Source organism: Coregonus clupeaformis, chromosome 36, assembly GCF_020615455.1.
Source record: "Coregonus clupeaformis isolate EN_2021a chromosome 36, ASM2061545v1, whole genome shotgun sequence".
Classification (NCBI taxonomy): Eukaryota; Metazoa; Chordata; class Actinopteri; order Salmoniformes; family Salmonidae; genus Coregonus; species Coregonus clupeaformis.
Genome location: NC_059227.1, coordinates 14,624,811 through 14,696,899, shown reverse-complemented (window position 1 = coordinate 14,696,899; position 72,089 = coordinate 14,624,811). Strand labels below are relative to the sequence as shown.

Sequence of the window (72,089 nt, the reverse complement as noted above, 5' to 3'; positions counted from 1 at the left end):
TTCAACATGTCCCTGACTGAGTCTGTAATACCAACATGTTTCAAGCAGACCACCATAGTCCCTGTGCCATAGAACACTAAGGTAACCTGTCTAAATGACTACCAACCCGTAGCACTCACATCTGTAGTCATGAAGTGCTTTGAAAGGCTGGTCATGGCTCACATCAACACCATTATCCCAGAAACCCTAGACCCAGTCCAATTTGCATACCGCCCCAACAGATCCACAGATGATGCAATCTCTATTGCACTCCACCCTGCCCTTTCCCACCTGGACAAGAGGAACATCCCGCTGCAGCCCCCCTCCCCCTCCCAGGAACAGCCCACACACACACAGGATCAGCCCACACACACAAACAGAGAGAGAGAGAGAGAGAGAGAGAGAGACATTTGAAATGTATTTATTCTTTTGGAACTTTTGTGTAATGTTTAATGTTTAATGTTCATGTAAACATATGTTTCCCATGCCAATAAAGCCTCTTGAATTGAATTGAGAGAGAGAGAGGGGGGGGGGGCAGGAACTTTCCCCTGGACCCCTGCGGTGGTTGACTAACTGCTGGAGTCTTCAGAGATGTCTTTCCTTTTCTACTCTTTCCAGGGGAAAGCCAAAACTTCAGGTAGTGCAAAGCAGAACAGAGAAGATGAGCTGTTTTAGGTGAGAAAGAGCATATCCCGGTGATGATATCGGGATTCACATAATCCCATTCACATGTAGTCATGCATACTAACATTGTTCACATTGTGTGAGAACTTGTGATGCATGGATATTGTGCAAATGACTGTGTGTGAATGACAGGCTTTGAATATGTAAATATTTGAATAAGTGAATCAATTAATTCATACATAGTGGAGTAGAGGAAAGGAGTAAGTTATGCCCATCCCACTGCAGTATTACATTTAACATTTCTCCATGTGAAATTATTTATGCATGCATACTGTGTCGTGAGGTTCTGCCATGTCTGATTACATGTAAATACAACAGGCTCTCTTTCTCTTTTGCTCTCTCCACCATGCTCTGCTTCTTTTCTCCCTCCCTCTCTCTCTCTCTACCTCACTCTGCTTCTCTCACTCCATCACTGGTCCATTGTTGCTGCTGTGGGAACTGGCCTCTCTCTTTCTCTCCCTCCCTCCCTCTCTCTCCCTCCCTCCCTCCTTCTCTCCTTCATACTCTCCCCTCACTCCCTCTCTCTCTCCCCCATGCCTTTTAAAACCTTTTATATTCAAGAGAATTAAGCTTGAGATCTTATCAATAGATACTATAGGCTGGGCGTCGGTTGATAATTGTCCTTATCCATCAATGTGATAGGTAAACACTGGTTGATTGATTGATCATTCTAAGTCGATTCATCCACCGCAGCCTGAAAACATCCTGCAGAACGCACACACATACATACGCCAAGTGAGTGATCTCACTTCAGACCTGAAATGATAACTCCTTCAGCAGAGGAGGCACTCCTCAGAGTGTTGTGGGACTGGGAGAGAGCGAGAGAGAGAAAGAGAGAGGGAGGGAGGGAGGGAGAGAGAGGGGGAGGAGAGAGAGGGGGGAGAGAGATAGAGAGAGATAGAGAGAGAGAGGAGAGGAGGAGAAAGGGAGAGGAGGAGGAGACGCTAAAAAAATGTCAACTGCCACCTGTAGCCTAGAAGAAGGAGGCTGGCCGGTGCCCACAGATGATTGGGTCTATTAAAAGCATCCGGCTGTACCGCGCCTCCTTTTCCGCCTCCCAAATGGCACCCTATTCCTTACACAGCGCACTACTTTTGACCAGAGCCCTATGGACCCTGGTGAAAGTAGTGCACTATAAAGGGAATAGGGTGCCATTTGGGAAGCAGCCCTTGTCGTCCCCTGCCTGCCTGGGACCCAGTGATTGATCTCATCCGAAGCGTCCTTTTACCCTCTGTCACATTAATAACTGCCTCTCCTCCTCAGAGAGAGACTGACATACAGCGAGAGAGAGAGAGAGAGATGGAGGGGGAAAAGAGAGAGGGATAAGGAGAGGCGAGAGAGAGAAGGTGAGAGGAGTGTTAGAGAGAGGGGGTGAGAGAGAGAGAAAGAGAGAGAGAGAGAGAGAGAGAGAGAGAGAGAGTGTGAGAGAGCTAGAGAGAGAAAGAGAGTGAAAGCGAGAGAGAGCGAGAGAGAGCGAGAGAGAGAGAGAGAGAGAGAGAGAGAGAGAGAGAGAGAGCAGAGAATTAGAGAATTAAGGAGAGGCGAGAGAGAGGTGAGAGGAGTGTTAGCGAGAGGGGGTGAGAGAGAGAGAGAGAGAGAGAGAGGGGGGGTGAGAGAAGAGAGAAAGATAAATGAGAGAGAGGGGGGGAGAGAGAGGGGAGAAAGAGAAATGAGAGAGGAGAGAGAGAGGGGTTGAGATAGAAGGGAGATAGGGAGAGAGAGAAAAGGGAGGAAGAGAGAGCTGCAGGATACTCAAGGTTACAGCTCTTCACTCATTAGAAACCAAGCAGCCCTTAGCTGGGCTGCTTGGTGAGTCTTTCTACCGACAGGTTCAGGGCTCAGAGCAATCACTCCAGCAGCAGTGTGGCTACTGTCAATGCAATCATCACTCATTCACTACTGAATATGACATTCACATACAAATTGTCATATAACAATTATCTTTCTTCAACCCAAAACCCCATGTTTTCAGCTTCAGCTATCGCTGGCTTTCTAGCTCTGTTGGTTAAACAGAAGTCCAATCTGATGGTATAAACAGAGAGTCAGACACTGACAATGACTAGAGGGCTCCCTCTGGGCTATTTTGCTGAGGGATAATGTCTTCTGTCCCTTCAGGTTAACCTGCCTCACTGCCCCCTGCTAACTCCTTGTTCTACAGCCTAGCCAATCAGCACTCTCAGCAACAACCTATGGAGTCTGTGGAGGGAGAGAGAGAGAGGGATGGAGAGAGAGAGAGGGATGGAGAGAGAGAGAGAGAGAGAGAGAGAGGGTGAGAAAGCGAGGGAGAGAGGGTAGCAGCTGAGCACTAAGCAGGGGACCAGAAAATATAGGTTATTACATCCTCCATGCATGGCGACACACATGCACACACGCACACACACCGTGGCAGCCTCAATATGTGGTCACGGTTACATAACCCTTAGTTTCACACCCTTTCAGAAACGTCCTTTACTGGAACAGCAATACTCAGTGAGGGGAAGAGGAAGGAACACTGGAAATGGAACGAGACCTGCTTACCTCTTCATTGCCCACGGCTCAGGCAGTGAAGAGAAGATATTTTACACTTTACTGTAGAGGTTACTACTAGTACTGACTGAGTGGTATGGAAGGGGGGCACCTAACCTTGTGAATTGAAATGATCTCGTCTTGATTTACTGGTTTCTTGAGCGAGTGTAGGCTAGTTATAAGGCCAGATTTTTCTCCAATATGTTCAAACGTTCATAGATGACCAGCAGGGTCAAATAATAATCACAGTGGTTGTAGAGGTTGCAACAGGTCAGTACATCAGGAGTAAATGTCACTTGGCTTTTCATAGCCGGGCATTTAGAGGTTGAAATAGCAGGTGCGGTAGAGAGAGAGAGTTGAAAACAGCAGGTCTGGGACAAGGTAGCACATCCGGTGAACAGATCAGGGTTCCATAGCCGCAGGCAGAAGAGTGGAAACTGGAGCAGCAGCACAACCAGGTGGACTGGGGACAGCAAGGAGTCATCAGGCCAGGTAGTCCTGAGGCATGGCCCTAGGGCTCAGGTCCTCCAGGAGGGGAGGGAGAGAGGGAGAGAGAGAAAATTAGAGCGAGCATACTTAAATTCACACAGGACACCGGATAAGACAGGAGAATAACACCAGATGTAACAGACTGACCCTAGCCCCCCAGCACATAGACTATTGCAGCATAGATACTGGAGGCTGAGACGGGGGGGGGGTCGGGAGACACAATGGCTCCATCTGACAATACCCCCGGACAGGGCCAACCAGGCAGAATACAACCCCACCCACATTGCCAAAGCACAGCCCCCACACCACCAGAGGGATATCAACAGACCACCAACCTACTACCCTGAGACAAGGCTGAGTATAGCCCACAAAGATCTCCTCCACTGCACGAGACCGAGGGGGCGACAAACCGGACAGGAAGATCACGTCAGTGACTCAACCCACTCAAGTGATGCACCCCTCCTAGGGACGGCATGGAAAGCACCAGTAAGCCAGTGACTCAGCCCCCGTAATAGGGTCAGAGGCAGAGAATCGGACCAAATCTGAGAAATAGGACGGCGCAAGCCCATGTAATGCTTTGTAGCTTAGCAGTAAAACCTTGAAATCAGCCCTAGCCTTAACAGGAAGCCAGTGTAGCGAGGCTAGCACTGGAGTAATATGATCACATGTTTTGGTTCTAGTCAAGATTCTAGCAGCCGTGTTTAGCACTAACTGAAGTTGATTTAGTGCTTTATCCGGGTAGCCAGAGAGTAGAGCATTGCAGTAGTCTAATCTAGAAGTGACAAAAGCATGTATTAGCTTTTCTGCATCATTTTTGGACAAAACTTTTCTGATTTTTGCGATGTTACGAAGATGGAAAAAAGCTGTCCTTTAAATATTCTTGATACGTTCGTCAAATAAGAGATCAGGGTCCAGAGAAACGCGGAGGTCCTTCACAGTTTTTCTTTAGATGACTGTACAACCATCAAGATTAATTGTCAGATCCAACAGAATATCTCTTTGTTTCTTGGGACCTAGAAATAGCATCTCTGTTTTGTCCGAGTTTAAAAGTAAAACATTTGCTGCCATCCACTTCCTTATGTCTGAAACACATGCTTCCAGGGTAGGCAATTTTGGGGCTTCACCATGTTTCATCGAAATGTAGAGCTGTGTGTCGTCCGCATAGCAATGAAAGTTAACATTGTGTTTCCGAATGACATCACCAAGAGGTAAAATACATAGTGAAAACAATAGAGGTCCTAAAACGGAACCTTGAGGAACACCGAAACTTACAATTGATTTGTAAGAGGACAAACCATCCACAGAGACGAACTGGTATCTTTCCGACAGATAAGATCTAAATCAGGCAAGAACTTGTCCGTGTAGACCAATTAAGGTTTCCAATCTCTCCAAAACAATGTGGTGATCGATGGTGTCAAAAGCAGCACTAAGGTCTAGGAGCACGAGGACAGATGCAGAGCCTTGGTCTGACGCCATTAAAAGGTAATTTACCACCATCACGAGTGCGGTCTCAGTGCTATGATGGGGTCTAAAACCAGACTGAAGCATTTCGTATACATTCATTGTCTTCAGGAACGCAGTGAGTTGCTGCACAACAGCTTTTTCCAAAAATGTTGAGAGGAATGGGAGATTCGATATAGGCCGATAGTTTTTTACATTTTCTGGGTCAAGGTTTGGCTTTTTCAAGAGAGGCTTTATTACTGCCACTTTTAGTGAGTTTGGTACACATCCAGTGGATAGGTAGCCATTTATTATGTTCAACATAGGAGGGCCAAGCACAGGAAGTAGCTCTTTCAGTAGTTTAGTTGGAATAGGGTCCAGTATGCAGCTTGAAGGTTTAGAGGCCATGACTATTTTCATGAATGTGTCAAGAGATATAAGATTAAAAAACTTGAGTGTCTCCATTGATCCTAGGTCCTGGCAGTTTTGTGCAGACTCAGGACAGCTGAGCTTTGGAGAAATACGCTGATTCAAAGAGGAATCCGTCATTTGCTTTCTAATGATCATGATCTTTTCGTCGAAGAAGTTCATGAATTCATCACTGCTGAAGTGAAAGGCATCCTCTCTTGGGGGAATGCTGCTTTTTAGTTAGCTTTGCGACAGTATCAAATATACATTTTGGATTGTTCTTATTCTCTTCAATTAGGTTGGAAAAATAGGATGATCGAGCAGCAGTGAGGGCTCTTCGATATTGCTCTGTACTTTCTTTCCAAGCTAGTAGGAAGACTTCCAGTTTGGTGGAGCGCCATTTCCGTTCCAATTTTCTGGAGGCTTGCTTCAGGGCTTGGGTATTTTCTGTATATCAGGGAGCTAGTTTCTTGTGACAAATGTTTTTTGTTTTTAGAGGTGCGACTGCATCTAAGGTATTACGCAAGGTTAAATTTAGATCCTCAGTTAGGTTTTAACGGATTTTTGTACTCCAACGTCCTTGAGTAGGTGGAGGGAGTCTGGAAGGGCCTCTAGGAATCTTTGGGTTGTCCGAGAATGTATAGCACGGCTTTTGATGGTCCTTGGTTGGGGTCTGAGCAGATTATTTGTTACAATTGCAAACGTAATAAGATGGTGGTCCGATAGTCCAGGGTTATGAGGAAAAACATTTAGATCCACAATATTTATTCCACGGGACAATACTAGATCCAGGGTTTGACTGTGGCAATGAGTAGGTCCGAGACATGTTGGACAAAACCCACTGAGTAGATGATGGCTCCGAAAGCCTTTTGGAATAGGTCTGTAGACTTTTCCATGTGAATATTAAAGTCACCAAAAATTTGAATATTATCTGCCATGACTACAAGGTCCGATAGGAATTCAGGGAACTCGGTGAGGAACTCTGTATACGGCCCAGGAGGCCTGTAAACAGTAGCTATAAAAAGTGATTGAGTAGGCTGCATAGATTTCATGACTAGAAGCTCAAAAGACGAAAACGCAGTCAGTTTTGGGGGGGTAAATTGACATTTGCTATCGTAAAGGTTAGCAACACCTCCGCCTTTGCGGGATGCGCAGGGGATATGGTCACTAGTGTAACCAGGAGGAGAGGCCTCATTTAACACAGTAAATTCATCAGGCTTAAGCCATGTTTCAGTCAGGCCAATCACATCAAGATTATGATCAGTGATTAGTTCATTGACCATAACTGCCTTGGAAGTGAGGGATCTAACATTAAGTAGCCCTATTTTGAGATGTGAGATATCACAATCTCTTTAAAAAATGACAGGAATGGAGTAGGTCTTTATTCCAGTGAGATTGATAAGGCAAACACCGCCATGTTTAGTTTTGCTCAACCTAGATCGAGACACAGACACGGTCTCAATGGGGATAGCTGAGCTGACTACACTGACTGTGCTAGTGTCAGACTCCACTAAGCTGGCAGGCTGGTTAAAAGCCTGCTGCCTGGCCTGCACCCTATCTCATTGTGGAGCTAGAGAAGTTAGAGCCCTGTCTATGTTGGTAGATAAGATGAGAGCACCCCTCCAGCTAGGATGGAGTCCGTCACTCCTCAGTAGGCCAGGCTTGGTCCTGTTTGTGGGTGAGTCCCAGAAAGAGGGCCAATTATCTACAAATTCTATATTTTGGGAGGGGCAGAAAACAGTTTTCAACCAGCGATTGAGTTGTGAGACTCTGCTGTAGAGCTCATCACTCGCCCTAACTGGGAGGGGGCCAGAGACAATTACTCGATGCCGACACATCTTTCTAGCTAATTTACACGTTGAAACTATGTTGCTCTTGGTGACCTCTGACTGTTTCATCCTAACAGCGTTGGTGCCGACGTGGATAACAATATCCCTATACTCTCTACACTCGCCAGTTTTTTCCTTAGCCAGCACCATTTTAAGATTAGCCTTTACGTCGTTAGCCCTGCCCCTTGGTAAACAGTGTATGATCGCTGGATTATTCTTTTTAAATCTAATATTGCGGGTAATGGAGTCGCCAATGACTAGGGTTTTCAATTTGTCAGAGCTAATGGTGGGGGGTTATTTCATTCATGCTCGTACTCAACAAGACTGAATTATGCAGAATGCACAGATACATTTATACAATCTTTGTTTTTTGTTATTATCTTGCTTGCCCTTTTCGGTACCCTATCCAGTGCAGCTTGCTGCTTCTTTGTGCAGCCCACCAGCAACACACTGGCATACTCTAGGCGGTGGTGTAGAGTTCCACAAGGTCATCAGTGGGAAGGCCATTTCTTGCCATCACAAGCTAGATTTTCATCCAATTGGCGACAGATTTTCATGCGAATATTCAAAAATCTGCATGAAAAGAATATGTGTATTTTCCAGCCAGAGATGTGTTTCCATCAAACTGACTTGTTGCGGATAAAAGGCTGTGTGTGATGACGTAGTGCACATTAAAATACATTTTGCGGTTAAATTCCCATGTACCGATTAAAAATCTAATTTAAATGGATTTCCATCGCATTTTCAACTCTACTGATGGTTTTCTCACAAAAAAATGGCATTACATTGTGAGTGAGCCCACTCTGGTATTTATTGGAAAGGAGCATCAAGCTCATCACCTTGCACTTACACCAACCTGTAAAGTTCACCATCATTTATTTCATCTGTAGCCTAATAAACTGCATGTTTTCCCGACGAGTCATAGTGGGAGGACCACACACCATATCATACGCCATATCATCGCGTGACTCCAAGTCCACTTCGATATGATGGTTATTATATCAATATTTGTGCATTAAAGCGTTTCCAGCAACATTTCTCACATTATTAATTTTACTGACACATTTTTTATCCGACATATACTGTATTTTACTCGCATAAAAAGGTTGGATGGAAACTTGGTTATTCTCAGGAAATGGAGACGCTTTGAAGCCTTTTTCACTGCCTGGTCAATGTGTTGGTCCCCACTGAGTTGGTTGTCCAAGTGGAAGCCAAGGTATTTTGTGCTTGTTACAACTGGAACAGTCCACCCAGGATTAGTGGAGCTGGTTCGGGAGCTCACCCAAAACACGGGGGCCTCTCAGGGGTGTGTGCTTAGTCCCCTCCTGTACTCCCTGTTCACCCACGACTGCATGGCCGCATACGACTGCAACACCATCATTAAGTTTGCAGACGACACGATGGTGGTAGGCCTGATCACCGACGACAAGAGGGAGGAAGTCAGAGACCTGGCAATGTGGTGCCAGGACAACAACCTCTCCCTCAACGTCACGAAGACAAAGGAGCTGATCGTGGACTACAGGAAACGGAGGGCCAAGCACGGCACCATTCACATCGATGGGACTGTAGTGGAGCGTGTCGAGAGCTTCAAGTTCCTTGGTGTCCACATCACTAAGGATCTACCATGGTCCAAACACACCGACACAGTCATGAAGAGGGCACGACAATGCCTCTTCCCCCTCAGGGGACTGAAAAGATTTGGCATGGGCCCTCAGATCCTCAAAAGGTTCAACAGCTGCACCATTAATGTCACGATCGTCAGGGAGAGACCAAGGCGCAGCGTTGAATGCGAACATTATATATTTATTTAGAATGATCACACGATCAAAACAACAACGATAACGTGACGTCTACAGTATAACACAAACCAAATCAGAACAAGAAACCACAAACACAAAGTGAAAGACAGACAGTTAAATATGGCTCCCAATCAGAGACAACCAGCTGACACTCGTTGCCTCTGATTGGGAGTCACTCAGGCCAACATAGATAGACAACGACTAGAACCTAAACAAAATAAACACCCTGGCTCAACATACGAGAGTCCCCAGAGCCAGGGCGTGACAATTAAGAACAAATATTCTCTGCATTGAACCTTTTTGCACACGTTTTGACTCATCACATACGCTGCTGCTATTGTTTATTATGTGTCATTTTATTCCTAGTTATATGTACATATCTACCTCAATGACCTCTTACCCCTGCACATCGACTCTGTACTGGTACCCCTTGTATAAAGCCAAGTTATCGTTACTCATTGTGTATCTATTACTACTTTTATTATTACGTTTTTTACTTTTATATTATTTCTCAATTTTCTTGCTTTCTGCATTGTTGGGAAGGGCCCGTAAGTAAGCATTTCACTGTTACTCCACAGCTGTTGTTTACGAAGCATGTGACAAATACAATTGGATTTGATTTGATTTAGGTTAAAAGTTGGGTAAAAAAAAATACAATGACTTTTTGCTAATCTAATCAGTTTTACACGTTGATTCAACGTCATCAAATACATTTTTGGGGTTGAGAGGAAGTATAAACTTTGTTGATTCAACCAGTTTTTGCCCACTGCCCAGTGGGTTCTTTCCATTAAGAAGCATGTTGTTCCTCCAGTTGGTTAGTCTCCTCTTCCATTGAGGTGCCATTTTTAATGTTTGCTAGCCTAATAGCAAGGGACAGCCCAATGTTGTCGGTGTAGCCAGTGTCCAGTGTGTCCTCATATATGTCTCTCCGAGTGGACATGTGGAGCTGGAAGAAGTAAGGTGAGACAACCCCACCCTGTGGGACCCCAGTTGTTATGTCTGTCCATGAGCTGTACATTTGCCATCACCCTCTGTGTTCTCCCTGTTGTGTAGCTGTGAAGCCAGGTGAGTAGCCTTGGACACAGACCCAGACTGGCCAGATGCTGGAGGAGTTTAGCATGGTCGACATGATCAAAAGCCTTTGACATGTCTGCCAGCCAGACCTGGACCATTGTGGGTTGCTTTGAGTCTGTTTCTGTAAGCCAGGTGTGTGTGGCTCTGACCAGTGCATTTGTTGAGCTGTGTTTAGGCAAGTATGCATACTGTTCTTTGCATTCCCCTAGAGCAACTGGCATGACCTTCTTGACAATGAGCCTTTCCTGGACTTTGCCCAGACATGATGTCAGAGAGATTGGTCTCCAATCACTTTTGTCTCCAGGACTGGAGTCTGGGGACCTTAAGAATAATCTAGACCAAATGCTTTCTTTGGACTGTCTTGGAAGAGCTTGTTTCATTTTAGATTTTTTCTTAATTTTGTAGGTGGTAGATCAGCATTAATATTGCAGATAGATTGTGGCTTCCATCAATGTAATTGTCTGCATCATTTCCAACCCCCCATATATATATTTTTGTAAATATACACTACCAGTCAAATGTTTAGACACACCTACTCATTCAAGTTTTTTTTTTTTTTTTTTTACTATTTTTTACATTGTAGAATAATAGTGAATACATCAAAACTATGAAATAACACACATGGAATCATGTAGTAACCAAATAAGTGTTAAACAAATTAAAATATATTTTCAATTTGAGATTCTTCAAATAGCCACCCTTTGCCTTGATGACAGCTTTGCACACTCTTGGCATTCTCTCAACCAGCTGCATGAGGTAGTCACCTGGAATGCATTTCAATTAACAGATGTGCCTTCTTAAAAGTTAATTTGTGGAATTTATTTTCTTCTTACATTTTACATTTTAGTCATTTAGCAGACGCTCTTTTCCAGAGCGACTTACATTTTCATACTTAATGTGTTTGAGCCAATCAGTTGTGTTGTGACAAGGTAGGGGGGTATACAGAAGATAGCCCTATCTGGTAAAAGACAAAGTCCATATTATGGCAAGAACAGCTCAAATAAGCAAAGAGAAATGACAATCCATCATTACTTTAAGACATGAAGGTCAGTCAATATGGAACATTTCAAGAACTTTTAAAGTTTCTTCAAGTGCAGTCGCAAAAACCATCAAGGGCTATGATGAAACTGGCTCTAATGAGGAACGCCACAGGAAAGTAAGACCCAGAGTTACCTCTGCTGCAGAGGATAAGTTCATTACAGTTACCAGCCTCAGAAATTGCAGCCCAAATAAATTCTTCACAGAGTTCAAGTCACAGACACATCTCAACATCAACTGTTCAGAGGACTCAAAGATTCAAGCCACCCTAGTCATAGACTGTTCTCTCTGCTACGGCACGGCAAGAGGTACCGGAGCGCCAAGTCTAGGTCCAAAAGGCTTCTCAACAGCTTCTACCCCCAAGCCATAAGACTCCTGAACAGCTAATCATGGCTACCCAGACTATTTGCACTGCCCCCCCCCCCCCACGCTGCTGCTACTCTGTTTACTATTTATGCATAGTCACTTTAACTCTACCCACATGTACATATGACCTCAATTACCTCGACTAGCCAGTGCCTCCGCACATTGACCCTGTACCGGTACCCCCCTGTATATAGCCTCCCTACTGCTATTTTATTTTACTGCTGCTCTTTAGCTATTTGCTTTTATTTTTTATTTATCTTAATTAACACTTTTTTATTTTACATTTTCTTTAAAAAACTGCATTGTTGGTTAAGGGCTTGTAAGTACAGTGAGGGAAAAATGTCCATTGTCCATTGCTCGTGTTTCTTGGCCCAAGCAGGTCTCTTCTTATTATTGGTGTCCTTTAGTAGTGGTTTCTTTGGAGCAATTCTACCATGAAGGCCTGATTCACACAGACAAATCAAATCAAATCAAATTGTATTTGCCACATGCGCCGAATACAACAGGTGAAATGCTTACAGTGAGGGAAAATACTTTTTTCCCTCACTGTAAGCATTTCACTGTAATGTCTACACCTGTTGTATTCGGCGCATGTGGCAAATACAATTTGATTTGATTTGATTTGTCTGTGTGAATCAGGCCTTCATGGTAGAATTGCTCCAAAGAAACCACTACTAAAGGACACCAATAATAAGAAGAGACCTGCTTGGGCCAAGAAACACGAGCAATGGACATTAGACCAGTGGAAATGTGTCCTTTGGTCTGGAGTCCAAATTGGAGATTTTTGGTTCCAACCGCTGTGTCTTTGTGAGACGCGGTGTGGGTGAACGGATGATCTCCGCATTTGTAGTTCCCACCGTAAAGCATGGAGGAGGAGGTGTTATGATGAGGGGGTGCTTTGCTGGTGACAATGTCTGTGATTTATTTAGAATTCAAGGCACACTTAACCAGCATGGCTACCATAGCATTCTGCAGCGATACGCCATCCCATCTGGTTTGGGCTTAGTTTTTCAACAGGACAATGACCCAACACACCTCCAGGCTGTGTAAGTGCTATTTTACCAAGAAGGAGAGTGATGGAGTGCTGCATTAGATGACCTGGCCTCAACAATCCCCCGACCTCAACCCAATTGAGATGGTTTGGGATGAGTCGGAAAGCAGAGTGAAGGAAAAGCAGCCAACAAGTGCTCAGCATATGTGGGAACTCCTTCAAGCCTGTTGGAAAAGCATTCCAGGTGAAGCTAGTTGAAAGAATGCCAAGACTGTGCAAAGCTGTCATCAAGGCAAAGGGTGACTATTTGAAGAATTTCAAATATAACATACTGTATATTTTTTGGTTACTACATGATTCCATATGTGTTATTTCATAATTGTGATGTCTTCACTATTATTCTACAATGTAGAAAATAGTAAAATAGAGAAAAACCCTTGAATGAGTAGGTGTGTCCAAACTTTTGACTGGTACTGTATATATACAGGGCATTCGGAACGTATTCAGACCCCTTGACTTTTTCTACATTGTGCTACGTTACAGCCTTATTCTAAAATTGATTAAATATATTTTTTCTCTCATTAATCTACACACAATACCCCATAATGAAAAAGCGAAAACAGGTTTTTAGAAATGTTTGCAAAGTTATAAAAAATTCAAAAACGTTTTTACATAAGTATTCAGACCCTTTGCTATGAGTCTCGAAATTGAGCTCAGGTGCATCCTGTTTCCATTGATCATCCTTGAGATGTTTGAACAACTTGATTGGCATCCACATGTGGTAAATTCAATTGATTGGACATGATTTGGAAAGGCACTCACCTGTCTATATAAGGTCCCACAGTTGACAGTGCATGTCAGAGCAAAAACCAAGCCATGAGGTCAAACGAATTGTCCATAGAGCTCTGAGACAGGATTGTGTCGAGGCACAGATCTGGAGAAGGGTACCAAAAAAATTCTGCATCACTGAAGGTCCCCAAGAACACAGTGGCCTCCATCATTCTTAAATGGAAGAAGTTTGGTGTCACGCCCTGGCTCTGGGGACTCTTATATGTTGAGCCAGGCTGTTAGTTTCTATGTTTAGTGTTCTATGTTCATGTTCTAGTTCATGTGTTTCTATGTTGGCCGGGGTGGTTCCCAATCAGAGGCAGCTGTGGCTTGTTGTCTCTGATTGGGAACCATACTTAGGCAGCCTGTTTTGCACTTGTCATTTGTGGGATCTTGTTCCGTAAGGTTTGTGTTTTGTTAACCTTAGGACTTCACGTATCGTTTTGTTGTTTTGTTATTGTTGAAAAGTACTCATTAAAAGATGTACGCATATCACGCTGCGCCTTGGTCCGTCTCTTACAACGATCGTGACATTTGGACCACCAAGACTCTTCCTAGAGCTGGCCGCCCGGCTAAACTGAGCAATCTGGGGAGAAGGACCTTGGTCAGGGAGGTGACCAAGAATCTGATGGTCACACTGACAGAGCTCCAGAGTTCCTCTGTGGAGATGGGAGAACCTTCCAGAAGGACAACCATCTCTGCAGCACTCCACCAATCAGGCCTTTATGGTAGGGTGGCCAGACGGAAGCCACTCCTCAGTAAAAGGCACATGACAGCCCGCTTGGAGTTTGCCAAAAGGCATCTAAAGACTCTTAGACCATGAGAAACAAGATTATCTAGTCTGATGAAACCAATATTTGTTATACATTTGCAAAAATGTCTACAAACGTGTTTTTTCTTTGTCATTATGGGGTATTGTGTGTAGATTGGTGATGAAAAAATAATAAAAAAATAATCCATTTTAGAATAAGGCTGTAACATAACAAAATGTGGAAAAAGTCAAGGGGTCTGAATACTTTCCGAAAACACTGTATAAAATATTATTTTCCCCTTACCCTACCACCCCTCCTCTAATTGGAGTAAACTAATGGACAACAACACTTTGGATTCTACTTCCAACGTATGGATACTATATACATTTTATGGACACAGTATATTTTACAATAGTTATCTTTTTTATTTGTTTTTATTCCCATCCTTCAGCTACCCTCAACCCCTCCCATCTATCTCTGAAGAACATCCAGTTTTGATTTCTATTTGCCACATATTTTCCAACTGTGCTGTTTCACAAAAGTTCTGAACCTATATACATTTTACGGACACAGTATATTTCACATTAGTTATCTTGTTATTTTTTGTCCCACACTTCAGCTCCACTCAACCCCTCCCATCTATCTCTGAACACCATCCAGTTTTAAACTCTATTTGCCATATATTTTTCAACCGTGCTGTGATGTTTCCCCAAATTTCTGAAGCTTTCTATTCTCATAGTTTCAACAGATTTTAAATTAAAGATAAAAAAAATTAGAAGAGTATTATTATATTATTGATCGATTGACTATGACTTTTCAGATCACCCCGCAGTGCTATTTGCAATGTTAACTCCAGGTAAATGTTGCAATTCTTCAGCCATTCCTGGACCTGTGTCCAAAAACAAGCTACATATGGATAGTACCAAAACAAATGATCTAATGATTCTGTCTCTTCGCAGGCAAAATCTGCAGAGCTGGGATGGTTGTATCCCCCATATATATAACATTCTATTGGTTGCAATAATTTTTTATAATAATTTAAATTGAAAAACTCTTCAGTTTTAAATCCGGTGTCATTTTGTGTGTCAGTTCATAGATCATGTGCCATGGAATCGGTACATCGAAAATCTCTTCCCAACTATTTTGTAATCTATATGGCACAGCTGTCAATTTTTGTGGTCTTCAATTAAACTGGTACTGGAGCGCCAAGTCTAGGTCCAAAAGGCTTCTTAACAGCTTCTACCCCCAAGCCATAAGACTCCTGAACAGCTAATCAAATGGATACCCCCCCTTTTACGCTTTTGCTACTCTCTGTTTATTATCTATGCATAGTCACTTTAACTCTACCTACATGTACATTTTACCTCAATTACCTCGACTAACCTGTGTCCCCACACATTGAATCTGTACCGGTACCCCTGTATATAGCCTCGCTACTGTATTTTACTGATGCCCCTTGATATTATTGTTGGATCTGATTTTAATAGCTAACATTTCGATGGCCTTAATAAATAGATATGCCTATAGTGGACAACCTTGTTTTACTCCTCCTGACGGTTTAATACCTTCTGAGAAGTAGCCATGATTTACTATTTTACACCTAGGGTTACTATACATAACTTTAACCCATTGTATAAGAGATTCTCCAAAATTGAAATATTGCAGGCATTTATATAGGAATTCCAGTCATACTTTAATCAAAAGCCTTTTCAAAGTCAGCTATGAATACCAGGCCTGGTTTCCCAGATTCTTCATAATGTTCTATTGTTTCCAGGACTTGTCTTATATTATCTCCAATGTATCATCCATGTAAAATAAACCTGTCTGATTAGGATGAATAATATGCGACAATACCTTCTTAATTATTTGCGATATACATTTTGCTTGAATTTTTGCATCACAACTGTCACGCTCGTCGGGAACAGAGGAGGACCAAGGCGCAGCGTTGAATGCGAACATATTTATTTAGATAATGATCACACGAACAAAAACGAAAACGTGACGTCCCTGGTTACATACACAAACCAACACGGAACAAGAAACCACAATGAATGAATGCCTAACGGCTACCTAAGTATGACTCCCAATCAGAGACAACGAGCGACAGCCGTCTCTGATTGGGAGCCACCCTGGCCAACATAGATATACAACAACTAGAACCAACACACATGAAAACTCACACCCTGGCTCAACATACTAGAGTCCCCAGAGCCAGGGCGTGACAGTACCCCCCCCTAAAGGCGCGGACTCCGACCGCGCCAACCAAATACCACAGGGGAGGGACCGGGTGGGCACTCCGCCTTGGCGGCGGATCCGGCTCCGGGCATGATCCCCACTCGCTCTCTAACCCCCCAAGGTACCCCTGGTCCGGTCTGGCCCTGCTGACCGGAGCTGGACTGCACACTGGTGGAGCGGATTGCTCTAGCTCCGGCGTGAAGCAGCTGACCCGTGCTGAACCAGGCACCAGTGGAACAGGCACGGGCTGTGCCGGACTGACGACGCACACCACTGGCTTGGTGTGGGGAGCAGGAACGGCCCGAGCCGGGCTGACGCAAACGCACCCCTGACTTGGTGCGGGAGTAGGAGCGGGCCGAACCGGGCTGGACGAAACGCACCACTGACTTGGTGCGGGGAGCAGGAACGGGCCGAGCCGGGCTGACGAGGCGCACCACTGACTTGGTGCGGGGAGCAGGAACGGGCCGAGCCGGGCTGACGAAGCGCACCACTGACTTGGTGCGGGGAGCAGGAACGGGCCGAGCCGGGCTGACGAAGCGCACCACTGACTTGGTGCGGAGAGCAGGAACGGGCCGAGCCGGGCTGACGACGCGCACCATTGGCCTGGTGCGGGGAGCAGGAACAGGCCGGACCGTACTGGGGACACACACCACTGGTCCTACGCAGGGATCTGGAATGGGCCGGACCGGACTGGTAACACACCCCAGTACCTCTCGCCGTGCCTCTACACCTTCCATCCCCTCTTCGACCAGTGGCCCCCGTAACCTGGCGGCCTCCTCTGCCAACCCGCTGGGCCGCTCTGCCGCGGTCTCCTGCTGGCCCGTCGTCCACGGCGTTAGCCCCCCTAAAAAAATTTCTGGGCGTCTCTCCTACCCGTGGACCAGGTCTCCATGTCCCTCGCCAGCCTTTCGCCCTTCTGCTTCCATGTCAAGCCCTTCTCTTCCTCACCCGGCTTGACCCAGTCGAGGAGGCGAAGGAGATCTGCTAGAGATCTCCCTGGCGATGGCTCCTGGACACGCTGCTTGGTCCAGTCTTGGTGGTTTCTTCTGTCACGCTCGTCGGGAACAGAGGAGGACCAAGGCGCAGCGTTGAATGCGAACATATTTATTTAGATAATGATCACACGAACGAAAACGTGACGTCCCTGGTTACATACACAAACCAACACGGAACAAGAAACCACAATGAATGAATGCCTAACGGCTACCTAAGTATGACTCCCAATCAGAGACAACGAGCTACAGCCGTCTCTGATTGGGAGCCACCCTGGCCAACATAGATATACAACAACTAGAACCAACACACATGAAAACTCACACCCTGGCTCAACATACTAGAGTCCCCAGAGCCAGGGCGTGACAACAACACTGAAGTGTAAGGGGCCTCCATTTTTTAAAATGGACTGGATCTTTATATTTACCACTTGGGTCATGTTTCAGTAATAATGAAATCAGACCATCTTGTTGAGTATCTGATAATCTACCATTTTTATAGGAGTGGTTAAAACATAATAATAATGGTCCCTCTGAGTACATAAAAAAAGGTTTGGTATACCTCAACTGGTATGCCATCCAGCCATATCCATCTGTACTGTTAGTCCCTCTGTTTCCTTATATGAACTCTTTTGACCTAAATTGCTTTTGTTTTAAAGATGAGTATTGAATTGCATGGCCTCTATAAAGGCACATTTAAAAGTGTCCCAATCAATAATGGGATCTGCTGTACCTATGTTATATCAGGACTTTTTTTTCTGTAAGAGCAAAGTATTTGACAATTATTTGATGGTCCGACCACATTATGTCCCCTATCAACACTTTTTTATCATTTGGTGCCAGTGAGAATGACATAAGAAAGTAGTCAAGACGACTAGCTTGATTGAGCAGCTGCCATGTATATCTCACTATGTCAGGATATTTAAGCACAGGAGGCTGCTGAGGGGAGGACGGCTCATAATAATGGCTGGAATGGAGTAAGTGGAATGGTATCAAACATGGAAACCATGTTTTTTTATGTGTCTGATACCATTCCATTGATTCCATTCCAGCCATTACCATGAGCCCATCCTTCCCAATTAAGGTGCTACCGGCCCCCTGTGTATTTAAGCCTCCATATATCCACTAGTTCCTATATATCCATGATATTCCTGATTTCCTTAAGTGCATGAGGGTGATAGTTTGTAGTGTGATTTCCTTTACGGTCCATTGAGGTATTTAAAACCGTATTATAATCTCCCACCATAATAATAGTCTTGTATTGCTTATAGGCTTGGTAAATTATTATATATATTTTCAAAGAAGTATGGATCATCATTATTTGGACCGTATAGATTAATAAACCAAATCTGTTTATGGTCCAATGACATATTTTAAAATAATCCATCTACCTTGCGGATCTGTTTGGAAGATTTGGATCAAAATTATTGTTAATTATAATTGCACTGCTACTGAGTAAACCTCCAATTGTTCTCCACTATTCCACCCGCTAAAAGTTGGGTTGTCGTCCCAGTGACAGGCAGACCACCCCTGTCCAACTGGATCCTAGGGCCTTTGAGAGATTAGGATCCATCCTTTAAAAAGAGCACACAGTGCCACCCACAGAACAGAAGCAGATTAACTGCCAAAAGCATTTCCAACGCCCTCACCTCGATTGTATTGTATACAGTTATTTAAAATATATATACACTGCTCAAAAAAATAAAGGGAACACTTAAACAACACAATGTAACTCCAAGTCAATCACACTTCTGTGAAATCAAACTGTCCACTTAGGAAGCAACACTGATTGACAATACATTTCACATGCTGTTGTGCAAATGGAATAGACAACAGGTGGGAATTATAGGCAATTAGCAAGACACCCCCAATAAAGGACTGGTTTTGCAGGTGGTGACCACAGACCACTTCTCAGTTCCTATGCTTCCTGGCTGATGTTTTGGTCACTTTTGAATGCTGGCGGTGCTTTCACTCTAGTGGTAGCATGAGACGGAGTCTACAACCCACACAAGTGGCTCAGGTAGTGCAGCTTATCCAGGATGGCACATCAATGCGAGCTGTGGCAAGAAGGTTTACTGTGTCTGTCAGCGTAGTGTCCAGAGCATGGAGGCGCTACCAGGAGACAGGCCAGTACATCAGGAGACGTGGAGGAGGCCGTAGGAGGGCAACAACCCAGCAGCAGGACTGCTACCTCCGCCTTTGTGCAAGTAGGAGCAGGAGGAGCACTGGCAGAGCCCTGCAAAATGACCTCCAGCAGGCCACAAATGTGCATGTGTCTGCTCAAACGGTCAGAAACAGACTCCATGAGGGTGGTATGAGGGCCCGACATCCACAGGTGGGGGTTGTGCTTACAGCCCAACACCGTGCAGGACATTTGGCATTTGCCAGAGAACACCAAGATTGGCAAATTCGCCACTGGCGCCCTATGCTCTTCACAGATGAAAGCAGGTTCACACTGAGCACGTGACAGACGTGACAGAGTCTGGAGACGCCGTGGAGAACATTCTGCTGCCTGCAACATCCTCCAGCATGACCGGTTTGGCGGTGGGTCAGTCATGGTGTGGGGTGGCATTTCTTTGGGGGGCTGCACAGCCCTCCATGTGCTCGCCAGAGGTAGCCTGACTGCCATTAGGTACCGAGATGAGATCCTCAGACCCCTTGTGAGACCATATGCTGGTGCGGTTGGCCCTGGGTTCCTCCTAATGCAAGACACTGCTAGACCTCATGTGGCTGGAGTGTGTCAGCAGTTCCTGCAAGAGGAAGGCATTGATGCTATGGACTGGCCCGCCCGTTCCCCAGACCTGAATCCAATTGAGCACATCTGGGACATCATGTCTCGCTCCATCCACCAACGCCACGTTGCACCACAGACTGTCCAGGAGTTGGCGGATGCTTTAGTCCAGGTCTGGGAGGAGATCCCTCAGGAGACCATCCGCCACCTCATCAGGAGCATGCCCAGGCGTCGTCGGGAGGTCATACAGGCACGTGGAGGCCACACACACTACTGAGCCTCATTTTGACTTGTTTTAAGGACATTACATCAAAGTTGGATCAGCCTGTAGTGTGGTTTTCCACTTTAATTTTGAAGGTGACTCCAAATCCAGACCTCCATGGGTTGATACATTTGATTTCCATTGATCATTTTTGTGTGATTTTGTTGTCAGCACATTCAACTATGTAAAGAAACAAGTATTTAATAAGATTATTTCATTCATTCAGATCTAGGATGTGTTATTTTAGTGTTCCCTTTATTTTTTTGAGCAGTGTATATTAAAAAACGTGCATATCTTAATTGATTTCCACAATTAACAAATAATATGCGTAATAATGTAGGCAGTTCATATGAAGGATTGTTACCTATAACCAGGATTGGCATTACAATAATTACATCTTTGGCAAGCAATTATTATTTGGGCAAACAATTATTGTGATTCATCCAATATTGTCCCTAACATCATTACCCCATTGCAACAGATGTGGGATACATACACACACACACACACTCATATACACTCCCCACCCTTCCCCCACAAACAACCACAAGCTCAGATGTTCAACAGTTGTTCCATCCCTGAGCCCAACTCAAGAGAAGACTTGATGTGCGAATGCATATACAGTTGTAGCTGTTTGAGAAGGCATGCAAAATTGAGCAAGAATGGGGAGAATTTATTAATCAATGTCAAGTCCTAGCTGATAGAGCTCAGATACACCCCTTCGCCCTGAAACGCACACTGGTCCCCCTTTGTGACCATTTTCACAAGCATTTCTATGCAGTCAGACCTTTCGATTATTTTGTGCCACCAGGGCCACAATAAGTTGCCCACTCTCTGATTGACCGAGTGTGAGGGGGCGGTGCCGCTTTAGTGGGTCTCTGACCGTGTTCATCTTTCTGTCTTGGCTGCGTATAACTACTTGCAGTAGGCCTATAAAACAGATAAGGACTTCTCCTTAGTGTGTGGGTTGCTCAGGTTGGTGTCTATGGTATAGGGTTGGGGACTGTTCCATCATGATAGGACAATAAATAAACTATATATTTTAATTTATTTTAAAATGTATATCCCATATCTGCACAAAATTGAAAGCGCTCTATGTCACAACTCCTGCTCGCAGACACACATAGGCTCTGGCATTTGCAACTGTGGGACCTTATATAGACAGGTGTGTGCCTTTCCAAATACATTTCAAAAAAGTTCCAAAAACCTGTTTTCGCTTTGTCATTATGGGGTATTGTGTGTAGAGTGCTGAGGAAATTGTTTTATTTAATCAATTTTAGGATAAGGCTGTAACGTAACAAAATGTGGGAAAAGTCAAGGGGTCTGAATACTTTCCGAAGACACTGTATGTGTTAACATATACATGTATGTGGCAAACACAATTGAATACATGTTTGAGGTCATTTTCGTAGATATGGTATTTGAGACTTTAGAAGGATTAGCTTACATGTCTCTTGTATGTTTTTTATACAATACATGCAACATATAAGTTGGATATTACAAGAATATTCAATTAATCTTGTAAGTGTATTTGCTGCCGTATGTATTATTTACAAGTTCCAGGTAGAACATTTAAGAACCTTGTTAAATTATTCTATATCTTTTCCATATGGGATGTGACCCACTGTTATGTATTAATACAGTACATATCCTATAGGAAAAAGTCTCAAGGATGGATTTCCATTCAGTGGGTTGGGTCCTAGAAGTATTAGAAAAGGCCTACACACCAGTCAACAGTATTGAATAGGCACTTAGGCTATTGCTATTTTGATCTTTATTGTGTCTTCCTATTGGTGAATGGAGACCTAATGAAGTTTGATCTGATGCCGTAATGCTGTGATGGATGTGAGCTGACAGGGTTTGTAGAAATAACACTGTCAGAGGATAGATGATGAGTGACAGGGAGGTGAATGAGACAAGGCAGCTTTTATCTTTTGGGTCATCGATGCTCTTTCTGACATCTTCTCAATAGCCTAATTTGGACAATTTTGAGGCAGTTACAATAGTGCAGAAAGCTAGGAATAAAAAAGGGTCCCACTTTTGCTGACTTCACCCTATATATTTTACATCTAGATTTCATATGCAAAATGGCTATTTTACCTTGGACATCCTTGGTGATCACTGATTAATATGCTCTCTAGGCTCAAATGTTTGGTGTGAGTTGCTTTGGCACTTTGGTGCAGGGGCCCCTTACCTAACTTTTAATAAAAAAGATAACTTTATAACTGAAAATGTACAATTATTTGTGTAAAACTAACAGTGAAATACGACTCAGACTCATCCTCTGGCTTCAAAACAGAAGTCCAAAGTCTTGCGGTACAGTAGCTCAATGTAAGGTAGATAGATGCGTGGAAAGAAACGGAAGAAAAAAAACACAGCTCAATCAAAATCGTCTAATCTATAGCAGAGCGCTTTCAACACACCCACTACTTTCCACACGCCCACAATTTTCCTGTCGACACACCCACTCCTTTCCACACGCCCCCACTCGCCCATACGCCGTTTTCCACTAGATATCACAGCCACATAGTCAAAATTGTCTATATCGTAAAAAATTCATGAAAACAAAAATGTACTATTTGGTCTTAATGTAAGGTTAGGGTTAGGCATAAGGTTAGCAGTGTGGTTAAGGTTAGGGTGAAGTTTAAAATCAAATTTTTTGAAGAGAAATTGTAGAAGGCCTCCTGTAGCTCAGTTGGTAGAGCATGGCGCTTACAACACCAGGATTGTGGGTTTGATTCCCACGGGGGGCCAGTATGAAAAATGTATGCACTCACTAACTGTAAGTCGCTCTGGATAAGAGTGTCTGCTAAATGACTAAAATGTAAAAATTTTGAAATAAGCTGAGGGTTCTGACTTTGTGGGTGTGGTAACTAGTGACGACCCCATACTCCGGTCGCCGTATTGGGCTGCAGCTACCTCCTTTCAGAGATCTGTATATAATGACGAGATGCTCATGTCTCTGCCCTAACAATGGGAGTTGTTGTCCCAAAGGTGGGAAGGCAGGTGACAAGCTTTGGTCCGAAATAAGCCCATAGAAATGCTTTGGACAGATTTTGGCGAGCCATCAAGGCTATGACCTCCGACGAGCCATCAAACAGGCAAAACATTAATACAGGACTAAGATTGAATCCTACTACGCCGGCTCTGGCAGGATGGATGTGGCAGGGCTTGCAAACGATCACGGATTACAAAGAAACCCAGCCACGAGCAGCCCAGCAACGTGAGACTAACAGCCGAGCTAAATGCCTCTATGCTCACTTAGAGGCAAGAACACTGAACCATGCATGAGAGTACCAGCTGTTCCGGATGACTGTGTGATCTCGCTCTCTGTAGCCGATGTGAGTAAGACCCCACTCAGGTGTGTGTGCTTAGTCCCTTCCTGTACTCTCTGTTAACCCACGACTGTGTGGCCGCGCACGACTCCAACATCACATTTTATTTGTCACATACACGTGTTTAGCAGATGTTATTGCGGGTGTAGCGAAATGCTTGTGCTTCTAGCTCCGACAGTGCAATAATATCTAACAAGTAATATCTAACAATTTCACAACATATACCCAATACACACATACAGTGGGGGAAAAAAGTATTTAGTCAGCCACCAATTGTGCAAGTTCTCCAACTTCAAAAGATGAGAGAGGCCTGTAATTTTCATCATAGGTACACGTCAACTATGACAGACAAAATGAGAATTTTTTTTCCAGAAAATCACATTGTAGGATTTTTAATGAATTTATTTGCAAATTATGGTGGAAAATAACTATTTGGTCAATAACAAAAGTTTCTCAATACTTTGTTATATACCCTTTGTTGGCAATGACACAGGTCAAACGTTTTCTGTAAGTCTTCACAAGCTTTTCACACACTGTTGCTGGTATTTTGGCCCATTCCTCCATGCAGATCTCCTCTAGAGCAGTGATGTTTTGGGGCTGTCGCTGGGCAACACGGACTTTCAACTCCCTCCAAAGATTTTCTATGGGGTTGAGATCTGGAGACTGGCTAGGCCACTCCAGGACCTTGAAATGCTTCTTACGAAGCCACTCCTTCGTTGCCCGGGCGGTGTGTTTGGGATCATTGTCATGCTGAAAGACCCAGCCACGTTTCATCTTCAATGCCCTTGCTGATGGAAGGAGGTTTTCACTCAAAATCTCACGATACATGGCCCCATTCATTCTTTCCTTTACACGGATCAGTCGTCCTGGTCCCTTTGCAGAAAAACAGCCCCAAAGCATGATGTTTCCACCACCATGCTTCACAGTAGGTATGGTGTTCTTTGGATGCAACTCAGCATTCTTTGTCCTCCAAACACGACGAGTTGAGTTTTTACCAAAAAGTTCTATTTTGGTTTCATCTGACCATATGACTTTCTCCCAATCCTCTTCTGGATCATCCAAATGCACTCTAGCAAACTTCAGATGGGCCTGGACATGAACTGGCTTAAGCAGGGGGACACGTCTGGCACTGCAGGATTTGAGTCCCTGGCGGCGTAGTGTGTTACTGATGGTAGTTTTGTTACTTTGGTCCCAGCTCTCTGCAGGTCATTCACTAGGTCCCCCCGTGTGGTTCTGGGATTTTTGCTCACCGTTCTTGTGATCATTTTGACCCCACGGGGTGAGATCTTGCGTGGAGCCCCAGATCGAGGGAGATTATCAATGGTCTTGTATGTCTTCCATTTCCTAATAATTGCTCCCACAGTTGATTTCTTCAAACCAAGCTGCTTACCAATTTCAGATTCAGTCTTCCCAGCCTGGTGCAGTTCTACAATTTTGTTTCTGGTGTCCTTTGACAGCTCTTTGGTCTTGGCCATAGTGGAGTTTGGAGTGTGACTGTTTGAGGTTGTGGACAGGTGTCTTTTATACTGATAACAAGTTCAAACAGGTGCCATTAATACAGGTAACGAGTGGAGGACAGAGGAGCCTCTTAAAGAAGAAGTTACAGGTCTGTGAGAGCCAGAAATCTTGCTTGTTTGTAGGTGACCAAATACTTATTTTCCACCATAATTTGCAAATAAATTCATTAAAAATCCTACAATGTGATTTTCTGGAAAAAAAATTCTCAATTTGTCTGTCATAGTTGACGTGTACCTATGATGAAAATTACAGGCCTCTCTCATCTTTTTAAGTGGGAGAACTTGCACAATTGGTGGCTGACTAAATACTTTTTTCCCCCACTGTATCTAGTATTACTGACGACGATGAGACCGCCTATAAGGAGGAGGTCAGAGACCTGGCAGTGTGGTGCCAGGAAAACAACCTCTTCCTCAATGTCAGCAAGACAAATGAGCTGATTGTGGACTACAGGTAACTAAGGGCCTAGCATGCCCCCATCCACACCGATGGGGCTGTACTGGAGCGGGTCAAGAGCTTCAAGTACATGTGTGTCCACATCACTAAGGAATTAACATGGTCCATACCCACACAGTTGTGAAGAGGGCACTACTCTTTGTTGTTATTCTTTATTCACTGTGTATTTATTCCTATGTCACTATTTGTACTCTTATTTTATCTTTTTTATCTTTATCTTAAACTCTGCATTGTTGGAAAGGGACCTTTAAGTAAGCATTTCACTGTTAGTCTACACATGTTGTTTACGAAGCATGTGACATACAATTTTATTTTATTTCATTTGAAAGCGAAACCTCTCACTTCTATGGAGGACTAAAAGTGCCACAATTAAATAAATAAATACACCATTAAATAATTACTTAAATGTGTCATTAATTAATTAAATGTGTCATTAATTAATTAAAATTAGAATTAAATACATAAATGTGTAATTAAATGTATCATTAATTAATTCAAATACCGATTCATTTTATGTAAAATACATATATAATTATTTCACTATTTACATTTACATTTCATGATCCTGCATTGCAGTGATTCATGAATTACTTAAAACTGTCAAACTGACCCATCAAAGTCAGTGGGCGGGGCTAACGCGAATCTAGTCTGATCCATTGCTTTGGTCTGAAGTAGAGTAGGCCAACCTGGATAGAGACAATGGAGGATCTCCGTGAACTTTCCAGGGAGTTGGTTAGAGACATTTTAAACTTAGCAGAGGATGTAGAAGCAGGACCTGCTGACCCAGAGCATGTAGCTAGTAAAGCAGAGGAACTTATTGAAGTTGTTGGAGTCATTTCCGCACTTTCCGACGAAGATATCGACCACAGAGTGATTGCAAATCTAGAAGAAGTTGTCCACCGCTTCTCTGGTACCAGGGCACTTCAGGCCCAACACACACAGGGACCGGGGCGTTTGGCGTTTGACATACCGAGTGCAGTTCTGGAGCATCAACTTCTTTGTGGAGTTCCCGCAGTTCAAATTTGCAGCGATGTTCGGTGTGTCAAAGAGGACCATCAGGAGGCGCATGCAACAATACAGTTTAAGGTATTTACACTAAATTCATGAGTTTTCTGTTTATGAATTGCTGCTCTCATACACTCGGAAAGAATATGACGTTTAAGGTAACATTACTTGATGTTGTGTTTTTCTTGTTTGTACAGAAAGACAGATCTCTATTCAGCTGTGAATGATGAGGAGTTAGACCGTATTGTAAGTGAAATTCACAAAGTCATCCAAACACCGGCTACAAGCTAATGCGTGGTCACCTGAATGCAAGAGGTGTGCATGTTCCAAGTGAGTAGATAATAATATGGGCATTATTTAAATGTATTTTTAATTTGGAGCTCTGCCCCTTTGAAAGGTGAAGGAAGCCCGCTTATGGAAAGACATCAACCTGTGAGCTGTAGTTTCTACAGTGCATACTATGCAAAGCTGTATTATTTTAAAAAACTGAATAAGTAACATTTCATTTCTCACTGCCTTGGTGACCAAAAATAACAATCTTGTGTAAGGACATGTCAAACTAGTTTTAAGTACAAGACTGATTATGCTTGTCATCCATTCAGGTTCCTGAAGAATATGGGATCGATTGGAACGGACCTCACTGCCTTCATCGAGGCACTGTGTCAGTCCCCGAGGTTCAGCTGGCCCGTGAGCTCTCAGATGAAGAGGTTGCAATTTTGCCAGCTCCAGGAGTTTCTGTTACTGATGCACTTAGACTATATGTAGAGACTGTGGAAGTGTTATCAAGAATCTTAGACTGATGTCCAACCCATGTTTTTATTTGTTGTGTTAGAACAAGCAAGGAAAAACTGAAAGTTTACTTTCCTTTTAAAAGAAAGGAAAAAAGCTGTTTCTTTGAAGCTTCCTGTCTCATTATGGTCCACAGAATGACTAACATGAATGCTGTACTGTTAGCACTGAAGGTGCAGAACAGTTTGATTTTAGTAAATGGAAGAAAAAAAGTCAACTACTGCACAGTGTGTTAATGTTTTCAAAGACACTGAACTTGTGTCAATTCATCTGAACTGTGTATGCATTGACATTAGGGCTGGGCAATATGGAGAAAATCAAATATCACATTTTTGACCTAACACCTTGATGTCGATATTGCAACGATATTGTAAGGTTGACAATTGGTGCATTCACAAAATATCTTCCACATTTAGATTTCGGATAAATAACTATCATATTGTGGATATAATGACTAAGTGGTAAAAGGCAAATAATAGAACAGCTAGAACAGTCTGGTAAGTTCAGAAAATGACATCACTTTACTGTAATGCAGCCTTTGAAACCAGGAAAAGACTAAACTTACCATGTAACGATATTACACTTCTTCAAAATCTAATGGTGCTTTTCCATTACATGGTACCTACTCGCCTCGTCCTAAAATCTGCAATGGGAAACGGACGCACAGCGAAGTCGAGGCGAGGCGAGTCAAGTAGGTACTGGTAATGGAAAAGCACCTTAAGACGATATCTAGTCTTATATCACGATAGATATAATATTAAAATATTGCCCAGCCCTAATTGACGTCTGAAAAAACTTAAACAAGCCCAAATCCAGTACTTTTTATGGCAGCGACAAGTGCTTTCTCAAAGTCCATGTAGAGTTTGAAATGAGCTGGCAGCTTTAGGGTTTCAAAGCATGTGGAGGACGTAGGAAGGGTTCCCCAGAAATCTCCACTCTCAGTTCAGGAGGAAGCATCTCCCAGCCAACCCAGAATGTCAGCAGCTGGGCCAGGGTACCTGATGAAGCTAAAAGTCATAAAATGGATTAAAGACATTTAGTTCAACTGTAATTGATCATATCTATCCATGAGACATAGAAGCATTTGTAAAGAGAGAAAATAAGGTTTATACCTGTTTCAATGAACATCCTTAGAAAGCCAGTGATGCGGCAGGTGGTGTCTAAGTCAAAGTCTTCATCATCACTGTCCTCAACTGGCCATGTGATTTTTTCTAGGAGCATCTTAAAGAAAACAAAAATTGTAATTTAAAAAAAGGGAGAACTTATTTTGGTGAAGGACTATGCAGATCAAATTCTTAGAAAATGGAAAAATATCCATCTCAGTCATTGAAAATACACGTAAATTCATCAAGTTAAGTCACAAATATAACTAAATTACTGACTTACCTGGGGTGTGAACTGCATTTCAGCCATTTTGGGGAAAAGAAGTGGTACAACATCCGGCCTAGATGTCAGCAGGGGCCATACCATCACATCTTTCAGTCCCTTTCTCAACTGTTTAATTTGGCGCATGGTCCTCCCAACGACCTAAGAGACAGACCGACCCATATTACAGCCCAAATCCTTAACCCAAATTTGACAAAAGTTGGCACAGTAGGAAAAATTTTAATAAACACAATAAAGTGCTTTATAAAAATCCATTAAAACTCTAGTACTTAAACTCTCGTGTTAACATAACAAGCCAGGGTTCACAACACATTCTATAATTTCAACAAGTACAGCGACGAATTCTGTCACTTAACCAGCAGGAACTCACTGCATGGAGTAGAAGTTTGTTATGTAGCCATCTCCGATTTGTTTTGGTGACTGCCGGAAGATCCCAAGACATGGAAAGATCTGAAACTGTGTCCTTCTGTTCCGGTGTAAGATCTTCATGTTCAAGCTAGAATTAAGACCATACAAGTTATTATATCTGCCCAAGCAATATTTTTTACATGGCAAAGTTTCTTTTAGGTTACATACCAGTTCTATGATGCTCCTGATGTGCAGATCAGGACACTCTTCTGTAACAACAGTAGCCATTTCAGGGTCCCCATTGAACAGTACATGAATTACAGCAGGACTTAGTCCTGTGACATGGGGACCATCATGCAGAAAGGTGTGGCCCAACATCCTTCCTGCAACCCGGAAGAGGTTGCTTTCAATAAGTGCCTCTGATGCTGCTGGAACAAGATGGTCAGGTTCACCCTCAAATAGCAGTGTTCGGCCCATTCCTCCTGTAAAGTACCAAGAGAGCAGGGAATAAAGTCACAACAATTAACCTCTTAAATACATTAAATAAAAATGTATGATAGATAGATAGATAGTTAGATAGATAGAGATAGATAGATATATTACATCATACTAGTGGCGATTACTTGGCCTGTGGTATTGCTGCTTGTAGAATTCACTTAAACCAAATTGTAGCCTACTCCAAAATGACTTACAGAAGGACCCCAAACCACTTCAAATTCAATTCCCCTGTATACCCTACTACAGACTTACCTGACACAAAACATTGCCCACCGGCCCTCCGCTAAACAGCACATATCCGCGTTCATCAACCACCAGAACGTACGTGTACGCGTGTGTGTGTGTGCGCGCGCATAGAGAGAGGCGGTGTAGAGTGAGTCACGACACAAACAGGTGCTCAGTCAGCGTTGCATGCAGTGTGAGAATGGCAAGCAGCAAGAGCGGCAAAAGCCAATGTGTGCTTCTTTTACCTATATATGTAACGCTATCTTTTGCGTTTATCCAAACGTCGTCAAACTTGGCACTGCACTTACTCGTGACCAGAGCAAGACACCTGTCAAGTTTGAAATCCATCGGACTAACTGAGAGACATGCGCTACAGACAGACATTTCTGCAATTTATAGATGGATTAACCTTCAAAAAATTAGTAAGATACTTACCAAGATCTAGACTGAATCCAAACTGGAGTTTGGATATGATTGTTGTCATAAAGTACCGCATCACTCCCTCTCCGATAGCAACATCACCTGAAATAAAATACTGATAATAACACTGGAAAAAAAAGTGGCGGCCTAATACAGGTAACTGGATTTGGTAACATTTAACAAGAAAGGGAGAAAAACTTCTATTGGCTGTAATTCTAGAATAGCATCCTTAATATTGATTATTCCAGATAACAAGAGTATATTGTGCACAATATTCACATACATACATATAACATTTTTATCAATTATATAATTTTGTGCATTCCATTCTCCCATTTAACAATTACATATAAGCTACTTGAGTGGTATAAACTGTACTGATGTATTTATATTATAAATGTTATATTACTTACCAACCAGAGTACAATGAAGTGGACATGCCCATTCTTGCTGCTGTTTATAGAATAAGAGAAGCTCCCGTTCCCTGTCCTCTTCAGAGTCCCTTACATCCATCTTCATTCTAAGTGGTTTCCCAGTTGCATGTTCCCTTAGCAGATTCTCTTTGAAAACTTTGGCAGCTTGAGTGGGTTCTTTAATAAGCTTCCATTCTAAACAAACAACAACAATAAAGTTATCTATTACAGAGAGACATATTGTGAGTTGGCATGTTACCTGCATATACAGATATCCTCTCACTCTACAGAACAGGAGGAAAATTCTGTTCATTTCACTGACAAAACGTGAGACCCAACATCTTCAGAACCTGTCACAACGCTGAGTTGACATAAAAACAGCACTACTAAACAACTACAACTAAATATTAGAAAAATAGAAAAACCCAGTTGCATGTTATTAATTGTCTGTAACTGTATTATCTTATCTAATTATATCCTACAGGTGTTATCTTTCTATTAACTTTTCAGTTACACACAATCTTATAGCAACACTATTGTGATGACACAAACCACTGTCTGTTTCTTTGCGATCCAACTCCTCGTTGACAATCACTGCCGGTACTACTGCACTCTCAGCTGATGTTTCAGGCCTCACTGGAACACTGTCACTGACTAGGGCTGTCTCACTATCATTTTCTTCACTTTGGCCTCCCTCTTGTTCTCTTTCTGATTCCTGCATGGGTGTCCTTGAAGTTAACACAATTGAAATGATGGTCATACTCGCTTATTTGTGTGCACAACAATAAGAGAGACATATTCCCAAAGAAAATAAATTATGCTACCCTTGCATTGCTTTAAGAAGTACATACCCATTGCAGCTCAATCTGTGCAGCTTCATCTCTGAAAAGGGAACTTCCTTCTGACAAGTGATGCAGGGGATGACTGGACCAGAGGCAGGACGTGAGCTCTCCTAACAACAACAACAACAAATGGCTTTTAATTAATGATTAAAAGTCACCAGTAATCTTTGTTTTGATTATGTATTAAACTAAGTCTCTGTAAATGTATGTACACAATCTAAGGGTAGATCCTGTTGAAGTGGACGTATGTAGATTGTAGCCTGTCCAATCATCGTCGATGGATCTTTCAGATAGGCAAGGGTGTATCCAGTGCTGGGACACTGAAGCAACGCAAGATTTCGACTGCGAGTAGATCCTACAAGTTTTAGAAATTCAAAGCCTCCCCCTTGTTGGAGCTTCGGAAACACTTCCATCAGTTTATTTGTTATAACCATGGGATCGTGGTCATTCCCTGGAGAAAAAAACAAAACAAAATCATAACTCACCTCACCTTAAATTAAGCAAATAAGCCTGTGATAACTATTATTGACACTATGAACACCAATTAAGTTTGAGTCACTATAAAAAGAAATGCAAATAATTTCAACAAGCCACAGACAGTACAAACTTTTTTTTACTTTTGGTAAATGCCTAGTTTCGCACTGACCTGAAAATGTTACTTTTGCTCTCCAAGTCCTGAAGTAAGAAGTTCAGCTTTAAACAGTACGCTTGGAATTTTATCCGCATTGTGGTCAGCCAAACAACAGACAGTGTGTGTGTAGCTTCTTCGGCTAACTTGGACTTGTGCTGGTCGTCTCGTCATATTCCTTCTGGCTCCAATGTTATATGGCGCAAAGAGCCTTGCTACCTCCGCTGCAACACAGAAAAACGTAACAGCTCAATGGTCACCAGTCAGCTAAAACAGCCTCTACTTCTATCTTGGGATGCTCAAGCCAGCTAACACCATTTAGCCGATTAGCGAACTAGCTAGGTTTATGCTTCCCCCATTAACAATAAACGTGTCACGCACGAAGCATCATAATACCGCATGCAAATACATGTTCGAGTCGATCTAATTTAACCTACACGTGTGTCCCGAATCATTAAATAGTAGCACACCTGGCTAACATGAAATTACTTAGCTTACCTTGGACAGGTGTACGTGATTGAGCGGCCGGTATCTGCTGTGACTGAGCTGCCGGAGTCACCGGTGCCGCGGGAGCCGTTGGACTTCTGCTCAGAGCTTCCTCAATCAAATTCGCTGCTTCTCTCAGCAGCTCCGGGCAACTTTTAGACATTTTGTCCTGCACCTCACACAGCGTCTCAACATTGGGGCTAGCAGGACCGAGTCTTCTCTTGATGTTTAGCCGTTGCAATGAAAGTTCTGTTTAACCGTGTAACTAAACCAACGTAGAGGTGAATAGCGCCACCCAGTGTATTGGAATGTGTTCAGTAGCTCTGCATCAATCCATTATCCGGAATTGATTTGTCTTGGCTTGATGCAGAGGGTAACCAATCAGGCGTTAGGTTCCGCCTACCAACTTTTGATGGGTCAGTTTGACAGTTTTAAGTAATTCATGAATCACTCCAACGCAGGACCATGAAATGTAAATGTAAATAGTGAAATAATTATATATGTATTTTACATAAAATGAATCGGTATTTGAATTAATTAATGACACATTTAATAACACATTTATGTATTTAATTCTAATTTTAATTAATTAATGACACATTTAATTAATTAATGACACATTTAAGTAATTATTTAATGGTGTATTTATTTATTTAATTGTGGCACTTTTAGTCCTCCATACACTTCCACCCGCTTCCTCCCCCTTTTCAGAAAAACGTCGAAGCAGACATCGCGAGATCATAGACATTGTGTGGAATAAATTAAAATGTCGCTGACGAGGTGAGTATTGTGGAAAGGTCTTATTTATATTTTACATAATGTAAAACAATTGCAATCAGACGTTTAAGTGGTAAAAATGCATGTTACGACATGGCCACTATATTATGTAACGTTACTAAGGTTTTACTACCATATTATTGCTATGAAATCGATGTTTTGTTCTTTAGCATATAGCTAGCTAGTCCTGGCCTACGTTAGTTAGTTACTAGTAGCTGGTCTCTTACCGGTTTCTTGTTTTGGGGTTTAACTAGTTATTTGGTGAATCGGGGTCAGGGTTATTAGTACCTGTACCTTTACGTTACTACTGCAAACAAAAGCTTGTGTTTTGTCTCAAAACAAGTATTTGCAGCTAACACATGCACTGTCCACGTACGCTACTGTAACTACGTACAGTAAGGAACGTTAACTACGTTATCCTAACGTTCGATGGCCTTGTTTACAGTCGAGATGTCGGAAGGGGAAATCCCTAGCTAATAGTGAAAGAAGAATGACAATTTAGTATTTTGTTTTTTTTACCTGCAGCTTCCTACCGGCGCCGACTCAGCTGTCCCAGGACCAGCTGGAGTCCGAGGAGAGGGCCCGGGCACAGAGGTCCCACTCCACCGCCCTCGTCTCCTCCCGCAGAGAACCCCCTCCCTACGGCTACAGGAAGAGCTGGGTGCCCCGCTCTCTGGAAGTACTAAGCTTAATCCATACCTAGTTTAATGATGGATTCAGTTAACCTGTGTTATTGTTGGTGTTGTGTTAGAAATGACACCCTGAATGTTCAGAAAAGAGATGTCATGTGAAACAGTTAGAGAACCTCATCTCTAACGGCTTTACATAGCTTTTTCCTCTCAGTTTGTGTGTTGGACTCCCCTGTGTTGTAGGACAGTGGAGATGGGTACAGCTGCATATTGCGTCTTACTACTAGTCTCTCTGTGTTTGACACCCACCCTTGTGTTGTAGGACTTTGGAGATGGCGGTGCGTTCCCTGAGATCCACGTGGCTCAGTTCCCTCTGGAGATGGGCAGAAGGAAGAAAACCTCCAACGCCCTGGCTGTACAGGTGGACGCTGAGGGCAAGATCAAATACGACGCCATCGCCAGACAGGGACAGGGCAAGGACAAGGTAAGAATATGAATAGATATCCAGCTGGTCTGCTTGGTTTACCTAGATCTACAATGTAGTTGTAGGTACGAGACATTCTCAGATGAGTCTGTGACATCAAGTAAGCCATTTGGTCATTTTCATTTGGATTTATTTTACATTTTTTACATAAGTAATTTAGCAGACACTCTTATCCAGAACGACTTACAGTAGTGAGTGCATACTTTTTTCATGCTGGTCCCCCGTGGGAATCAAACCCACAACCCACAACCCTGGCTTTGCAAGCGCCATGCTGTACCAACAGAGCCACACGGGACCATGACCTTGGGGCCGAAATTGCCTATGAATAGTTGTGCCCACATGTTTGTTTTATAGAGCCGTGGTCTCCAGACCTTTTCTGTGCTGTGACCCACCATAGTTATGTTTTTGTTATTGTCATCTAGTTACCAAGTAAACAAAGCTGTTTCTTGCCAAGATCCTGTGTTAAACTAAGAGCCATCATTTGAATAAAAGCTGTCACAGAGGACCTGTGTACAGTTCAGTTTCTATATGTTCAGCTGTCTCCTCTTTTCTCCCTGTGCAGGTGATCTTCAGTAAGTACACAGACCTGCTTCCTAAGGAAGTGCTGAACGACGATGCCCCAGAGCTGCAGAAGCCTGACGAGGAGGCTGTCAAAGAGCTGACAGAGAAGACCCGTGATGCTCTGATGAAGCAGGTCTCTCAGAAGATAGCTGCAGCTATGCCTGTGAGGGCAGCTGACAAACAGGCCCCAGCACAGTACATCAGGTACGGTTTTTAAATGTGATGGATGATGCCAACTGTTATTAATGAGTTTCTCCCTTTTCAAAATGGAAGATAATATAGGGTGTTCAACCATAAAATGCTTAATTCATTCAAGGTTTATACAAATGTGTGCATTCAATAGAAAACTCCATCAGAAAAACAATAGTCCAAACCCAATGTCTCTACCATATACAGTGCTATGAAAAAGTATTTGCCCCCTTTCTAATTTTGCATATTTGTGATACTGAATGTTATCAGATCTTCAACCAAAACCTAATATTAGATAAAGGGAACATAAGTGAACCATTAACACAACAATTACATATTTATTTCATTTATTTCATAAACAAAGTTATGCAACACCCAATTCCCCTGTGTGAAAAAGTAATTGCCCCCTTACACTCAATAACTGGTTGAGCCACCTTTAGCTGCAATGACTCCAACCAAATGCTTCCTGTAGTTGTTGATCAGTCTCTCACGTCGCTGTGGAGGAATTTTGGCCCACTCTTCCATGCAGAACTGCTTTAACTCAGTGACGTGTGGGTTTACAAGCATGAACTGCTCGTTTCAAGTCCTGCCACATCATCTCAAATGGGATTAGGTCTGGACTTTGACTAGGCCATTCCAAAACTTCCAATTTGTTGCTTTTTAGCAATTTTCATGTAGACTTGATTGTGTGTTTTGGATCATTGTCTTGCTGCATGACCCAGCTGCACTTCAGCTTCAGCTCACAGACGGATGGTCTGACATTCTCCTGTACAATTCTCTGATACAGAGCAGAATTCATGGTTCCTTCTATTAAGGCAAGTCGTCCAGGTCCTGAGGCAGCAAAGCATCCCCAAACCATCACACCACCACCACCATGCTTGACCTTTGGTATGATGTTCTTACTGTGGAATGCAGAGTGTGGTTTGCGCCAGGCATTACTGGAACCATGTCATCCAAGACCATGTGAGAGACTGATCAACAACTACAGGAAGCATTTGGTTGGCGTCATTGCAGCTAAAGGTGGCACAACCAGTTATTGAGTGTAAGGGGGCAATTACTTTTTCACACAGGGGAATTGGGTGTTGCATAACTTTGTTTATGAAATAAATATGTAATTGTTGTGTTAATTGTTCACTTATGTTCCCTTTATCTAATATTAGGTTTTGGTTGAATATCTGATAACATTCAGTATCACAAATATGCAAAAGTAGAGAAAATTAGAAAGGGGGCAAATACTTTTTTATAGCACTGTATAGTTCAAAAGTTACCGACGATTTACTCTGAGAATTTAGCATGTTTATAGTGAATGGAATGTCATCACAGGCATGATCAAAAAGTGGTCAATGCTCAATAGAACTCTGGCACTGCTCTGCGGCAGAACGGCGCTAACGTCAACTGACAAGCTAACTAGTGGCTGCAGGTTCGTGAGTGAAAACATGCTCTTTTTCTAAGTTAAATCCGCTGAATACAATACTAAATAAGAGCTAAATATATATTTACACTACATTAGCAAAAGTATGTGGACACTTACTCGTCGAACATCTCATTCCAAAATCATGGGCATTGATATGGTGTTTGTCCCCCCTTTGCTGCTATAACAGCCTCCACTCCTATGGGAAGGCTTTCCACTAGATATTGGAACATTGCTGCACGGACTTGCTTCCATTCAGCCACAATCATTAGAGGTCGGGCACTGATGTTGGATGATTAGGCCTGGCTCGCGGTCGGTGTTCCAATATATCCCAAAGCTGTTCAATGGGGTTGAGATCAGGGCTCTGTGCAGGCAAGTCAAGTTCTTCCACACAGATCTCGGCAAACCATTTCTGTATGGACATCTCATTGTGCACGGGGGCATTGTCATGCTGAAACAGGAAAGGGCCTTCCCCAAACTGTTGCCACAAGGTTGAAAGCACAGAATCGTCTACAATGTCATTGTATGCTGTAGCATTAAGATTTCACTTCACTGGAACTAAGGGGCCTAGCCCGAACCATGAAAACAGCCCCAGAACATTATTCCTTGTCCACCAAACTTTCCTGGCATCCGCCAAACCCAGATTCGTCCGTCGGACTGCCAGATGGTGAAGTGCAAGTCATCACTCCAGAGAACGTGTTTCCACTGCTCCAGAGTCCAATGGCGGCGAGCTTCACACGTCTCCAGCCGATGCTTGGCATTGCGCATGGTGATCATAAGCTTGTGTGCGGCTGCTCGGCCATGGAAACCCATTTCAAGAAGCTCCCGACGAACAGTACATACACTTAGGTTGGAGTCATTAAAACTCGTTTTTCAACCACTCCACAAATGTCTTTTTAACAAACTATAGTTTTGGCAAGTCGGTTAGGACATATACTTTGTGGATGACACAAGTAATTTTTCCAACAATTGTTTACAGACAGATTATTTCACTTATAATTCACTGTATCACAATTCCAGTGGGTCAGAAGGTTACATACACTAAGTTGACTGTGCCTTTAAACAGCTTGGAAAATTCCAGAAAATGTTGTCATGGCTTTAGAAGCTTCTGATAGGCTAATTGACATCATTTGAGTCAATTGGACGTGTACCTGTGGATGTATTTCAAGGCCTACCTTCAAACTCAGTGCCTCTTTGCTTGACATCATGGGAAAATCAAAAGAAATCAGCCAAGACCTCAGAAAAATTATTGTAGACCTCCACAAGTCTGGTTCATCCTTGGGAGCAATTTCCAAACGCCTGAAGGTATCACGTTCATCTGTACAAACAATAGTACGCAAGTATAAACACCATGGGACCACGCAGCCGTCATACCGCTCAGGAAGGAGACGTTGTCTCCTAGAGATGAACGTACTTTGGTGCGAAAAGTGCAAATCAATCCCAGAACAACAGCAAAGGACCTTGTGAAGATGCTGGAGGAACAGGTACAAAAGTATCTATATTCACAAAATAGATGGCATCATGAGGAAGGAAAATTATGTGTATATATTGAAGCAACATCTCAAGACATCAGTCAGGAAGTTAAAGCTTGGTCGCAAATGGGTCTTCCAAATGGACAATGACCCCAAGCATACTTCTAAAGTTGTGGCAAAATGGCTTAAGGACAACAAAGTCAAGATATTGGAGTGGCCATCACAAAGCCCTGACCTCAATCCTATAGAAAATGTGTGGGCAGAACTGAAAAGGTGTGTGTATGAGCAAGGAGGCCTACAAACCTGACTCAGTTACACCAGTTCTGTCAGGAGGAATGGGCCAAAATTCACCCAACTTATTGTGGGAAGCTTGTGGAAGGCTACCCAAAATGTTTGACTCAAGTTAAACAATTTTAAAGGCAATGTTACCAAATACTAATTGAGTGTATGTAAACTTCTGACCCACTGGGAATGTGATGAAAGAAATAAAAGCTGAAATAAATCATTCTCTCTACTATTCTGACATTTACATTTACATTTGAGTCATTTAGCAGACGCTCTTATCCAGAGCGACTTACAGTTAGCACATACATTATTTTATCGAACCCACAACCCTGGCGTTGCAAACGCCATGCTCTACCAACTGAGCTACATCCCCTGCCGGCCATTCCCTCCCCTACCCTGGACGACGCTGGGCCAATTGTGCGCCGCCCCATGGGTCTCCCGGTTGCGGCCGGCTACGACAGAGCCTGGATTCGAACCAGGATCTCTAGTGGCACAGCTAGCACTGCGATGCAGTACATTTCACATTCATTAAAATAAAGTGGTGATTCTAACTGACCTAAGACAGGGAATTTTTACTAGGATAAAATGTCAGGAATTGTGAAAAACTGAGTTTAAATGTATTTGGCTAAGGTGTATGTAAACTTCCAATTTCAACTGTGTGTATATATATATGTATACATATACAGTGGGGAAAAAAGTATTTAGTCAGCCACCAATTGTGCAAGTTTTCCCACTTAAAAAGATGAGAGGCCTGTAATTTGCATCATAGGTACACGTCAACTATGACAGACAAAATGAGAATTTTTTTTTCCAGAAAATCACATTGTAGGATTTTTAATGAATTTATTTGCAAATTATGGTGGAAAATAAGTATTTGGTCAATAACAAAAGTTTCTCAATACTTTGTTATATAGCCTTTGTTGGCAATGACACAGGTCAAACGTTTTCTGTAAGTCTTCACAAGGTTTTCACACACTGTTGCTGGTATTTTGGCACATTCCTCCATGCAGATCTCCTCTAGAGCAGTGATGTTTTGGGGCTGTCACTGGGCAACACAGACTTTCAACTCCCTCCAAAGATTTTCTATGGGGTTGAGATCTGGAGACTGGCTAGGCCACTCCAAGACGTTGAAATGCTTCTTATGAAGCCACTCCTTCGTTGCCCGGGCGGTGTGTTTGGGATCATTGTCATGCTGAAAGACCCAGCCACGTTTCATCTTCAATGCCCTTGCTGATGGAAGGAGGTTTTCACTCAAAATCTCACGATACATGGCCCCATTCATTCTTTCCTTTACACGGATCAGTCGTCCTGGTCCCTTTGCAGAAAAACAGCCCCCAAAGCATGATGTTTCCACCCCCATGCTTCACAGTAGGTATGGTGTTCTTTGGATGCAACTCAGCATTCTTTGTCCTCCAAACCACGACGACTTGAGTTTTTACCAAAAAGTTCTATTTTGGTTTCATCTGACCATATGACATTCTCCCAATCCTCTTCTGGATCATCCAAATGCACTCTAGCAAACTTCAGACGGGCCTGGACATGTACTGGCTTAAGCAGGTGGACACGTCTGGCACCGCAGGATTTGAGTCCCTGGCGGCGTAGTGTGTTACTGATGGTAGGCTTTGTTACTTTGGTCCCAGCTCTCTGCAGGTCATTCACTAGGTCCCCCCGTGTGGTTCTGGGATTTTTGCTCACCGTTCTTGTGATCATTTTGACCCCACGGGGTGAGATCTTGCATGGAGCCCCAGATTGAGGGAGATTATCAGTGGTCTTGTATCTCTTCCATTTCCTAATAATTGCTCCCACAGTTGATTTCTTCAAACCAAGCTGCTTACCTATTGCAGATTCAGTCTTCCCAGCCTGGTGCAGGTCTACAATTTTGTTTCTGGTGTCCTTTGACAGCTCTTTGGTCTTGGCCATAGTGGAGTTTGGAGTGTGACTGTTTGAGGTTGTGGACAGGTGTCTTTTATACTGATAACAAGTTCAAACAGGTGCCATTAATACAGGTAACGAGTGGAGGACAGAGGAGCCTCTTAAATAAGAAGTTACAGGTCTGTGAGAGCCAGAAATCTTGCTTGTTTGTAGGTGACCAAATACTTATTTTCCACCATAATTTGCAAATAAATTCATTAAAAATCCTACAATGTGATTTTCTGGAAAAAAAATTCTCAATTTGTCTGTCATAGTTGACGTGTACCTATGATGAAAATTACAGGCCTCTCTCATCTTTTTAAGTGGGAGAACTTGCACAATTGGTGGCTGACTAAATACTTTTTTCCCCCACTGTAAACACTACCAGTCAAAAGTGTGGACACCTACTCGTTCAAGGGTTTTTCTTTATTTTTACGATTTTTTACATTGTAGAATAATAGTGAAGAGATCAACTATGAAATAACACATATGGAATCATGTAGTAACCAAAGAAGTGTTAAACAAATCAAAATATTTTATATTTGAGATTCTTCAAATAGCCACCCTTTGCCTTGATGACAGCTTTGCACATTCTTGGCATTCTCTCAACCAGCTTCATGAGGTTGTCACCTGGAATGCATTTCAATTAACAGGTGTGCCTTGTTAAAAGTTAATTTGTGGAATTTCTTTCCTTCTTAATGCATTTGAGCCAATCAGTTGTGTTGTGACAAGGTAAGGGGGGTATACAGAAGATGGCCCTAATTGGTAAAACACGAAGTCCATATAATGGCAAGAAAAGCTCAAATAAGCAAAGAGAAACGACAGTCCATCATTACTTTAAGACATGAAGGTCAATCAATATGGACAATTTCAAGAACTTTGAAAGTTTCTTCAAGTGCAGTCCCAAGCAGGTCTCTTCTTCTTATTGGTGTCCTTTAGTAGTGGTTTCTTTGCAGCAATTCAACCATGAAGGCCTGATTCACACAGTCCCCTCTGAACAGTTGATATTGAGATGTATGTTACTTGAACTCTGTGAAGCAGTTATTTGGCCTGCAATTTCTGAGTCTGTTAACTCTAATGAACATATCCTTTGCAGCAAAGGTAATTCTGGGTCTTCCATTCCTGTGGCTTGATGATTTTTGCGACTGCGCTTGATGATTTTTGCGACTGCACTTGAAGAAACTTTCAAAGTTCTTGAAATGTTCCGTATTGACTGACCTTTACGTCTTAAAGTAATGATGGACTGTTGTTTGTCTTTGCTTATTTGAGCTGTTCTTGCCATAATATGGATTTGGTCTTTTAACAAATAGGGCTATATTCTGTAAACCCTCTACCTTGTCACAGCACAACTGATTGGCTCAAACGTATTAAGAAGGAAATAAATTCCACAAATTAACTTTTAAGAAGGCACACCTGTTATTTGAAATGCATTCCAGGTGACTACCTCATGAAGCTGGTTGAGAGAATGCCAAGCGTGTGCAAAGCTGTCATCAAGGCAAAGGGTGGCTATTTGAAGAATCTCAAATATAAAATATTTTGATTTGTTTAACACTTTTTTGGTTACTACATGATTCCATATGTGTTCTTTCATTGTTTTGATGTCTTCACTATTATTCTACAATGTAAAATCTTTTAAAAATAAAAAATAACCCTTGAATGAGTAGGTGTGTCCAGTCTTTTGACTGGTAGTGTATATATAATATATACAAACAAACACACACACACACAAAGCAAAATACTGAATTTCAATATCCACCCTCCGCAAAGACAATCTGTTCCTGTTTTCATTGTGTATTTCTGAGTCTTTCCCTTTAAATCGCCATAGAAACGCAGATTGATCGTGGTTTTAGGCAATGAAAACCAAGGATCTGGAGGTGAAAATTACGAAGGTATCAAGTTGATTTTGATTTGTCCAACCAGCAGAAACACCTCCAAATGGTCTCACCTCACCACATATGGAAGAGATACAACCAAGAGCGTCGCAGTCTAAACTAGCAACGGTCACCTCAAATTAACATTCTTATTTCATCAACACTGTCAAGTACAAGTATGTTAAGGTTATAATATTGTATAGAACAATCTAATGATTAATTCTATGTAATTTATAATGACATAGGGCAAAGAAAACAACAATGTTAATTTCAAAGCACCCTCTTGAATTGCCCCGTTTTTCTCTACATTGTACAGCAGTGAGTGAACGCCCTAGATAATAAGACTAGGCTATATAAATCCTGTCATCATGGGCAGTAAGGAAAGCAAAAGGAGGACTAGGCCACACGCTGTATAACATACACTGCTCAAAAAAATAAAGGGAACACTAAAATAATACATCCTAGATCTGAATGAATGAAATAATCTTATTAAATACTTTTTTCTTTACATAGTTGAATGTGCTGACAACAAATCACACAAAAATTATCAATTGAAATCAAATTTATCAACCCATGGAGGTCTGGATTTGGAGTCACCCTCAAAATTAAAGTGGAAAACCACACTACAGGCTGATCCAACTTTGATGTAATGTCCTTAAAACAAGTCAAAATTAGGCTCAGTAGTGTGTGTGGCCTCCACGTGCCTGTATGACCTCCCTACAACGCCTGGGCATGCTCCTGATGAGGTGGCGGATGGTCTCCTGAGTGATCTCCTCCCAGACCTGGACTAAAGCATCCGCCAACTCCTGGACAGTCTGTGGTGCAACGTGGCGTTGGTGGATGGAGCGAGACATGATGTCCCAGATGTGCTCAATTGGATTCAGGTCTGGGGAACGGGCGGGCCAGTCCATAGCATCAATGCCTTCCTCTTGCAGGAACTGCTGACACACTCCAGCCACATGAGGTCTAGCATTGTCTTGCATTAGGAGGAACCCAGGGCCAACCGCACCAGCATGGGGTCTCACAAGGGGTCTGAGGATCTCATCTCGGTACCTAATGGCAGTCAGGCTACCTCTGGCGAGCACATGGAGGGCTGTGTGGCCCCCCAAAGAAATGCCACCCCACACCATGACTGACCTACCGCCAAACCGGTCATGCTGTAGGATGTTGCAGGCAGCAGAACGTTCTCCACGGCGTCTCCAGACTCTGTCACGTCTGTCACGTGCTCAGTGTGAACCTGCTTTAATCTGTGAAGAGCACAGGGCGCCAGTGGCGAATTTGCCAATCTTGGTGTTCTCTGGCAAATGCCAAACATACTGCACGGTGTTGGGCTGTAAGCACAACCCCCACCTGTGGACGTCGGGCCCTCATACCACCCTCATGGAGTCTGTTTCTGACCTTTTGAGCAGACACATGCACATTTGTGGCCTGCTGGAGGTCATTTTGCAAGGCTCTGGCAGTGCTCCTCCTTGCACAAAGGCGGAGGTAGCAGTCCTGCTGCTGGGTTGTTGCCCTCCTACGGCCTCCTCCACGTCTCCTGATGTACTGGCCTGTCTCCTGGTAGCGCCTCCATGCTCTGGACACTACGCTGACAGACACAGCAAACCTTCTTGCCACAGCTCGCATTGATGTGCCATCCTGGATGAGCTGCACTACCTGAGCCACTTGTGTGGGTTGTAGACTCCGTCTCATGCTACCACTAGAGTGAAAGCACCGCCAGCATTCAAAAGTGACCAAAACATCAGCCAGGAAGCATAGGAACTGAGAAGTGGTCTGTGGTCACCACCTGCAAAACCAGTCCTTTATTGGGGGTGTCTTGCTAATTGCCTATAATTTCCACCTGTTGTCTATTCCATTTGCACAACAGCATGTGACATTTATTGTCAATCAGTGTTGCTTCCTAAGTGGACAGTTTAATTTCACAGAAGTGTGATTGACTTGGAGTTACATTGTGTTGTTTAAGTGTTCCCTTAATTTTTTTGAGCAGTGTATGTAGGCCTTCATTCATACAGCGTCATACAGATTCTGATACCTTGTATTATTTCCCCAGGTACACTCCGTCCCAGCAGGGCGTGGCCTTCAACTCGGGGGCCAAACAAAGGGTCATCCGTATGGTGGAGATGCAGAAGGACCCCATGGAGCCCCCACGCTTCAAGTAAGTACATTCCCACCAGCGTTGCTGACTAAACTCATAACTGACTGAACTTAAAACTTATGTGCTTGTCACTTTCACTATCTTGCTATAGACTGGTTAGCTGACAACGTCACGGAAACGATGCGCACGCTTCAATGTGGCAGAAGGCTGTGTGTTGTTGTGATTCTGGATGGCCAGATAGCTAGCAACAATGACAAGAAGCTGCCATGTGGGGAATCGTAGGTGGCTCATTTCAGCTAGTTTTATCTCGTACCTGATACCATGTCTTGTTTTGAGGTGTTTTGACAGATGGTTAAAATTAGCTAGCTAGCTAACAAGCAACTGTAACAATGTATTTGAGAGACAACAAGTGGTCATTGTGCAAATGTCCAATGTTTTTTGAAAAAAAAATACATCAGATATAGCTTACATGTTGTCAACAATCTAAGCCAACCTCGTCTGTTTTGCCCCATAGTTGCGCACGTGTTGGTTTTGATACTTAACAACCAACCTGTCTGTGCTAGAGTAACTTGAGTCATGCACATCCCTAAACAAAGCTAGAAGCACTCTCGCTTACTAGGATGTGAAATGTAAATGTTGCTATTCCAGGATCAATAAGAAGATTCCTCGTGGACCTCCCTCCCCTCCTGCACCTGTCATGCACTCACCAAGCAGAAAGGTACCATTGGGGTTCAGACAGACTTAACTGATCTCAAGATTGAAGTTACTAGTTATGCTTTTATTACTTTAATAATGTGTAAAAGGATCCGATCAACTCGACACCTTTTAATGGCAAAATTAAATGTACTTTTTCTCTAGCTGTGTAAATGTTGAACAAAGATGTGACGTGTTTTCTCTCTCTGTCCTACTAGATGACAGTCAAGGAACAACAGGAGTGGAAGATTCCTCCCTGCATCTCAAACTGGAAGAACGCAAAGGTACTAACTCTGCTCACTCCCTCTGGAGACACTAGTGAAATCAATGGGAGGTTGTTTGTATGAGGTCAAGATTGCTGACATTGTAAGTACACTCCTGTGTTCAATGACTAGGGGTTGTTATGACTGCCTAAAGCAAAGTTGTATAATGCACTATACTTTCATTATAAGGCATTATACAACGGGTGGGTCTAATCCTGAATGCTGATTTGGTTAAAACCGCATTCCAGCCGGTGTCTATTCCACAAGTTACCACCGGCTAAATCTATGACGTTAAAATGCCTATTTACTCTGTTCCATCTGACTGCGCAATCCACGGTCTCATCAGCCCAGCCAGGCAAGTTATAAACTTGATCTCCACTATAAAAAGCATCTAGACATTATCTCCCATTTCTTTTAGACTTACAGTTAGTTTTCAACAGCGGAGATTTGTATAAACATCGCTGTCTGTCTCTGACATTTGCAACATTGTTTCAATATTCAAATTCGATCTCCAGCTGCCCCATAGTAATGAACGTGTCGGGATGAGACAGGCAGGCAGGCAGCGTTTCTCAGCCAGTCGAAATCATGAATTAGCTGGCTTTAATAATAAAATACAAAAATGAAGGTAAACAAAACGCAGTGCATCTAGTTTGCAGTTTTTCCAGCTACAGTTTGCAGTTTTTCCAGCTACAGTTTGCAGTCTTTCCAGCTACAGTTTGCAGTCTTTCCAGCTTCAGTTTGAAGTGATTGTGTTAGCTGTGTTGTTGGCTAGCTCCTCTGAACAACAGTGTCCTGACGAGAGAACACATTTTCTATGCCAGGTGAAATCGCGCATCATTAGCTCATTGTTATGGATGCATCCAAATAAATGTCACTAGAAAACAGCTTAAACAAATGCAGCTACTTTGTTGTTATTCTGGCTGCACTGTTTGACGTGACTGTAAGTTAGCCGCAGTTGGCTAGCTAGCAAGCAAGGGATAAGAACGTTGCCAGCCAGTATGGCAATGGAACATTTAGAACCAACGACTGATACAGAACAAAAGACTGAACGACTGGGTCACGACTCTGGCAACCGAACCGATAGAACGAACGACCAGCCGATTTGGGTAGCAACCCTAGATTTGTGTCGGGATTATATCCTGTGGAAGGATGAAATGGTATGAATAAATTCACCAAAATAACGTTTTTAATGAAAATATGTCTCATTATTTGAGTATGTTGGAAACCCGTTGTATAAAAGTGATAATGCCCTCGAAGGCGGCGTTTTGGAGGATATATTGGCACGGTTTGCCGTCCCGAGACAAAGTCTCGGCCCTAACAAGACCTGTGCCAATATATGCTCCAAACACCGCCTTCGAGGGCATTATCACTTAATTATGTGTGAGTGTGTAATTCATAGAAAGTATTCCCAAAGTGAAGTCCTATGTTCTGTGTTTGTCTCCTAGGGTTACACCATCCCCCTGGACAAGCGTCTGGCGGCGGACGGTAGAGGACTGCAGACCGTTCACATCAATGAGAACTTTGCCAAACTGGCCGAGGCGCTCTACATCGCTGACAGAAAGGTACTCTGTTTGTGGTTTTGGGAACTGATGTTTGTCCTGTGCTTAGCGACTTCTCCGAGCCTCTCTGAAATATCAGTTTTTTGGTGAATGGTCATCTCTTTGTGTCCATTTCAAAGCCAACTTATTTTCTGTATGATATTGGCTCAAGCATTTAGTGATTCTCTCATCATAAAAAATAAGATTGTGTTTTCTCTTTGTTGTGTTGTGTCTAAGCCTATATGCCTCCAAGCCACACTTCCGCTAGTAGCCTAGTTTAGCATGTGATGTTGATTTAAATGAATGTAAACTAATTCTGTGTCACTGCATCCAGGCCAGAGAAGCTGTGGAGATGAGAGCCCAGGTGGAGAAGAAGATGGCCCAGAAAGAGAAGGAGAAGAAGGAGGAGAAGCTCAGAGAGCTGGCTCAGATGGCCCGAGACCGCAGGGCAGGGATCAAAGGTCACGGAGGAGACAAAGGTCAGTCCACAACCTCTTCCTGCTTGACCCTAACCACAGATCTAGGATCAGATCACCTGTTTGTGATTTCATGTTTTCCTGTACAAGGACTGCCAATGTAAAGTGTTGTAAAGTCATGTGGATAGTCTGACAAATCAGTCAATATATTTGAAATTAAATATACTGACAATGTTTAACCAAATGCAACATTGAGAAACACGAACCCATAGACCTTTCTCAGAATCTTGTCCAAGTAGCTGTGTGCATGCAGAGAGCAGACTACTCAACTGTCAGTCCTGATTATGTGTGAGTGAGGCGCCTGGTAACACCCTTTCGCTTCTCTCTCGTCCTCGCTCTCCATACCTCCCCTCTCTCTATCGTCACCCTGTACCTCTCTCTATCCCCTCTCTCCATACCTCCCCTCTCTCTATCGTCACCCTGTACCTCTCTATCCCCTCTCTCCATACCTCCCCTCTCTCTATCGTCACCCTGTACCTCTCTATCCCCTCTCTCCATACCTCCCCTCTCTCTATCGTCACCCTGTACCTCTCTCCATACCTCCCCTCTCTCTATCGTCACCCTGTACCTCTCTCCATACCTCCCCTCTCTCCATACCTCCCCTCTCTCCATACCTCCCCTCTCTTCTACGCCCCCTTTCTCTCCTGTGGCAGGTGGTGAGGACGGTGAGGCCAGGGAGCGTGACGAGATCCGCCATGACAGGAGGAAAGAGAGACAGCACGACAGGAACATCTCCAGAGCCGCCCCCGATAAGAGGTACATTCATTTTTAACAGCACGGAAAGACACACACACACCATGCCACGCCTCCACACATAGAAACACCATGCACACTGCCCACTCATACATCCACACACACAGACATATCCACACACACACACACACACCCTGCTGAATCATTCATGGTTCATCGGGAGCGCTGAAGGAACGCAGCTGGCCACAGAAGCACCCAGCCTAGACCCCCTGACCGTCCTGTCTGCTACAGCTGCAGTGTTTCAGAGATGGAGATCGAATGAGACCGAGAGGGAGACAGACAGAGACAAACAAAGAAAATGAGAGCGAGAAAGTTGGTGAGAGACAGACAGGGGGGATGGAGAGAGATTGGGCTACTCTACTCCAGTTGTCTGTCTCTGCAGTGGAGCTGTCAGATGATGGAAGGGGGAAGGAGGAGAGCGGTAGGAAGAAAGGAGGGAGACAGCCACTGATTACAACGACAGGCTTGACTGCTGGTTGTAAATGGCCTCATTATGAAGAGACGGTTAGCCCCGAGCGTCTACTTAACCTTGCAGTCACTTCTGCTAAAGCGATTATCTGCAGATATGTTGGGATTGTTATATGGTTAGCGGACAGTGATGTGCGGTTTGGTGCAACAACTCATTTCACACACAAGCTACAGAGGTTGGTGCGTTACATTTAGCTCGCGGGCTGGTGGGCTACCGCCCAAATATGTGCATTCCATTCTAGTACTCCTAAATTACAGCACCAGTCGAGCTAAAAAATCAAGCTCTCCCGTATCCATATGTTGTCTCTCTCTCGCCTTCCTCCTTAACTAACTGTCTGGTTTGGTTTATTCCCATCGTCAGGTCGAAGCTGCAGAGAGACCAGGACAGGGACGTCAGTGAGCTCATCGCTCTGGGTCAGCCCAACCCTAGAGCCTCCAGTGAGGCTCAGTACGACCAGAGACTGTTCAACCAGACCAAGGTGAGACACACACACCTGCTGTGCTGTCAGAGGTTATCCTCTAGTGGGGTTTCAACTAGAGCGATTTAAGATCTCACCTGTTACACTGTCTGTCCTTTGTTAAACCACTACTCTCGCCCTCCTCCCCATCCCTCTCCCCCCAGGGTATGGACAGCGGTTTTGCAGGCGGGGAGGATGAGATGTACAATGTGTACGACCAGCCGTTCAGGAGTGGCAGAGACATGGCCCAGAACATCTACCGGCCCACCAAGAGCTCTGACAAGGACATGTACGGAGATGACCTGGACACACTCATGCAGAGCAACAGGTACTACCTCCGTCTGTTATATTACCCTTCTGAATATAGCTTATACCAGGGCTCTCCAACCCTGTTCCTGGAGAGCTACCCTCCTGTAGGTTATCGCTTCAACCCCAGTTGTAATTAACCTGCTTCTGCTTATCAACCAGTTAATTTTTTTAATCTGGTGTGCTAGATTAGGTTTGGAGTGAACCTACAGGACGGTAGTTCTCCAGGAACAGGGTTGGAGAGAGACCTGGCCTATACTATATCCATATACAGTATATTACTGTATGTTGATGACCTGGTCACACTCGTGCAGAGCGACAGGTATCATAGGTCATCTGTTTCCGTGCCGCTGCTGCCTCTCAGGGGAGAGATGCAATCGACTGCTGAGAAATGCGATGTTTAAGCCTAATTTATACCCTACGTACGCAATGCAAGAACGTTGCAGTCTGTATGTGTAAGGACTGTAGTGATATTGCACCAAAGTGGATCATGCAGACGTCGATGGTATAGTGCGTATACCAGAACAGAGAGGCTTACTTCATATGTAGTATCACCCGAGTGGCGCAGTGGTCTAAGGCACTACATCGCAGTGCTAGCTGTGCCACTAGAGATCCTGGTTCGAATCCAGGCTCTGTCGTAGCTGGCCGCGACCGGGAGACCCATGGGGCGGCGCACAATTGGCCCAGCGTTGTCCAGGGTAGGGGAGGGAATGGCCGGCAGGGATGTAGCTCAGTTGGTAGAGCATGGTGTTTGCAACGCCAGGGTTGTGGGTTCGATTCCAGTATAAAAAAATTAAAATGTATGCACTAACTGTAAGTCGCTCTGGATAAGAGCGTCTGCTAAATGACTAAAATGTAAAATGTAGTATCTCTCCCCTAATGTCCATTATGTCTACTGAAATCCAGTCTCAGTTCGTTTTACTGGCTGGTGTATAGGATAGGATTCTTTATTGTTTTTCTACAGATAGCCTTATTAACAGTATAGAACAGTATTATCTGACAGATTGTTGCCATCACTGATATATTCTACCTGTTTTTTTCGATCACTTTGGGGAAATAATAAACCAAGAAAGTTAAATGGACAGCATTCCAAACAGTGCACATCAATACATACAGGTAACTGCCAAAATAAAGGAAACCCCCTAGAGTCGATGTCTGTGGCCCCGCAGAAATCTAATTAGCATCAAAATCCATCAGTTTAAGCTAGAGATATCTATCTAGATATCAATTTTTTGCATGGGCTGCGTCTCAATCCACAGTATCCGCCGATGTCGTCCTTCCGCATCTGCGTGAAAGGTGGCAGAGCTAGAGCTGTGTTTGTCAGACCATGAGACATCTTCTCACAAAAATGTATGTAGCGTCCAAACAGTTTGGCCAACAAACTATTATGACCTCTCTATGGAAAGATGAGACTCTCACGAACACAATGGTGTTGGTTTTACTCTAGGACGCCAACAAGCCTCACAAGATTATTCTGAAGGTATACGGGTACCAGTTTAAAAAATGAGTATATATGGAGTTGGTTTAGTGCCTAAAATAAGGAGTAAAATATGTCAACATAATGTTTCCTGATCTTTCTTTTATCTCTCAGATATAGGACGGACACTTCAGAACAAACTTCCTTTCAAAAAATGTTTTTCTTACTGTCTGTTTGTCCATGTATGAAGCTGTTATTCAATGCGTTTCTATGGGCTAATAGCAGAAAAGCCAAATTCAATGTTTCATAATTTTTTTCTATTTTTTTTTTTTATACCTTAAGGGGTCCTAAAACTCAAAATCAAATAGATAAATGATTCTTGGTATGACCATCTTAAAACAATTCCATATGTTAGCTTAGACACACCCTTTAAACCCCCTATGCTCCTTTTGAGACCTCTCAAAGTCACCGAGATCTCCTCTTCTAACCATGGTAGCTGAAATAATGGGCAACTGGGAATTTTTATACTGTGGGGAGAACAAGTATTTGATACACTGCCGATTTTGCAGGTTTTCCTACTTACAAAGCATGTAGAGGTCTGTAATTTTTATCATAGGTACACTTCAACTGTGAGAGACGGAATCTAAAACAAAAATCCAGAAAATCACATTGTATGATTTTGAAGTAATTAATTTGCATTTTATCGCATGACATAAGTATTTGGTACATCAGAAAAGCAGAACTTAATATTTGGAACAGAAACCTTTGTTTGCAATTACAGAGATCATACGTTTCCTGTAGGTCTTGACCAGGTTTGCACACACTGCAGCAGGGATTTTGGCCCACTCCTCCATACAGACCTTCTCCAGATCCTTCAGGTTTCGGTGCTGTCGCTGGGCAATACGGACTTTCAGCTCCCTCCAAAGATTTTCTATTGGGTTCAGGTCTGGAGACTGGCTAGGCCACTCCAGGACCTTGAGATGCTTCTTACGGAGCCACTCCTTAGTTGCCCTGGCTGTGTGTTTCGGGTCGTTGTCATGCTGGAAGACCCAGCCACGACCCATCTTCAATGCTCTTACTGAGGGAAGGAGGTTGTTGGACAAGATCTCGCGATACATGGCCCCATCCATCCTCCCCTCAATACGGTGCAGTCGTCCTGTCCCCTTTGCAGAAAAGCATCCCCAAAGAATGATGTTTCCACCTCCTTGCTTCACGGTTGGGATGGTGTTCTTGGGGTTGTACTCATCCTTCTTCCTCCAAACACGGAGAGTGGAGTTTAGACCTAAAAGCTATATTTTTGTCTCATCAGACCACATGACCGTCTCCCATTCCTCCTCTGGATCATCCAGATGGTCATTGGCAAACTTCAGACGGGCCTGGACATGCGCTGGCTTGAGCAGGGGGACCTTGCGTGCGCTGCAGGATTTTAATCCATGACGGCGTAGTGTGTTACTAATGGTTTTCTTTGAGACTGTGGTCCCAGCTCTCTTCAGGTCATTGACCAGGTCCTGCCGTGTAGTTCTGGGCTGATCTCTCACCTTCCTCATGATCATTGATGCCCCACGAGGTGAGATCTTGCATGGAGCCCCAGACCGAGGATGATTGACCGTCATCTTGAACTTCTTCCATTTTCTAATAATTGCGCCAACAGTTGTTGCCTTCTCACCAAGCTGCTTGCCTATTGTCCTGTAGCCCATCCCAGCCTTGTGCAGGTCTACAATTTTATCCCTGATGTCCTTACACAGCTCTCTGGTCTTGGCCATTGTGGAGAGGTTGGAGTCTGTTTGATTGAGTGTGTGGACAGGTGTCTTTATACAGGTCACGAGTTCAAACAGGTGCAGTTAATACAGGTAATGAGTGGAGAACAGGTGGGCTTCTTAAAGAAAAACTAACAGGTCTGTGAGAGTTGGAATTCTTACTGGTTGGTAGGTGATCAAATACTTATGTCATGCAATATAATGCAAATTAATTACTTAAAAATCATACAATGTGATTTTCTGGATTTTTGTTTTAGATTCTGTCTCTCACAGTTGAAGTGTACCTATAATAAAAATTACAGACCTCTACATGCTTTGTAAGTAGGAAAACCTGCAAAATCGGCAGTGTATCAAATACTTGTTCTCCCCACTGTACATGACCCATAGAGATGTATAGAGGACTCAACTAGGATCTAACCCATTTTAGCATGGACATTTCCATTGAGGGCTTCCACCATTTTTTAAGTAGTCAACTGGGTGGGGATTCCTATTGGTTGGGAACGATCAGCCAATGATCAGAGCATTGTCTTCTTCCAATTGGGTCCTATGGTTTGTAAATGGCTTTAACACTGCTATCTAGTGGCCACAATAAATGAATGGCACAATATTTGGTTCAGGATTCAAGCACTGCAGGCTGTGGATCACCAACATAAGCTTTACACTTTTTTCAAACACAAAATAAGAACATGTAATACTTTAAAATGGAGAGAGCCTCAATGGCGCTGCCCATGCTGTCACAGACGCCATAATGGGACAGATACAATGATGAGGCAACTCTTTCCATCTCTATGACATGTCCGCTAAGCATTGATGGTTTGTTAATTGCTTAAATAATTCAGGAACCACACTTATGTGGAAGCAGCTGCTTTCAATATACTTTGTATTACTAAAGTGTTTCCTTTATCAAATCACATTTTATTTGTCACATGCGCCGAATACAACAGGTTTAGGTAAACCTTACCGTGAAATGCTTACTTACAAGCCCTTAACCAACAATGCAGTTTAAAAAAAAGTCTGAAATGTGCTAAACAAACAAAAGGAAAAATAGTAACACTATAAAATAACAATAATGAGGATATATATACAAGGAGTACCGGTACCGAGTCAATGTGCAGTGGTACGAGTCAATCAAGGTAATTGAGGTAATATGTACACTACCGGTCAAAGGTTTTAGAACATCTACTCATTCAAGGGTTTTTGTTTCTTTTTACTATTTTCTACATTGTAGAATAATAGTGGAGACATCAAAACTATGAAATAACACATATGGAATCATGTAGTAACCAAAAAAGTGTTAAACAAATCAAAATATATTTTATATTTGAGATTCTTCAAATAGCCACCCTTTGCCTTGATGACAGCTTTGCACACTCTTGGCATTCTCTCAACCAGCTTCACCTGGAATGCTTTTCCAACAGTCTTGAATGCTGAGCACTTGTTGGCTGCTTTTCCTTCACTCTGCGGTCCGACTAATCTCAATTGGGTTGAGGTCAGGGGATTGTGGAGGCCAGGTCATCTGATGCAGCACTCCATCACTCTCCTTCTTGGTAAAATAGTCGTTACACAGCCTGGAGGTGTGTTGGGTCATTGTCCTGTTGAAAACAAATGATAGTCCCACTAAGGCCAAACCAGATGGGATGGCGTATTGCTGCAGAATGCTGTGGTAGCCATGCTGGTAAAATGTGCCTTGAATTCTAAATAAATCACAGACAGTGTCACCAGCAAAGCACCCCCACACCATAACCACCTCCATGCTTTACGGTGGGAAATACACATGCGGAGATCATCCGTTCACCCACACCGCGTCTCACAAAGACACAGCGGTTGGAACCAAAAATCTCCAATTTGGACTCCAGACCAAAGGACAAATTTCCACCGGTCTAATGACCATTGCTCGTGTTTCATGGCCGAAGCATGTCTCTTCTTCTTATTGGTGTTCTTTAGTAGTGGTTTCTTTGCAGCAATTCGACCATGAAGGCCTGATTCACACAGTCTCCTCTGAACAGTTGATGTTGAGATGTCTGTTACTTGAACTCTGTGAAGCGTTTATTTGGGCTGCAATTTCTGAGGCTGAGGTAACTCTGGGTCTTCCATTCCTGTGGCGGTCCTCATGAGAGCCAGTTTCATCATAGCGCTTGATGGTTTTTGCGACTGCACTTGAAGAAACTTTCAAAGTTCTTGAAAAGTTCCATATTGACTGACCTTCATGTCTTAAAGTAATGATGGACTGTTGTTTCTCTTTGCTTATTTGAGCTGTTCTTGCCATAATATGGACTTGGTATTTTACCAAATAGGGCGAACTTCTGTATACCCCCCCTACCTCGCCACAACACAACTGATTGGCTCAAATGCATTAAGAAGGAAAGAAATTCCACAAATTAACTTTTAACAAGGCACACCTGTTAATTGAAATGCATTCCAGGTGACTACCTCATGAAGCTGATTGAGAGAATGCCAAGAGTGTGCAAAGCTGTCATCAAGGCAAAGGGTGGCTATTTGAAGAATCTCAAATATAACATATATTTTGATTTGTTTAACACTTTTTTTTTTTTACTACATGATTCCATATGTGTTATTTCATAGTTTTGATGTCTTCACTATTATTCTACAATGTAGAACATTTTAAAAAGAAAGAAAAACCCTTGAATGAGTAGGTGTTATAAAACGTTTGACTGGTAGTGTACATCAGTGGAGGCTTCTGAGGAAAGGCCGGTTCATAATATTGTCTGGAATTGAGTAAATGGAATGACATCCAAACACATGGAAACCATTTTGATACCATTCCACTGATTCCACTCCAGCTATTACCACGAGCCCGTCCTCCCCAATTAAGGTGCCACCAACCTTCTGTGATGTACATGTAGGTAGGGGTGAAGTGACTATGCATAAATAATAAACAGAGTAGAGTGTGTGTGTGTGTGTTGGAGTGTCAGTGTTGTATATGTGAGTGTGTGGTTAGAGTCCAGTGATTGTACATCGAGCCTGGGCAAGAGAGTCAGTGCAAAAGATCATAATAAATAATAATCAAATAAAGGGTAATAATGCAAATAGTCCTGGTAGCTATTTGATTAACTGTTCAGCAGTCCTATGGCTTGGTGGAAGCTAGTTTATTTAACTAGTTAACTGTATATTGACACAGACCTGTATAAATAAACCATATAACCCTGCATTATACTTTCTATGGGTATAGAAAGTATAATTTTGGATCCATACCTACATGGATCCAAAACCCAACCATTTTCTTTGCCTCATTTTGTCTACTATTTCAGAAACATTCAAACATATCCTAACTCTCTCTCTCCCCTCTCCCAGATTTGTTCCTGACCGTGAGTTCTCTGGTACGGACCACGGTCCTCGTCGTGACGGCCCCGTCCAGTTTGAGGAGGATCCCTTCGGTCTGGACAAGTTTTTGGAGGAGGCTAAGCAGCACGGGGGCTCCAAGAGACCCTCCACCAGCAGAGGCTCCAAGGACTATGACCACGACAAGAAACGCAGGAAGGAGTGATGGAAACGAGACCGAGACCCTCGGTCTGGTGGGAAGGGAGGGTAGCGTTCAGTAGGCATAAAATGTTGGGAAATGTTTCAAAACGTCGAAGTTCAGAAGTCACTGAATGTGTTTTTTCACTAGAATGTAGTCCAATGAGAATGGGCCGTTTTTATTTTAAATTTGAAGCTGTTTTCTCCTTTCTATACCTACTGAACGTAATCCAGGGTTTTGGGAGGAGGGAGGGAAAGTTGGGGAAGAGAGGGGGAGGGAATGTTCGAGGAGGTAGGGAGAGTTGGGGAATACTGAGGGAGGTGGAGTTGGGGAAGTCTGAGGGAGAGTTGGGTCAGGACCCTGACTGGAACTATAGACATTCTGTGTGTGTGTGTGTTGTATGGCTGAACCCCCCCAGGAACTAGCAGGGATTATTTGTTGATAATGACCTTTTTCTGTACAGCATCCCTTCATCTTTACATACAGCACTATCTTGCCTGTAACGTGTGTTTTAAGTAAAGCCCCCTAGTATTTGTAAGCAATATTATTATGCCTGTGTGATATATGGTCTTTGATCTAGCAGCATTCCTGTGATGGAGTTTGATTGAATTCCCCTTTCAGGTCTTACGTGATCTACTCTAAGGCATCTTTAGAATAACTATACAACCTATGTTACTGGTGGGATACAATGTAAACCTACTCTAACTTGTACAGTACTACCACTGAATACATTTCATATAATGGAATAAACGTGTCTCTGTATTTACCCCAGAGAAGTCTGTGTTAGTAAATATTTTATAAACCTTTGTGATCAGATTTTAGAATGCAATTGTTGGGGTTTATTAGACACCAACCAGAAGAGAACAGACTATCTGACTCAAATTATTTCTGTTGCAACATTTTTTCTATTGCATGTGCTAATGAACATGACCCAGATGCATTTTCCTCAGTCAATTAATGCAGACCCTCTGTTAGGTGTATTCTTGTAATTGTTTTATTTAGAGCGCCACAGTTTCCCCTGCTTTTAATCTTGAATAATGCCTCAAATTTACATAAGATTAAATACCCTAAATGGAGGAGGACCCATCAATTCCCAAGCGTTACCAACGGATACAGTGGGGAAAAAAAGTATTTAGTCAGCCACCAATTGTGCAAGTTCTCCCACTTAAAAAGATGAGAGAGGCCTGTAATTTTCATCATAGGTACACGTCAACTATGACAGACAAAATGAGGAAAAAAAATCCAGAAAATCACATTGTAAGATTTTTTATGAATTTATTGGCATATGATGGTGGAAAATAAGTATTTGGTCAATAACAAAAGTTTCTCAATACTTTGTTATATACCCTTTGTTGGCAATGACACAGGTCAAACATTTTCTGTAAGTCTTCACAAGGTTTTCACACACTGTTGCTGGTATTTTGGCCCATTCCTCCATGCATATCTCCTCTAGAGCAGTGATGTTTTGGGGCTGTCGCTGGGCAACACAGACTTTCAACTCCCCTCCAAAGATTTTCTATGGGGTTGAGATCTGGAGACTGGCTAGGCCACTCCAGGACCTTGAAATGCTTCTTACGAAGCCACTCCTTCGTTGCCCGGGCGGTGTGTTTGGGATCATTGTCATGCTGAAAGACCCAGCCACGTTTCATCTTCAATGCCCTTGTTGATGGAAGGAGGGTTTCACTCAAAATCTCACGATACATGGCCCCATTCATTCTTTCCTTTACACGGATCAGTCGTCCTGGTCCCTTTGCAGAAAAACAGCCCCAAAGCATGATGTTTCCAACCCCATGCTTCACAGTAGGTATGGTGTTCTTTGGATGCAACTCAGCATTCTTTGTCCTCCAAACATGACGAGTTGAGTTTTTACCAAAAAGTTATATTTTGGTTTCATCTGACCGTATGACATTCTCCCAATCCTCTTCTGGATCATTCAAATGCACTTCAGACGGGCCTGGACATGTACTGGCTTAAGCAGGGGGACACGTCTCGCACTGCAGGATTTGAGTCCCTGGCGGTGTAGTGTGTTACTGATGGTAGGCTTTGTTACTTTGGTCCCAGCTCTCTGCAGGTCATTCACTAGGTCCCCCCGTGTGGTTCTGGGATTTTTGCTCACCGTTCTTGTGATCATTTTGACCCCACGGGGTGAGATCTTGCGTGGAGCCCCAGATCGAGGGAGATTATCAGTGGTCTTGTATGTCTTCCATTTCCTAATAATTGCTCCCACAGTTGATTTCTTCAAACCAAGCTGCTTACCTATTGCAGATTCAGTCTTCCCAGCCTGGTGCAGGTCTACAATTTTGTTTTTGGTATCCTTTGACAGCTCTTTGGTCTTGGCCATTGTGGAGTTTGGAGTGTGACTGTTTGAGGTTGTGGACCGGTGTCTTTTATACTGATAACAAGTTCAAACAGGTGCCATTAATACAGGTAACGAGTGGAGGACAGAGGAGCCTCTTAAAGAAGAAGTTACAGGTCTGTGAGAGCCAGAAATCTTGCTTGTTTGTAGGTGACCAAATACTTATTTTCCACCATAATTTGCAAATAAATTCATAAAAAATCCTACAATGGGATTTTCTGGATTTTTTTTTCTCAATTTGTCTGTCATAGTTGACGTGTACCTATGATGAAAATTACAGGCCTCTCTCATCTTTTTAAGTGGGAGAACTTGCACAATTGGTGGCTGACTAAATACTTTTTTTCCCCACTGTATATGAGGTGCTTCCCAAATGGCACCCTAATACCTACAGTGAGGAAAAAAAGTATTTGATCCCCTGCTGATTTTGTACGTTTGCCCACTGACAAAGACATGATCAGTCTATAATTTTAATGGTAGGTTTATTTGAACAGTGAGAGACAGAATAACAACTAAAAAATCCAGAGAAACGCATGTCAAAAATGTTATAAATTGATTTGCATTTTAATTAGGGAAATAAGTATTTGACCCCTCTGGCAAAACCCTTGTTGGCAATCACAGAGGTCAGATGTTTCTTGTAGTTGGCCACCAGGTTTGCACACATCTCAGGAGGGATTTTGTCCCACTCCTCTTTGCAGATATTCTCCAAGTCATTAAGGTTTCGAGCCTGACGTTTGCCAACTCGAACCTTCAGCTCCCTCCATAGACTTTCTATGGGATTATGGTCTGGAGACTGGCTAGGCCACTCCAGGACCTTAATGTGCTTCTTCTTGAGCCACTCCTTTGTTGCCTTGGCGGTGTGTTTTGGGTCATTGTCATGCTGGAATACCCATCCACGACCCATTTTCAATGCCCTGGCTGAGGGAAGGAGGTTCTCACCCAAGATTTGACGGTACATGGCGCCGTCCATTGTCCCTTTGATGCAGTGAAGTTGTCCTGTCCCCTTAGCAGAAAACCCCCCCCAAAGCATAATGTTTCCACCTCCATGTTTGACGGTGGGGATGGTGTTCTTGGGGTCATAGGCAGCATTCCTCCTCCTCCAAACACGGCGAGTTGAGTTGATGCCAAAGAGCTCGATTTTGGTCTCATCTGACCACAACACTTTCACCCAGTTCTCCTCTGAATCATTCAGATGTTCATTGGCAAACTTCAGACGGCCCTGTATATGTGCTTTCTTGAGCAGGGGGACCTTGCGGGCGCTGCAGGAGTTCAGTCCTTCACGGCGTAGTGTGTTACCAATTGCTTTCTTGGTGACTATGGTCCCAGCTGCCTTGAGATCATTGACAAGATCCTCCCGTGTAGTTCTGGGCTGATTCCTCACCGTTCTCATGATCATTGCAACTCCACGAGGTGAGATCTTGCATGGAGCCCCAGGCCGAGGGAGATTGACAGTCTTTTGTGTTTCTTCCATTTGCGAATAATCGCACCAACTGTTGTCACCTTCTCACCAAGCTGCTTGGCGATGGTCTTGTAGCCCATTCCAGCCTTGTGTAGGTCTACAATCTTGTCCCTGACATCCTTGGAGAGGTCTTTGGTCTTGGCCATGGTGGAGAGTTTGGAATCTGATTGATTGATTGCTTCTGGACAGGTGTCTTTTATACAGGTAACAAACTGAGAATAGGAGCACTCCCTTTAAGAGTGTGCTCCTAATCTCAGCTCGTTACCTGTATAAAAGACACCTGGGAGCCAGAAATCTTTCTGATTGACGGGGGTCAAATACTTATTTCCCTCATTAAAATGCAAATCAAATTATAACATTTTTTACATGCGTTTTTCTGGATTTTTGTTGTTGTTATTCTGTCTCTCACTGTTCAAATTAAAATTATAGACTGATCATTTCTTTGTCAGTGGGCAAATGTACAAAATCAGCAGGGGATCAAATACTTTTTTCCCTCACTGTACATCAGGGTATCCCAAAGTCGGTCCTGCCCCTCCCGCCCCCCTTGGCAAAGGGTTAATTCTATAGTTGTATTTAGTTCAATTGAAATTAATTTATGGATTTCTACTTTTGGCTCAGACATTTGTATACTCAGTCAAAGGTAGGTCATTGCCAGTCTATTATCACAATCTTAAAAATACAGTTGTCTGTTGTAGAGACAAAATACTGTACGGTCCTCAAGTGCAGAATGTGATAAAATCAAAGCTGCGACATGTCTTCATTTCAACTTTATATCAATGTCTTACTCTTTCACACAACCGTTTGTCTTACATTTTTTTCTACCTACAAGGTGTACTGTAATTCTATTTGCAGTTGAACTACATATTTGCTTTTTTCAAACAGTACAGTCTGGCTCCTAGACTTCCTACTCAGACAGAAAAGACTGGGCTGATGCCGGAGCAAAGCAATAACTACAACATCCATCACAGGATGCCAAGTATACTAGCTTAGGTGGTAGACTGTTCTGAGTTTATTAAGGTCCCCATGTCGATTCTCCGATAGACAGTTTTCACACTCCACTTCACCACTGTGTCTCTTCAAGGCTTCGCTGCCTGTCTCTAGTCAGAGCTCTTATGTTGCCATCAGAATTAATTTCCTTCCCCAGTGAGAGGTCGGGCCGAACGTGATGCGCTCACACACTACACCAAGACACACATACACACACTGTTTGTTTACAGGCTTCACAGGGATGACATGGTGTGTGGTGCGTTTTAGTTTGTGTTGACCTTTAGCGTGTGGAGAGGAGTGGAACCGGTGATTGTCATCCGATAGCCTCTCAGCGGGAGATGCTTTTCAGACCGTGGTGGAGACAGTGGACTTGCTGTGGAGTGAGACAATCAGGCCACTGCAAGACAAATTAATAAACAAAGTTGTTACTGGTCTGATGTAGAGTCTTTTGTGGTTCATGGTGGTGTCAAAGTCTGCAGTGTGTGTAACTGTTACTGCTGGTAAAATGTATTTATTGTGGGTTGTTTAGACACAAAAGTGCACCCTTGACTGATCTAATCTGTAATGTTGATGTGATGACATCATAGGTGACAGGACCAAGAGTTATCCTGACAAAGTGACCTTGACCTCTGAGCCTTTGTTATATGCTACAACTAGGGCCCAGAATGTTTCCTAGTCAGGCTGTATGGTCAGGGAAAGACTCCTGGCCCTAAATGGGCACAAATGATGGTTTAACATTATGTACCTGTAGTATTATAATAGGACTGGCCAAGCCCTTTACACAACAATTCCAGGAACACCCCAACCTTGATGATGATGCTATAGTCTACAAGTTCAATTTAGCTTTTGAAGCATCCCACTGGGCAAAAACTGGTTGAATCAACTTTGTTTTTACGTCATTTCAACAAAATAATTAAATGTGATGACGTTGAATCAACATGGAAAACTGATTGGGTTTGAAAAAAGTCATCAACGTAAGGGAATTTAACCTAAATCCAATGACATGGTGACATTTTATGTTGATTTCACGTTGAATCAGGTTAGTTGACAAATCAACCAAATGTACATCGAAACTAGATGTTGAACTGACATCTGTACCCATTGGTTAGCCCTACCACAGACACCCTCAGTGTACAGTATTCCTTCAATTCTCAGTTGAGCTTTGACCATTATTGTTGAGACTGTGAGGTGTATTTAATTTTCTCAGACAGCTTGATAATGGCTCTTCACTAGTCTGTTGTTTGGGTTGTGAATGTGGAACAGTGGAAGATGAATGGGTTTCTTATTCATGAAGGTAACAAAGAGGAAATTGGTTCTTTGGCCAGCTTTTATTTGGCTTTGAACATAAACAGCCAAACACTATTGTGTCCTTCCATAATGGAATCTTCAATGTGCAGACAGGACACATATATGATTGATAGGTTCTTATCTTTGCTCCAGAATGGAACAACCCCCAGACAGAAACAATATTGAGTTGTACAGAAAATATTTATTTCTGTCACTTCAAGGGTGGTTTATAGTTGTTTGCGATGTGTTTTTCTGATATTTTCCTTCCCTGTTAGTGGTGGGTAGGCGAAAGCAATGAGATTTAGTGATAAATGGGTGTGCTCCGTGATCATTTTGACCTGTCTAAAGTTCTGGACAAAGATCCTAGACTGTAGATTTGTTTCCCTACTGCTTAGAAGGTCATGCTGAACTTATAAACTTTGTCCCTCTCTCTTTCCATATAATTGCCACCTCTGTTTTAGGGTTTTGAATCAGTCTGAGTATGGACAATTTGATTCTACTGTCAATGTAAATGATAACCAGAAGGACATTCTCATTCAGTCCCCATATAAACTACCATCTAAGGAATCCTGTCATCTTCAGCCAGTCACTTTCTTTCCATTAGGTCTTCCATGTTGCCTGAAATGCATCATTCACTCATCACATTGCCAGACTAACCTGGTAGTCTGGGTTCTGAGTTTAAAACTCATTGGATTAGTCTCACTTGACCGACATTCATGTGGCTTTTGATTTGGCTATGGTTCGCGAGACTAGTCATTTGATGACTGAGCAGTCAGTCAGTGGGTGGGTATATAGCTGAGGCTACCTTCTGAACCCTGAAGAGAGTCTCCACTCCTCAGCAGTGGCCCATGTCTCCTGTGCGCCACAAGACTGTCTTAGCCCACTGAGTTAAAGCCTAATCATTATGCAAGACCTCAGGCAAGGTTACTCATCAAGCAAGCGTGGTTACGAACCACCTCTGTTGCACTGAGACAACCCTGTGAATCCTGGAGAGCTGAACAGAGCCTCTTCCCTCATCTCCACTCCTCTCATTTGTGCCTTCCAGTATTATACTTATGCTAAAACGTTTATTCTATTCTACTGAGCCATATACTTTATTTTCATATTCTTGTTATTTCTTATTGTTGTTGCATTGTCGAGAAGGAATCTGCAAGAAAGCATTTCGTTGGATGGTGTATACCATGTGTATCACGTACATACGACTAATAAAACTTGATACTTCAAACTCTCTTCCCATCCCTTTTCCTTTCCTCCCCTCTCTTCTCCTCTCATCTCTTCCCCTCTCCTCTCCCATTCCCAGGGAGGATAATCCATTATAAGGAGAAGGTTTAGACAGCCGTAAAAACTCTCTAATGGTTGTGTCAGTCAGAGACCCCCCCCCCCCCACACACACACACAGTGTCTGAGAGAGAGGCATGGCTGCCTGGAATTCAATGTTTAGCAGACTGACAGCTCTGGAATGTGTTGTGAAGTGTGATTGAGTGATGGGTGGGACAAAGTCTTCATTTAATAAAAGACCAGCTGTGCTATTGTGGGGCCTAATGGCTAATAGTAGTGTCCTTTGTTTTTTTGATGGTGGTGATGTCTATGATGATGATTTCTTCCATGTTTCACTTGCTCCTATTTCTCCCTTTTGTTTCCCCGCCCTATCATCTAACATTCACAGGTCAATTATAAAATCCTCATTATCCTGTATTCCTTATACCCATTAACCATACACATACAGTAAATTGAAATGTCACATTGTTAGAAATTATTGATAGAGGGCATTTCTGTCCACTACAATGTATTAACCGACAATAATATTGAGATTAATTCATCCATCTCATGGTTAGGAGGACCTTAGCCTGTGCTGACAATGTGATTTGTAATGCTTAGGTTTATAAATAAATGGACTGCCAGACGATAAAACATAGTTATCTATTGTCTTTCATCAGCCAAAATATTAGAGTTTATTTCATCCATTATTTGTTCATTTATTATTAAGTACATGGCGTTGAAGTATGACAAATGACATGGTGTTATGTGTGTGTGTGTGTGTGTGTTGGTGTGTGTGTATAGTTATTTTGTGGAAACATTGGTCTCTAATAGGCTGTCTGGGGTGAGATTGATGCCCCTTGATGATTTCATTAGATCACATCAACATAGGGAAATGACTACAAAGGCTGTGAATACATCATCTAGGCAGTAGCCTAGATCATCAATCAATAGGCAGGTAGCCTAGCAGTTAGAGCGTTGGGCCAGTAATCGAAAAGTCGCTGGTTTGAATACCCGAGCCGACAAGGTGATAAATGTCTATGTGCCCTTGAGCAAGGCACTTAACCATAGTTTGCTCCAGGGGTGCTGTACTACTATGGCTGACCCTGTAAAACAACACATGTCACTGCACCTATCTGGTGTAGATTTGGTTTTATCTACAGTAAGGGGAGTAAAGGGACCCATCAGTTGAATGTAAAACACAGCCAACAACATGCAGCACATTACCAAAGACCTGTTTACCTGTCAGAGGAGACACACACTAATTATGTGGTTGTTCCAATATGGATATTTAATTTAGGGTTGATGCATTTTCACGATTACAGACACATGTAGTCTAATCTGTCCATGTCATATTGTGGAGATTGGTTTGCAGGGATTTAATTTACATTTTACATTTTAGTCACTAAGCAGACGCTCTTATCCAGAGCGACTTACAGTTAGTGAGTGCACACATTGAAATGTTGATACAGTAGAGGCTGTGTATATTTGACGGCTACATATCCGATCACAAAAATCTTACAGAAAATGCAGACCTCTAAATAACATTAAAAGGTAATTGATCAATGTGTGTTGCCAATTGTTCGTTATTAATTATATTCTATGAATAGTCTAATGGAGAAGCTTATATTGCCAAGGAAAATAACCAATCAATCAGAATTGATTATATTCCAATCACGTCTAAATCTATTCACTGTAACAACACTGTAACAACACTGTGACAACACTGTGGCAACACTGTAACAACACTGTGACAACACTGTGACAACAACACTGTAACAACACAGTGAAGACACTGTGACAGCACTGTGACAACAACAATTTAACAACACTGTAACAACCAACGTAATGCGTCATCTATTAGATCCACAGCCTCCTCCTACTTAACCCTGTCCTTGATCCTATTCAAGCTTTATAGTCCTGGGCCTCCCGAGTGGCGCAGCGGTCTAAGGCAGTGCATCGCAGTGTTGCAGCGTCACTACAGCCTGGGGTTCGATTCCAGGCTGTGTCATTACTGGCCCAGGAGTCCCATAGGGCGGCGCACAATTGGCCCAACGTCGTCCGGGTTAGGGGAGGGTTTGGCCGGGGGGGCTTTACTTGGCTCATCGCGCTCTAGCGACTCCTTTCAGCTGGACGGTGTTTCCTCCGACACATTGGTGCAGCTGGCTTCCGGGTTAAGCGAGCGGGTGTTAAGAAGCGCGGTTTGGCGGATTATGTTTTGGAGGACGCATGACTCGACCTTTGCCTCTCCCGAGCACGTTGGGGAGTTGCAGCGATGAGACAAGATTGTAATCACGAAATTGGGGAGAAAGGGGGTAAAAATTACAACAACAACAAAAGCTTTACAGTCTTATCTCCACTATCAACTTAGGAAAAGCTCTAAGGATACGTCCCAAATGGCACCCTATTCCCTTTAAGCACTTCTTTTGACCAGGACCCATAGGGAATGGGGTGTCATTTGGGACGCACCTACTGGTCTTAACGACCACTATGCAGGTTGGAAGAGCCAGACTAGATCATGTATTATAGCACAGTGAATGATATACAACCTTGTATAGAGGACAAACTCTCCCATTGAAAATCGATCGGAAAGAGAATCAATTGGTTTGATGTTATCAGTAAATAAATGTCTTCATCTCAGAGTTCACATTGTGTAATAACATTGCTGTCGTACACTGAGGTATACAACAGTGGTATTAAACCAAAGAAAGACTTAAATATTTGGTGAAAAGAAGGTAAGTACTATTTGTATGGTTCCACAGTGCCATCTAGTAGGGTAAGAGGAGAAGTGAAACACTATTCAATCAAACTCTTATCAATTGATATATTCCCAACCCAGTTACTGGTTGTTACTGTATTGATTCCACAGTGTAGTGTGTTCAGAGTTGTGTTTGATGATTCTATTCAGCCTTTGGCTAACCCCATAATCCACTTTAGTTTACTGTGCCAAGAGAGCACACACTTACCAAGTGTGTTGTTCTTTATAGCATCTGCAAGACAGACTTTAATAATGCATCATGGAGAAGCACGGTTTACCTTCCAGCACTATTTATATGTATCTGGAGGACATCAAGGCTGTTGTAGCGTGATTTGTATGAGTGGTGGGAGTCTTTAGCGTATTTGTGTGTGTGTGTGTGTGTGTGTGTGTGTGTGTGTGTGTGTGTGTGTGTGTGTGTGTGTGTGTGTGTGTGTGTGTGTGTGTGTGTGTGTGTGTGTGTGTGTGTGTGTGTGTGTGTGTGTGTGTGTGCGTATACATATGTACAGTACGTGTGTGGCGTGCTAGAAAATATTGACCAAACAGGAAGCGATGTGGTAACATGACCTGGAAGGCTTTTAAAGCTCTACTTCAGAGACCTGCACATGACTTCAGGAAGCAAAGGTCTATTGTTTTAAATTCTCTATCTGACATTCCACTGATTCCACAGATCAGGAGTGTTTGTTTTCTGTTCCAGGAATGTCTTAGCTGGCATAACTAAAGCAAAACAGGCTATGACTACTGAGCTTGTAATGTTCCACCTTGTACTGGTGTAATGTTTCTGAATGATCTTACCATTTTAACCAACAAATTATTTCTGTTAATGAATGATTTATAGTGTTGACGGCCAATAAACAAATGATGAACCCTTTATAATCCCTATAATAAAGAGTTACCAAGAAGTGATTATAGGTAGAAAAAAGACTGATAGGGGAGTGGATAAAGATCGAGTTACAGTTTACTGTTTCACGTCACACAGGCATGTCATTGTGGCAGTATGTTGCTAGCTATATGTTTGTGTGTTCAAGAGTAGGCTATTAATATGATCAATCATAACAGGTACATCTTGATATACACTTGACTAACGTTGTGTGAGTCCCAAATAACATCCTTTTCCCTATATAGTGTCCTACTTTTGGCCAGAGCCTAATGGGCCCTGGTCAAAAGTATTGCACTACAAAGGGAATAGGGTGCTATTTGGGACTCATTCTTTATTGTGGGTAGGCTAGGTCTTATGGTGACTGAGTGGGTGAGAAAACATATCCTGTGACCTTGGATTTTAAATCTACTAAAGTGATAATCCACTCCAGGAAATGTATGAAACTCCTGTCAGTGATAATCTATGTTCTATGAGTGGATACAATTTCCCTGGCTACACGTCCACACGCCACGCCCACTAACATTTGTTCTCCACGATGAGTCTGGATTTGATCTCCTCCCCGAATGCGAACACATTCAAACCATTCTGATAGGTCCCAGAAACCAATAGGTTGGGCCAGAGCCTGAACACACATGGGTTTTATTGTCACACACACCAGATTGGTGCAGTGAAATGTGTTGTTTTACAGGGTCAGCCATAGTAGTACGGTGTCCCTGGAGCAAATTAGGGTTAAGTGTTTTACTCAAGGGCACATCGACAGATTTTTTCACCTTGTCGGCTCTTCAAACTAGAGACCTTTCGGTTACTGTCCCAACGCTCTAACCGCTATGCTACCTGCCAGTCATTGGCTTCGATAATCTGATTGATCCTGGGACTAAACACCTCCCTCTGCAACTGGATCCTGGACTTCAAAGAAGCTTCAAAGATTTAAACTATTTTAAAGCAGTCTGACAAACCTCTAAAGTTGATTTCCAAACTCTATCAAGGGTTGATAGAGGCATTTCCCAATGACACAAACATGTAAAACAAAAATGTGAGGAAGACCTGGGAGACGCTATTGATGATGATGAATGGATACAGATATGTTAGAATGCCCAGTCATGTTCATATAATCTCAGACATAAATTACTGCAGTTTAAGACCATCCATAGAACGTTCTATATGCCAGTGAAACTGAATATCATGCACACAGAAATGTAATTATTCTGCTGGAGTTGTAAAACACAAAAGGGGACATATTTGCATATGTTATGGTCTTGTGAAGGCTGGCTGAATTTTGGCAAAGAGTATGTTCTTTTATCTCAGGATGTCTACAGATTCTATCTTCTCCCTGTTTTTGTTTGCTTGGAAATGTTGATACTGGAGACTGTTATCAGAAGAAACTGTGTAACCTAGTATTTATAGTGGCTAAGAAATGCATTGCCATTGGTTGGAAGGTTGGGTATCCTCCCACAATGGATGGAAGAAATGTCTTGTTAGGAAAGTGAAATGGGAAAAAGTAAGGAACTTGTCTGTCCACCCTGCATTAAAGAACATAAATAAAAAAAGTATGGCAGTTTCATTGAAGGACCAAAGGATTGACAGATTGCAAAATAGTTGGGAAGAGATTTTTGACGTACCGATTCCATGGCATAGTGTTTTTGAACTGATACGCAAAACGACGCCGGATTCAAAACGTATACAAAATTATTGCTACCTGTCACGCCCTGGCTCTGGGGACACTGTTATGTTGAGCCAGGGTGTGTAGATATATGTGTTTTGTTTCTATGGGTGCTATTTCTATGTTGGCCAGAGTGGCTCCCAATCAGAGGCAACGAGTGTCAGGTGTTGCTGGTCGTCTCTGATTGGGAGCCATATTTAAACAGTCTGTTTTTCATTCGTGTTTGTGGGATTTTGTTTCAAGTCTGTTTATGTTAGACCGTGAACTGTCACGTATCGTTTGTTGTTTTTGATCGTGTCTCTAATTAAAGAGTATGTTTGCCTGCAACGCTGCGCCTTGGTCCTCATCTGTTCTAGACGATCGTGACAGAAAATCCCACCACAACTGGACCAAGCAGCGAGTCGAGGAGCCATCGCCAGGGAAATCCCTAGCAGATCTCCGTGGCAGCTTCGACTGGGTCAAGCCGAGTGAAGAGCAGAGAGAGTGGACTTGGGAACAATGGAGGAAGAGCTTCGACTGGGTCAAGCCAATTGAGGAGCTGAATAGCGGGAGTTGGAGGCAGAAGAGCGAGAGTTGGGCGAGAACTATAGAAGCCTGGCCCACGGGGAGGAGAGAACCCCAGAAAATTTTTAGGGGGGGGCTCACGACGTCGGGGCAGCAGGAGGCCGCGATAGAGCGGTCCAGCGGGTTGGCAGAGGAGGCCGCCAGGTTACGGGGGCCACTGGTCGAAGAGGGGATGGAAGGTGTAGAGGCACGGCGAGAGGTACTGGGGTGTGTTACCAGTCCGGTCCGGCCCGTTCCAGATCCCGGTGTAGGGCCAGTGGTGTGTGTCCCCAGTACGGTCCGGTCTGTTCCTGCTCCCCGCACCAAGTCAGTGGTGCGCTTCATCAGCCCGGCTCGGCCCGTTCCTGCTCCCGCACCAAGTCAGTGGTGCGCTCCGTCAGCCCGGCTCGGCCCGTTCCTGCTCCCCGCACCAAGTCAGTGGTGCGCCCGTCAGCCCGGCTCGGCCCGTTCCTGCTCCCCGCACCAAGTCAGTGGTGCGCCGTCAGCCGGCTCGGCCCGTTCCTGCTCCCGCACAGTCAGTGGTGCGCGTCAGCTGGCTGGCCCGTTCTGCTCGAAGTCAGTGGGCTTTCGGCCCGGTTCGGTCCACTCCTGCTCCTCGCACCAAGCCAGTGGTGTGCGTCGTCAGTCGGCACGGCCCGTGCCTGTTCCACTGGTGCCTGGTTCGGCACTGGTCAGATGTTTTACGCCGGAGCTAGAGCAATCCGCTCCATCAGTGTGCAGTCCAGCTCCGGCCAGCGGGGCCAGACCGGACCAGGGGTACTTTGGGGGTTGGAGAGGGAGCGGGATCAGGCCCGAAGCCGGATCCGCCGCCTAGGCGGAGTGCCCACCCGGTCCCTCCCCTGTGGTATTTGTTTGACGCGGTCGGAGTCCGCGCCTTTAGGGGGGGGTACTGTCACGCCCTGGCTCTGGGGACACTGTTATGTTGAGCCAGGGTGTGTAGATATATGTGTTTTGTTTCTATGGGTGCTATTTCTATGTTGGCCAGAGTGGCTCCCAATCAGAGGCAACGAGTGTCAGGTGTTGCTGGTCGTCTCTGATTGGGAGCCATATTTAAACAGTCTGTTTTTCATTCGTGTTTGTGGGATTTTGTTTCAAGTCTGTTTATGTTAGACCGTGAACTGTCACGTATCGTTTGTTGTTTTTGATCGTGTCTCTAATTAAAGAGTATGTTTGCCTGCAACGCTGCGCCTTGGTCCTCATCTGTTCTAGACGATCGTGACACTACCAGTAGAATGTTATTTATATGGGGGATATAATCTTCCCAGCTCTGCAGATTTAGCTGCGAAGAGACAGAATCATTAGATAATTTGTTTTGGCATTGTCCATTTGTAAATTGTTGTTGGACACAGGTCCAGGAATGGCTAAAGGATTGCAATATTTACCTGGAGCTAACCCTGAATATCGCACTACTGGGTGATCTGAAAAGTCATAGTCAATCGATCAATAATATAATAATACTTTTAGCAAAAATGTATTTTCAATTTACAATCTGTAGAAATAATGAGAATAGAAGGGTTCAGAACTTTTGTAAAACATCAAATATATAGCAAATAGAAATCCAATATGGATGGTGTTGTCACACCCTGGCTCTGGGGACTCTATATGTTGAGCCAGGGTGTGTATATTCTATGTGTTTGTGTTCTATGTTAATATTCTAGTTGTTCTGTTTCTATGTTGGCCAGAGTGGTTCTCAATCAGAGGCAACGAGTGTCAGCTGTTGCTGGTTGTCTCTGATTGGGAACCACATTTAAACAGGCTGTTTTCCCACAGTTGTTGTGGGATCTTGTTCCTTTTGGTTTGTTCCATGTTGGTTGTTTAACCTAGGATGTCACGTTATTCGTTTATTGTTTTGTTCGTGTTATCACTTTGGATAATAAAGTATGTTTGCCTTCAACGCTGCGCCTTGGTCTACTCCGTTCAACGATCGTGACAGGTGTTAAGAGATAGATGGGAGATGTTGAAGGATGGGACTAATAACAACTAACAACAACTAATAACAACAAGATAACTAATGTAAAGGATACTGTGTCCATAATAAGTATATAGGTTATAGGTTGAGAGATTTTGTGAAAGAGCTAGAAAGATATGGCATATAGACGCAAACCGAATGGACATCATGAAAATGATCGGAGAGGTTGAGGGTAGAGGAAGTTCAGGAGTAAAAACAAACAAATTAGAAATATTGTAAAATTTACTGTGTCCATAAAATGTATATACAGTGGGGGGAAAAAATATTTAGTCAGCCACCAATTGTGCAAGTTCTCCCACTTAAAAAGATGAGAGAGGCCTGTAATTTTCATCATAGGTACACGTCAACTATGACAGACAAATTGAGATTTTTTTTCTCCAGAAAATCACATTGTAGGATTTTTTATGAATTTATTTGCAAATTATGGTGGAAAATAAGTATTTGGTCACCTACAAACAAGCAAGATTTCTGGCTCTCACAGACCTGTAATTTCTTCTTTAAGAGGCTCCTCTGTCCTCCACTCATTACCTGTATTAATGGCACCTGTTTGAACTTGTTATCAGTATAAAAGACAGCTGTCCACAACCTCAAATAGTCACACTCCAAACTCCACTATGGCCAAGACCAAAGAGCTGTCAAAGGACACCAGAAACAAAATTGTAGACCTGCACCAGGCTGGGAAGACTGAATCTGCAATAGGTAAGTAGCTTGGTTTGAAGAAATCAACTGTGGGAGCAATTATTAGGAAATGGAAGACATACAAGACCACTGATAATCTCCCTCGATCTGGGGCTCCACGCAAGATCTCACCCCGTGGGGTCAAAATGATCACAAGAACGGTGAGCAAAAATCCCAGAACCACACGGGGGGACCTAGTG

General features: G+C 43.2%; 2 protein-coding genes across 2 annotated transcripts; one reads left to right on the top strand and one right to left on the bottom strand.

Moving 5' to 3' along the window:
- Positions 1-28,384: 28,384 nt before the first annotated feature.
- On the bottom strand, positions 28,385-32,239 carry LOC121552700. The gene is made up of 10 exons (XM_041865708.2): positions 31,847-32,239; positions 31,644-31,744; positions 31,345-31,520; positions 30,793-30,987; positions 30,395-30,481; positions 29,465-29,718; positions 29,259-29,384; positions 28,889-29,029; positions 28,615-28,723; positions 28,385-28,509 (listed from the first exon to the last, which is right to left on the bottom strand). The coding sequence occupies exons 1-10, from the start codon at positions 32,066-32,068 to the stop codon at positions 28,385-28,387; spliced, it is 1,536 nt and encodes a 511-aa protein (XP_041721642.2). The 5' UTR covers positions 32,069-32,239.
- A 1,235-nt stretch (positions 32,240-33,474) lies between these two features.
- On the top strand, positions 33,475-56,806 carry LOC121552389 (SNW domain-containing protein 1). Its single transcript, XM_041865277.1, has 13 exons — positions 33,475-33,528; positions 34,051-34,204; positions 34,477-34,638; positions 35,201-35,403; positions 44,389-44,493; positions 45,082-45,151; positions 45,345-45,410; positions 46,835-46,951; positions 47,262-47,406; positions 48,057-48,159; positions 48,986-49,103; positions 49,247-49,410; positions 55,875-56,806. The coding sequence occupies exons 1-13, from the start codon at positions 33,515-33,517 to the stop codon at positions 56,065-56,067; spliced, it is 1,614 nt and encodes a 537-aa protein (XP_041721211.1). The 5' UTR covers positions 33,475-33,514; the 3' UTR covers positions 56,068-56,806.
- Positions 56,807-72,089: the final 15,283 nt, after the last annotated feature.

What these genes read in the sequence shown, in the direction of transcription:
- LOC121552700 (XM_041865708.2), bottom strand. Translation starts at nt 32,068, where the DNA reads ATGGTTATAACAAATAAACTGATGGAAGTGTTTCCGAAGCTCCAACAA. An exon ending in AGGATCTACCCTTAGATTGT is followed by an intron (nt 31,745 to 31,846) that starts GTACATACATTT and finishes TGTTGTTGTTAG; the next exon opens with GAGAGCTCACGTCCTGCCTC. An exon ending in ACTTCATTGTACTCTGGTTG is followed by an intron (nt 30,482 to 30,792) that starts GTAAGTAATATA and finishes ATTTTATTTCAG; the next exon opens with GTGATGTTGCTATCGGAGAG.
- LOC121552389 (XM_041865277.1), top strand. An exon ending in TGCACTCACCAAGCAGAAAG is followed by an intron (nt 45,152 to 45,344) that starts GTACCATTGGGG and finishes CTGTCCTACTAG; the next exon opens with ATGACAGTCAAGGAACAACA. An exon ending in ACACTCATGCAGAGCAACAG is followed by an intron (nt 49,411 to 55,874) that starts GTACTACCTCCG and finishes CCCCTCTCCCAG; the next exon opens with ATTTGTTCCTGACCGTGAGT.